General features: G+C 31.9%; 6 protein-coding genes and 1 long non-coding RNA gene across 7 annotated transcripts; 3 read left to right on the forward strand and 4 right to left on the reverse strand.

Moving 5' to 3' along the window:
* The first annotated feature begins 5,548 nt into the window (after positions 1 to 5,548).
* Positions 5,549 to 10,723, forward strand: LOC118031017 (uncharacterized). Its single transcript, XM_035035311.2, has 10 exons — positions 5,549 to 6,084; positions 6,517 to 6,611; positions 6,954 to 7,021; positions 7,113 to 7,156; positions 7,442 to 7,519; positions 7,601 to 7,754; positions 9,127 to 9,279; positions 9,395 to 9,505; positions 9,886 to 9,951; positions 10,356 to 10,723. The coding sequence occupies exons 1-10, from the start codon at positions 5,771 to 5,773 to the stop codon at positions 10,446 to 10,448; spliced, it is 1,176 nt and encodes a 391-aa protein (XP_034891202.1). The 5' UTR covers positions 5,549 to 5,770; the 3' UTR covers positions 10,449 to 10,723.
* A 3,766-nt stretch (positions 10,724 to 14,489) lies between these two features.
* Positions 14,490 to 16,393, forward strand: LOC118031018 (uncharacterized). The gene is made up of 3 exons (XM_073408281.1): positions 14,490 to 14,828; positions 15,021 to 15,114; positions 15,983 to 16,393. Exons 1-3 carry the CDS (start codon positions 14,585 to 14,587, stop codon positions 16,053 to 16,055), a joined length of 411 nt encoding a protein of 136 aa, XP_073264382.1. The 5' UTR covers positions 14,490 to 14,584; the 3' UTR covers positions 16,056 to 16,393.
* Positions 16,394 to 16,829: 436 nt separating this feature from the next.
* Positions 16,830 to 24,986, reverse strand: LOC118031061 (uncharacterized). The gene is made up of 7 exons (XM_073408158.1): positions 24,652 to 24,986; positions 24,491 to 24,573; positions 22,205 to 23,148; positions 21,950 to 22,030; positions 21,219 to 21,858; positions 21,090 to 21,148; positions 16,830 to 17,018 (listed from the first exon to the last, which is right to left on the reverse strand). Exons 3-7 carry the CDS (start codon positions 23,138 to 23,140, stop codon positions 16,830 to 16,832), a joined length of 1,905 nt encoding a protein of 634 aa, XP_073264259.1. The 5' UTR covers positions 23,141 to 23,148; positions 24,491 to 24,573; positions 24,652 to 24,986.
* A 7,248-nt stretch (positions 24,987 to 32,234) lies between these two features.
* Positions 32,235 to 49,566, forward strand: LOC118031063 (uncharacterized). The gene is made up of 2 exons (XM_035035360.2): positions 32,235 to 34,031; positions 49,447 to 49,566. Exons 1-2 carry the CDS (start codon positions 32,235 to 32,237, stop codon positions 49,564 to 49,566), a joined length of 1,917 nt encoding a protein of 638 aa, XP_034891251.2.
* On the reverse strand, positions 49,378 to 51,994 carry LOC118031019 (protein IQ-DOMAIN 8). The gene is made up of 5 exons (XM_035035314.2): positions 51,878 to 51,994; positions 51,537 to 51,788; positions 50,657 to 50,881; positions 50,424 to 50,537; positions 49,378 to 50,295 (listed from the first exon to the last, which is right to left on the reverse strand). Exons 1-5 carry the CDS (start codon positions 51,944 to 51,946, stop codon positions 49,621 to 49,623), a joined length of 1,335 nt encoding a protein of 444 aa, XP_034891205.1. The 5' UTR covers positions 51,947 to 51,994; the 3' UTR covers positions 49,378 to 49,620.
* A 3,394-nt stretch (positions 51,995 to 55,388) lies between these two features.
* On the reverse strand, positions 55,389 to 58,018 carry LOC118031064 (IQ domain-containing protein IQM4). Its single transcript, XM_035035361.1, has 8 exons — positions 57,840 to 58,018; positions 57,581 to 57,695; positions 57,376 to 57,441; positions 57,169 to 57,257; positions 56,982 to 57,069; positions 55,891 to 56,121; positions 55,658 to 55,759; positions 55,389 to 55,574 (listed from the first exon to the last, which is right to left on the reverse strand). The coding sequence occupies exons 1-8, from the start codon at positions 58,016 to 58,018 to the stop codon at positions 55,389 to 55,391; spliced, it is 1,056 nt and encodes a 351-aa protein (XP_034891252.1).
* An 11,061-nt stretch (positions 58,019 to 69,079) lies between these two features.
* Positions 69,080 to 70,519, reverse strand: LOC118031022 (uncharacterized). Its single transcript, XR_012169405.1, has 3 exons — positions 70,259 to 70,519; positions 69,783 to 69,881; positions 69,080 to 69,552 (listed from the first exon to the last, which is right to left on the reverse strand). It is a non-coding gene; the product is annotated as an uncharacterized lncRNA (long non-coding RNA).
* Positions 70,520 to 71,592: the final 1,073 nt, after the last annotated feature.

Consider the following 71,592-nt stretch of genomic DNA (forward strand, 5'->3'; position numbering starts at 1 on the left):
GTACAATAAGTTTGGCTCTATAGTGATGTGGCTTCAATGAGTTTTCTATAATAATAATTATAATTGATATGAATAAAACAACATTTATTTTTTCTTTTTATTAGTTTATGTATCAATTAAAAAAAATCAAATAATTTTAAAACTACTTCACAATATCAATTTAGAGCATATTTGATATTGTTATAGTAGTTGCTTTTCAAAGTATTTTTAGTTTAGACATGCATAAAAAAAAATATTTTTAAAAATTAGTATCAGCGTATCAAAATAATTTTTAAAACACCAAAAATATCTTTTGAAGTAAAAAATATAATTTTTTTATTTTTTAAAACATAAAAATAAACAGGTTCTTAATTTATCTAAATATGGTTCAATACGACTCTCCTCCTATCTATTAATTCTTTATTTTTCTTTTCCAATAAACTCTTGGGATAAGGTTAGATAATTTTAGAAATTAATCTAGTCCAAGACTAAAAGCCATAAATTCATTTGTAAACTTTTTCTCTTTTGTGATTTTGTGAAAATTATAGGTATTGGTTAATTTCATTTCAACCTCGGAAACACCCCAGAAGTTGGGGAGAAATAGAAGAAGAAAAGCTACATAAATAAAGTACATGCATCCTAGTGAGGTCAATTTCTTGAATAACCAAAATGTGGCCGCATTGCACTTGAGGTCTTGGCCCAACGGTTGAAAGGGACTTGTTCCCTTCTCTTACATTCCTGGGTTCAAACTTCACCGTGCATGCCTGTCACACCCCGCGGTGTCCTTACATGTTCACTTGGTTTGCAGGATGTTCAGTGAGCCGTGAGATTAGTCGTGGTGTGCGCAAACTAGCCCGGACACCCATGTAAATTAAAAAAAAAAAATGTGGCCGCATTTCTTGAAACTTTAAGCTATAATTTGTAGCTGAATTCAAAAGAAGAGAAACGGAGCATTAAATAACCAAAGTCTTGGTCTTGTGGTTGACCTTGGAGCCATTAAATTGAAGAAAATAGACCAAGACAAGGCCTGACTGTTTTTCACGTAACCAGGAAGCTTGTGAGCCTATACTTCCACAACGTGGGAACCCATCTCTTATAGGAGAGAGAGCCATCACATTTGAGTGCAGGCTTCAACTTGATTCGTTGCTCGCACGCTTCCTACGAGAATGCGTCTGATTTTCACAACATGTCTCCTTTCGCAGTTGGAAAAAAAAAAAAAAAAAAACATTTGGAGCTCCATGAACAAATTCTGTAAGACGAAAAAAATGTGATGCATGGAGCAAAGCATATGAAAAATTTTGCGGTTCCACATGAAATGGCAAAAATAGAGACTGTTATTGCAAGATAACATGAATCTTTGAATAACTTGGGGGTGTTAATAATTTGCAAATTTTAATTAACCAAGAAACAATATGCATTCATATATTATGTATTATACGGGTGTGAGAAGGGAAAGAGGCATATTCATATTGAGCTTTTTAGTATTGGCTTTTGTTAGCGAGGGGCTTTTTTTTTTTTTTGGAGAGAATGATTTGTCTTATCATATTGGTTAACTAAATCATCTCCTTTCTCAAGAAGTTATCTTAGATTTGTCTTATCATATTAGTTAACTAAGTCATCTCCTTTTTCAAGAAGTTATCTTAGTTTTATCCAAGCTGAACTCTCCTATTTTCTTCTCGTAAAACTTGGTGGGAGTTGGTGTTTAGGGGTGGACTTATATTTCTTCTACAAATAAAAAACATGTAATCTTGCAAAGCTAATAAATATTATATGCATGTAAAAAAAGAAAAGGTACATTGAATATGGGTTTGTTGTATAAAAATTGGCATTGGTCGTCACTTGGTGTTTTATTACACCGACAAAGAAATTCATATTCATCTCAGTTAATTTGTAATAATCTAGATTCTTGTAAAATCTATGTGACGATCATTTGCCACCCAAAAATTCTAGAATTCAGAATGCTACAAGTCAGGCTTTCTTTAATGCAATTTGTTGATGGAACATACAACTTAAGGATAAGCTTAAATCATTAAGTGAGCATGGGTAAATTTTATACCTGGTCTCAAAAGAGTTTCAAATCTGCTTAGTGACGGTTTTTGTAAAGACAATATAAAGGTTATGAGAAATGGTTAAGGTACACATATGTCTCACCTTTACTAAGCAAGAACTCAGATATAAGCTGGATGTTTTATGCATCTGAACCCTAATTCATAGTTATAAGACAAACTGTTAATTCCCTACCTAACTTAGAAGCTTCTGTGTGCTCTAAAAAAAATTAAAGTAAGTGATGCATGAGGTATTAATCTATATTCAATATACAAATACATGTGCAATATAAGAAATTAAAGCATAAGAAGAATGCATGCTGATAATAAAAATATAGACAAAAGAAGTAAACATTTTAAGCATAAAAAGAATAAAAATATATAGACTAACAAAAAATAAAACACAACAATTAAACAAACAAGCACAACTTAGTTCATATGATATCCTCAGTGGAGTTATCATTTTGTTATACTTGTGCAGTGTTGTGGTGAACGTCCTCTCGGATTGGGATCATCGGAATATGAGTGGAAAATAATAATGAATTCTTATCATTTATCAGTAAAAAAAGGGATAAAGACATCATCTAGTATTTTGATCACTAGAAATTCTAAATGGTCTTAGGATTTGGATAAAAGGGACTTGATGTGTATAGAAAATACATATTACCCCAAGTATATCTTTTTCTAAGATAAGTTGCATTATTTATTTGTCTTATACAAACTAAGGTATTGTTGTGATTTTTACCATCAGTCTGTCTAATGGTTAAAGTCGGTCCATCCTAGTAGAGTGGATTGTAGCTTTATGGGTCAAACCTATTCATTATAGAGTCAAAATATATTTTAGCATTTTGCTTTTAATATTGGGAATACATCATACATATAAGTTCGTAATCCTTTGATATTAGAACAACATACATTATATATATATTATATATTTTTGAAATGTAGGTCAAGCTCTCATTTTATTTCAATGGTGATTAAATCCAAAAATACATGCAAAGATATCAACAAAACTACTTTTCTTAAATTTTAGTATTTAAAGATGTTAAATCATGCCATGTATTTTTTTAATTACTTATGTAAATATGTTTTTTATTTTATTTTTGAAGAGATTTGACCATATGCAATTTAAAATAAAGTTTTATTTTTTAAAGAAAGATTTTTGTTATTTTTTTGTGTGTGGAAGGAAACTGATTTATTTAATAATAAAAAACACCTCACGTATAGGTCACAATTTCAAATATTAAATAAGAAAGAGTAAAAAAAAAGAGAACTCAAAATTAATTACAAAATGAATTTTCAAAAAAATTAAAAATTTATTAAAATTGAACTAAGACCGTATTTGACAAGACACAAATAAAATATTTTTATCTAGCTATTTTAAACATTATATTAACTTAAAATGAATTATCGTTCATCAACTCAAAATCAAGCAACACCAAAAATCCACATAATTCTTATTAATTTCATGAACTCATTCAGAATTGCATACTAATTCAAACAAATCAACATAAAGCAAAACATACTTCATACATCAATATTTAATGTTTAAATAGCAATCACAACCTATAAAAATAAATTAACAATCCAATATAAATTATTAAATCATCTCAAATCACAAACAACATCGATCCAAACTAAATATCCAAACTGTCCAAAAATTATACAAAATAATGAGCATTTTGTCTCAAATCTCACAACATTTTAGTAATTTGTCAAAAAAATAGTTTTAGTTTATGAATCGACCTTTCAAAGACTAGGAATTAATTTGAGAGGCTATTATAACCAATAAACCAGTTCTGGAAAACTTTGGGAAGCGGAGGAACAATGGTGGCGCGTGTATCCATGTGCCTTTACCACTAGCAATACATGAGCCAGGGGAAACAAAAGAAGGGATGGATCTTTAACTTTTTCCTCTTTTTTTTTTTGTTTGTGTTAATGGTGAGACTTATTATCACCTATAAAAATAAAAAACCACATAACAAAGCTTCAATTTCGTTTCATTATCTCTCTCTTTACAAATCTGTTTCTCTTTCCTGTTACTTGTAATTGATGTTGTCGATGGTTGAATAATCATGGTTTACATAGAGAAACTTAGCATTGGTGGTAGATAAACGAAGGAGGAGTGGTTTGTGTTTGTGGTTGTTGTCATAAATTGAGATGAGATGTTTTAAAAATATTTTTAAAAAAAAATTAAAATTTTTTATTTTTTTTTTACTTTAAATTAATATTTGTAGTGTTTTTAGATTATTTTAATATGATGAAATTAAAAATAATTTTTTTTTAAAAAATAAAAAATATTATTTTGATATATTTCTGAGTAAAAAATACTTTGAAAAGCAACCACAACCACAATCACAACCACTAACCACACTTTCAAACAAATAAATTAATGTGGAATTATAAAAACACAATGCTCTATCCTTTTATTTTGTCAATATTTATAACACCCATCTGATAAAAATCAAAAGATAATAATAATAATAATAAATCAGTTTTTCTTAAAAAATATTCAAATTAATATTTTCGTGAAATAAATGAGTGAATATAGCAGATGAGCTTCTGGCAGGCACGGAAGCCCATCATTAAAACGGGGCGTTGCAACAGTTCCATGACATGAAATCAGATCACACATCCCCTTTTCTGATTGTAATTATGACACCAACGCTTGTATTAATTTTAATTAACCAAGTATCGGACAAGCACATAACGTGACCCTCTCTCGTTCTCTCTCGCCCTTTAATCATGCCACTGCCAGTTTCCATTATAGTAACAACTAATTATTAGACTCGAGATTCGCCGCAAGTCATTTGTTTTTTTCTAATAAAAAAACTTTATACACACAAGTTTTTTTTATGTGTTCTTGTAGTTAATTTTTTTTTAGTGAAAATAAAAAAACTGTATACATATATATGATTAAATAAATTAAGAATTATATTTACTAATATATAATAAAAAAAATTATAAATAATAACTAAAATTAGAAAAATCAAGACACATGTATAAATCAAAATATTTTATTTTAAAATAAAAATTATTTATCTGGTTATGTTTGATAAATTTATTTATCAAAATAATTTTTTATTTAATCAAATGATAATAAAATATATATACATATTAAGTTTATTAAATAAAATAAAAAAAATTTATGTAAGATTTCATATATTAAAGATACTATATGAAAATAAAATTTTTTATTTTTTCAAAAAATAAATTTTATCTATATAAAAAATAAAAAATTATAAATCAATCTAAAAAATATCTTCAAAAACTAAATATATTTAAAATAATTAAAAACATATATGAAAATAAATTTATTTTTGAATATTAATGATCTAAGAATATAATAAAAAATAAAATTTGAAAATTTAATAAAAAAACCTATTCAATTACATCCAAATTGGTCTAAATTATAGATTAGGATGCACATCAATTTGAAGTTATAATTACCTTCAAAAGCTAGGAACCGAAGAACATTTTAGTCATATAATAGCAACTAATTAACTCTTTTGTTTTCCTTTAAACAAAGTAATTTGTCTCCCCCACAAGGACTGACGACAGTCTCTTTCTCTCCGTCGGACCCGGTCTATCCATAAATTACCCTCCTTTTTTTCCTTCTCAGCTCTTCCTTTATTTTCCCCTCACCCTCCTTCCCCATCTCTCTCAATCTCCCTGTGTCTTTAGGGTTTTGATTCCCGACCAATATCTTAAAAGAAAGTGTCTGTCTTGTGTTTTGTTGCAAACAAATGACATCTGTCAAGAACAACAACATGTTACCTCCTGGCCTGGTTTCTAATCTACAACAAGTACTGTTGAGCAGAAAAGGTGGAGGAGGAGGAGAAGAAAAAGGAAGTGACCTATCAAATGATGATAATGATCAATCAACAGAGCCATCTACTTCTGCTTGTGTTGAAAACACTGAAGAGGAAGACAATAATAATTCAAAGCCTGTTGTTTTGGTCACTAATGGAGATGGGATTGACTCTCCTGGTCTTCTGTTTCTTGTTGAAGCTCTGGTCCGTGAAGGCCTCTGTAATGTCCATGTTTGCGCTCCTCAATCGTGGGTTTTTCTCATTGACTTCCTCAATTTTGATGTTTTTGCCTTTTTTTTTTTTGTTACTTTTGTTACTGATATGTTTATAAAGGGCTGTCTTCATTTTTTAAGCTTGGAGGATGTGATGATGGGATTTGAATTCGTTTTGGGTATATGGGAAGATGGGATTTTTTTAACATAGATTTTCACACATGGGGATGTGGGTTCTGTTTTTTATGCTTTTTTTTTTTCCATTTATTTGTTCTAAATATTAATATGCCATTTGGTTTAGTTTGCTTACCTGGGTGTGTTGGTTTTTTAGTTACTGCCTGAATTTGTCTTCGGTTTTTTGAATTTTGTTTTGTATGTGCTAATTGGTTGTTCTTACTATTTTTTTTGTTGGTATTTAACCTGGGGTCATGTTTTTTGATTTATTTAGTTTGTGAATTGGTTGGTCAGGGACAAATCGGTATCCAGTCATTCTGTGACTTTACAAGAAACAATTGCTGCAACTTCTGCTGAAATTAATGGTGCCGTAGCTTATGAAATTTCAGGTAGAACGCATCTTATTTTCCCTCAGTTTCTGGCCTCAAAATTTGAAAATATTAATTGTTAATAGCATCGTATATTTGTAGTAACCGATTCACCTCCAGTTTAAGAATTCAAGGTTTACTAACATGTAGGAGTGTTGGTTTTGCATTTTTTTGTAAGATTTTCTAGGAATGACTGGGTTTTGCTTTTTCTAACTTCATTTCTAGGGCTGTAGTCGTGACTGTATTTTGGAACTGATTGATTTTTTTTCCACCAACTGGATTCATAGTGAAGTGATGTGTGTTTTGCATTCTTAGTAGTATTTGTTTTAGTAATAGGCTTTGTTTATGGGATTTGTTACTCAGGGACTCCAGTGGATTGTGTCTCATTGGCATTGTCTGGCGCACTGTTTTCATGGTCAAAACCTTTGCTGGTTAGCATTCACTTATTGTTCACCTTGCGATAGCATGATACCTGTATCTGTGATGAATTTCTTGAGAATTTATACTTCATTTTATTTTCAGGTAATTAGTGGAATTAATCGGGGATCAAACTGTGGCTATCATATGTAAGTCTCTTCCTGTGCGCTTTGGAATATTTCTATATTATCCTGCTGAAATTCCAATAGCATGCTCATGTAGGAAAAACTTCTCAAACAACATGTTGATGATGTCAATGATTAAATTTTCTCAAGGAATCTTTGTAGTTAGTGGCAACTAGTGAATGCGTACTGGCAGCCTTTTATTTTTTATTTATTTTTATTTTTTTGTTTCTTGTTGGTTTTGTTTTAAGCAAATTCGTATAATCTTTGCCTGTGGGTTAAAATACATCAATTACTTGCAAAACTCATCAGGTTTTATTCGGGTGTTGTTGCTGGAGCTAGAGAAGCATTAATTTGTGGTGTCCCATCCCTATCAATATCACTGAATTGGTTAGTGGAAGTTTTTCTTTTCTTTCTGTTTGCTCTTCTTTTAGTTTTCAAATTAATTTTTAGAGTTGTAATCTTCAACAGGAAGAAGGATGAAAGCCAAGATAGTGATTTTAAGGATGCAGTTGCTGTCTGTTTGCCAGTAATAAATGCTGCCATCAGAGATATTGAAAAGGGGGTTTTTCCACAGAGTTGCTCTCTGAATATTGAAATCCCCACATCTCCATCTACAAACAAGGTAAGTTCTCTTGTGTATTTTGCTGACATTGCTGAACAGATGTTGCCTGTTATTTATTGACGATATGCACATAAATGTAGATCATTGTCAAATTAATTGACCATAGGTGGTATATTTCCTCTATGAATGGACGGTATTTGATTGGAAACTGTATTTGCATGAAAAGATTTTTTTTTTTTTTTTTGGGGGGGGGGTGTTTAACATCATTGTATGACATTGCCTTAACAAAATTTCATTGGCTTTTAACAAGAGATAGGCTTGGGTAGATGCAGAAGTTTTCCCACAGTAGATACTCTCTAAGTTACTTAGAAGCTAACATGTTTTTCAATGACCGCAAAAAATGATAGCATGCATTTGCATATAATGATATGTTTTGAATATCAATGGGAGACGTGCTTTCACCAGTGAGTTATAAATAGTGATAGATTTAGAAACTCACCATCATAGTGTCCTATCTTGGCCGCTGCTTCAAAGTTGCATAAATGGGTTTACTTTTTCAACATAATGATCTTCCTAGATTACATAAACACCATTTTTTATATCTAAGCTGTTTCTATTTCATTTGTTGAGTTGCTATTATTTAGAACCTGGTAATGACTGCAAAATTTCTACTTATAAATGTTCTTGAAGAGTATGTAGGATGGTTTTAAGGTCTTTCTTTTTTTTTTTCTTTCTTTTTTTTCCTGCTATCAATTTGAGGTTGGTTCTGGAGGAATTATCTGTCATCCAAGCAGTACGGCCCAGGGCACAAAATATTCCTTTAATTATGATCAAGATCTGAGAGTTTTAATAGTGTTTATTGGAACATTAATCATGGTTTTCCGGTGAGCTATTTAATAGTGTCCTGAAAAAGAAAAAACATAAAAGATTCTCCCATCAGTGGGGTGGTGTTTTATGATGTATAGCTTCTACAACTTCTACCCTTAGTTGAATACATGGTAGAAGTTTCATCCTGCTATTTCAGATGCCATACCCTTGAAATGCATGAATAACTTTTCGCTGAATACAAGCATGTTGATAATATCCATACAAGAACTTTGGAACATGGAGGGTATGTTTATCTAATAACTTTGTTGAGCAGTGAAGAAAATTAGTTCATGATTGAATGTAGAACTTGAACTTTGTAGGAAAAGGTTTGTATTTGGCAAGGGCAACATCGAGTATTCTTAACATGCGTTCAAAACATTGTACTAAATAAGAGGCTGTGGTGCCCCTGTCCCTCTCTCTGCTCACTCACCTGCTCTGTTGGATTAGCAGAACTAGATTCTTTACCTCTTACAATGGTTTTTCTTGGAAATAAGTTCTGTCAAATATATCTGTAGCTGATCCACTCTCTCCCCCACCCCCCCCACCCCAATTTTTTCCTTGGCAGGGCTTCAAACTAACTAGGAGAAGTATGTGGAGATCCTCACCTAGCTGGCAAGCTGTTTCAGCTAATCGGCATCCTTCGGCTGGACATTTCATGTCTAATCAACAAAGTCTTGGCCTACAGCTTGCACAGCTTAGTAGAGATGCTTCTGCTGCTGTGAGTTTCTATTGCAAAAGAACTGATTGTCATTTTTTCTTTCTCTGTAATTTCTTTCAAAAAGAGCTTTGCCATGCAGTTTCCTGTTTTTGTTAATGGAACTGTATTATCTCAGGGTGCAGCTCGCCGTCTGACCACACAAAGGAAGAACATGGTAGAGATTGAATCAGTTGGGGCTGCTGGAAAATCTGATAGCAACCGGGTGAAAAAGTATTTTCGAATGGAGGTAAAGAATTTATCCTCACTACTGACATGCTTTCAGGAACAATTTTGATTGGTTTTAATTGTGACAAGAATGATCTTTAATGGCTTAAAGCTAGAATTTAGTAACTTTGAAGAAATAAATTTAGCATTGGAATTCAGTACAGTCAATGCTAACTAAAATTACTTTTACGACTAGATTTCAGTACATGAATGTGGTTGTGTTTTGAAAATGGACTTTGCATTGGATATTTTCTTGATGTTCTATTTCTATTATTTTTTTGGCTTCAACCTAATTGTCCTTTTTTTCATGTTGCACTCTTGTTTGCTTTCATGACTTGTCTATTTTGCCCCTTTTTTGCTCTATGGAAGGAGAACTAAGCACTGATTTAATGTATTTTTCAGTTTCTGGACAAGGAGCAGGAGGATACAGATGAGGATCTGGATTTTAGAGCGCTTGAAAATGGATTTGTAAGTGATAACATTGTATTTTCCACATTGATGATTTGTGTCAGTTGTTCATCTAGAAACTGTGCAGCTATCAGTCGGAATGCTCACAAGGCATTGGGAGCCATCATCATAACAAAAGTTATGATTGGTATGGCTCGTACTTTTATTTTTTCACAAATGACGGTTCACCCTTAGCATTATATCCTAACACCAAACCTGGTGAACTGCCACTGTGCCTGTACTTGAGTTGAGGGGTTATGCAAACTAACAAAAATCTCTGGGCCTTAAATTGTCTATGGGAAGGCTAATAAATTCTGTTCAAAGTTCTCTTATCTTCTAATCTAACTCTTAGAACATGCAAAACTTTGATTGCTTTGGGTTTTAGTAGGGCCGCTTACTGTCTTTATTTTCCATTGGAACACCAGGTTGCAATAACTCCCCTATCACTTTCTATCGAAGAGGATGCTCACTTAGCAGCCTCAGATTGGATCTCTTCCACGCTTCATGTTGACCAATAAAAGCCTCCTCTCCCCATTCATCTAGTCGATTATCTTGTATACTTTTGCAGGTGCGATTGTGTTAATTACTGATCAATCACATTATTGTATTTCTTTTTCTACAATTACCTTTCTTTTTTGGTGGGGTTGGGTGGTTTGCATTTGTAGTTGTTAAAAGAAATGTAAGTTAAAATGGCCAGGTCTTAATTACATGACCTTGTCTTTTCCACTAATTGTGATTTCCGGATTTGTATCTTCTATTTATTTCTCAAAGCTGCTTTGTGATTGTGACACTAGAGGGTGGTATTGCAAATGATTGGATTCTTTGTTGTTGCTGCTGCTGCTGCTGCAATGATTCTGCTTCTGCAAGCACACCATCTGTGGCATGTTCCTTCTGAAATATGGCTTAGCTTCTGATTGTGTTTAGACTTTGAGATTTATGTCTGCCTTGTTTCAGAAATTTGCACTTCCATTTTTTGTTTTTGAGCTGCAAACACACTTGTCACCAATTGGAACAGCTAAACTTGCACGATTTTCCTTGGCACTGCGAGAGCACAACCAATCACTGCAACGAATTTTTTTTTTTTTTTTTGGTTTAGGGTGCAATAGTCTTGTATTAATTAGACAAATAAATTTTTATCTTTCTAGTTTCGGGCAAAGGGCAAATAAAGCGACCTCATCCATCATAAAACTGAAGAATTTACAAGAAATTTACTGTTCAATATCAGGTGTCTTAAAGCTTTAATACAAGATGAGTTAGGTTGTGTCATTTCCAATCGAAAAATGGTTTTGAACTTCCATCCAATACTGAAAATTCAAAAGCTGCTTTTTGAAGTGTTTCCAACTTTTCGAGCTTTCTAGTTTGTGGTTTCTTATATTAGCCACAACTCTTGAATCAAACAGTCGCTGCTGTCGTAATATAAACTAAGTCTTATATAGAATATGAAAACATCAATTCTATCTTATCTTGTATATCATTATCATATATAATTTGATTTTCATCTTATATCCTGTCTTGTCATCTGTTTTGTATTGTTGTCTCATTTAATTTGTTTCGAGACATAAATCAAAGGCTACATATTGATATCATACTAGATTATTAACCCATGTTACCTGAATTACGTTGCAAGTTAAATTAATTTTTTTAACATAAAAAAATATTCTAAGTTCAATAACATGTTTTATAATAAAAAAAACTAATCATGAACTCAAAATATGCTATATATTAGACAATATTATTTAAATATTAATACAATAGTTAAAACATATTGAGACGTCAATATAATAGATCGATCCAGACTAAACCTGTTAAATTTGAGACCCGAGACATGAGAGTATAATAACTTTATAAAAATAAAATCAAAATAAATTATGAAGGCTAAATTTTAATCAACCCAATATTGAATGATAAAAATAAAAAAAATATTAAATTAAAAAAGGTAAAAAATAAATGACATAAGTCAAACTTAAGTTAACTTATCAAATCTACGATCCAGATTATGAGACTAAGATAAACTCTATATAAAAAAAAATATAAAGCCCAATTTAAAATTAATTCAATGTTAAAGGATGAAATAAAAAAAAATGATAAAAAAAAGGTCTACCTGAGCTAATTTGTTAAAGTTATGACCTAGCTCATGATACCACAATAACTTCATAAAAAGCAAAAATATAAAATTATAAAGCTACTTTTTCAGTGGATCTAATGTTGAAGGTTAAAATCAAGAAAAAGAAGAAGAAGAAGAAGATTGGGTTGTTGGAAGGTCAAATTGAGAAAAAAATCAATTAAAAATGATAAAAATACCGAGTCAACTCACCAAACTTGTAGCTTGGGTCATGGGGTAGGGATAATGCTGTAGGAAAAAAAATTAAAAAAATAAAAATAATTTCCAACCGGCTCAATATGATGCAAACCTTGCGATCATATGGTCATGTAACTCACATCAAGATTGACAATGAATCTCGAAAGGCCAAAATAAGTCTGATAAGAATGTGACACAATGAAAACATATCTCAAGGCTGCTATTGAAATAAGAACCCTCACCTTAATTACGGATACTAATCCACGAACAAGAAATATAAAAAAGACGCTGCAAAAATAGTTAATCTTTGGTAAGTTAGTTTCAGTTTTTTAGAGAACCAAAGAATGTGAGATATCCTCCCAACACTCAAGAACAATAGTTCAACAACAATATTTTATCATAAAACGGAATAAAAAGTGTTTTACAAAAAGTTTTTATACTCCAAGTAAAAATACCCTAATGGATTTACTATAATAGGCTGATTTGAACCCACTTACTTATGATGTGGGCTGATATGAAGCACACTTATAAATAAACCAAAAACTTAATTGAATAAACCTAAATAATTTTAAACAAATCCTAGACATTTAAAAATTAAAATTAAAATTAAAATAAAAGTTTTTTATGTTGCTGTAAATAGCCAAAGAGAAATAAAGAGATGTCTAATTTCCTTAGCTTAATAAGGTATTATAGTCTACATAAACCTTCTTTGTGACTCTAGAAAGAGTTGCTACCTCTAGATGTTCCAAATAAACTAGGAGAATCTGATCTAAGAGTGGAATTAATTTTGTCGTCTCTTGTTTTTCCTTGTAGAGCTAGGTTTCCTTGTAATATTTGAAGAATAATAAATACAAATATCTTTTGTTGTTGTCTTATTAGTTTACTTCCTAGCATAGGAATCAAGCTTGGCTAAATTCTTCTTTGAATTAATAGGAGAATATTTGCTAACTTGGGATATTTATAACATTAAGAAATATTGCCTAAACAAGGCTATCATAAGGCCTAATATATAATACCCATGTTGAACATGGATTGAGCCCTTCTTAGACTTAGATTAAATAGACTAGAACTTCTTCTTAATGCTCCAAAGGATTTTTAAAATCAGCCTTGGCCAAAAGCTTTTGTCTTGAACCTTGTAATTGGACCAATTAGAACATGTAATAGATTTTTGATGGTGTTTGTGGGTTGATTTGTATTACAATATTGAAGGATGAAAGTAAAAAAGAATAAATTAAAAAATAGCTAAAAAACAATTTGAGTTAACCCGAGTTAATCTATTAAACCCACGACTTGAGTCATGAAATAATGATAAGTTCATAAAAAAACAAATTTTTTTTTTTTTACGAAACTCCATTCTCAACAGATCTAATGTTAAAGGTTGAAATTGTAAATAAATAAATAAATAAATAAATCCATAAAACTGATATATAACTCGATAGTTATAAAATAAAAAAACAAATTACAAAGGTTGAGCTGTTAAACTCACAATTAGGGTCTTTAAATTAAGATAAATTCATAATAAAAAATAAATAAAAATTACAAAATCCAACTTCTAACAGATCTAATATTGAAGGTTGAAGTAAAAAAAAAAAACTAAATTCATAAGACTATTATATAACCCAACAATTTAAAAAAAAATAAAATTACGAAACACAATTCTTAAAACAATTTAATATTGAAATATAAAATTAAAAAAAAAACTAGAAAAATAAAAGGATTGAGTTTTTGAAGGTTGGTATTGGAAAAAAACCTAAAAAAAATTTAAAAAACACAAAACACTATTCTAGTGAATAGTGTTACATCTATATATAACCAACATTTAGAAAATAAAAAAAACTTTATGAAGGGTTGATTTATTAAAACCAATGTCCTCAATCCTGAGATCGAGTTAAATTTATAGAAAATAAATTGAAAAATATTTACGAAGCCTCACTTCTAACAAATCTAATATTAAAAGTTGAAATTATATATAAAAAACTAGATTCATAATATCGACATATAATTTAATAATTAAAAAATTAAAAAAATCTAAAAATATAATTTTTAAAAAACTAATATTAAATGATGAAATTAAAAAAAAAATATAGTATTGTAGTGTTTTATGAGTGTAGTTAATTTGAATTAGTCACACTTTTTTAATTTAATTAATGGCAATTGGAGAGAAAAGTGTTGAAAAAGAAAAGAGATTGGTAGTAGGCCCAAAGATAAGAAATAGTGACACAAAAAGAGGTCCATTGGGCTAAATGACCACAAGAACAGCAAATCTCACACCATTTTCCCTTAGGGTTTAGTTGAGTGGTGAAGCCGAACAAGCAGGCATCTCTGTCTCTCCCTCTCCGGAAGGAAGAAAGGAAAATGGCGACCAAAAACTTAATTCGAGCAGGAGCATCCCTAATGAACAGATTGATGATATCGAAGAACCCAATTTTCCATCAAAACGCAATCTCCACTCACCAAACTCTAACTCCTCACCTTTTCCCGTCTTCTGTCTCCAACTTCCAGCAAACCGACTTCCTCTCAATCACTAAACTTGCAGTTGCCAATCAAGACTTCTTGCATCCTTCCGGTCTCCCCTCTCTCGAATTCTTCTTGCCCGACGGTACTTTACTGATTTATTATGCTTTTCTGATTTATGGGTTCTTTTCCTCTTCAAGAAATAACTGTACTTTCTAGGTGCCTGCCAACTGTTTGATAATATGCCAAAATTTCTCACTCTTGCTTCTGTTTATCTCTTGATAAAAATCCGGCCTTCCCTTTGCTGTAACTGCTCTGCCTTGTGCATGTTTTGCAGGAGATTCATCTACTGAGCCTATGCTCTTGTTTCCTAAGAGGACATACCAGCCTAGTGTCATCAGGCGCAAGAGAAAACACGGGTTCTTTGCACGGTCTCTCTCTTTCTGCTTCTAGCTTTGTAATCCATTTTCTATTAGAATTAGAGAACCTAGGAAGACACTGCTAACATCATTCTACTTTTTTGGTAGAGAAATTTGATTAGCTGAGGCTATGGTTTTATTTCGATGGAAACACTGGTTTTCTTCTATTAGGAAAATTCAACTATTTACATTTGATTGGGTGTGATTTGGAAGTGCATATTCATCAAAATATGGGAAAGGGGAAAGCATGACTTGAATATGAGTGTAAAAAATAACAGCTGGATTTCATATTCATCCCAGCGATAAATATCGATAAATTGTAAAAGCAGTTTTATTTTTTATGTGCTCTTGGATTTAAGAAGGGTTGAGTAATGGTGTAAAACTTATAATTAACATGCTTAAGTAAATCTTTAGTCATCTCTGCAACCATTTAGCATTTAGTTAACAACATGCTATGCTCAACTGCTTGGCTTATTTTTAGAAAAATACAAAAATGACCACATCTGTTACTTTGGTTGATTTGGTACAAGACTAAGAAAATATGTTTTTATGATGTATAATTGTTTTTTTTCCTTAAAAAAAAAGAAGCATAAGGGGTTCGGGTGACCCCACTGAACTCTACTTAGCTCTGATTCTATATTTGTTGATCATCGTGTGGGGTGAAGAACAAACTTGACTTCCCTCGTTACCAATATTTTTTAGGTTAGTTAAACCATAGAGAGTGCATTACTTTAAGGTTTTAGCTGCCAAGCATGTATCACCCGTCCCCTTTTGGACTGATACTGTTTTTTTTTTTTTTTTTCTTCATGTACATGTTTGTTAAATGAACTTGTTGAACTAATTAGACTTGAATCATATTTATGCAATATATATGAGCAGCAAAGGCAACCAAGGGTGGTCGGAGAGTAATTGCTCGGAGAATAGCAAAAGGCCGGTCAAGAGTTACTGCTTAGCTTCTCTGTCTATGCGTTGTGATGCGATGGGAGACGACTTTGCCAGCAACCTTTGTTTCTTTTTATACTATGCAGTTTGTTGTTTTCTGGTGGCCTGCCCATATGCTTTGTAGGAAAGTCTCAATGCAGTTTAGAATCCGTACTCTTCCATATAATTTTTTCCATGAGATTCCTGAGCTGAATTATACGCAAGATGTATTTTGAAGTGATCTCCAGGAAAAGTAATTGCGTTCTTTTTTGTTATGTTTTGTACCCAATGGCCTGCAATAATGTTGTCAAGAAGAAATAGTGGCTCTATGTTTCAATTTAGTTAATGAAATTCAGTTACTTGATTGATAGATGACGCGGGGGATATAGGCGGTACCGTTTGGTATTGCATTCCTAGTACTTTTTTAAGTGCATTTTGTTTGAAAAAGCATACGACTTTGAACAATGCAATGTGGGTAGGGTTTCGTCATTTCTTTAAATGTCATTTTCCATCCAGGATTCTAACTTTATAAAAACACCTGAGAAAGACAGGAGAGACTTGACAAAATCCGAAAGAAACCAGGTTTTACTCAACAAAATGAATTGTGCGGAACCCTAATTTTACTCCACAAATGGATTTAATCAAGTCTCCAGTTGAGTTTAGGGACTAGGATGTTTGATTCCTCTTGTTTTCATTTTTTTAGCTACTAGGATGTTTGATTCCTCCTCCAGTTGTGCAACAGTCACTGATTATTATACGATGAATTCTTATTACCATGTTTATGTGAACGCAATGCACCTGCTGTTTTAGTGCATTTTCCAGCATGATGTTGTGTCCCTCGTAAAAGCAGCATCAATTGGTATAACTTCACCAGCCTTAACTGCAAGAACAGTGTTTAACTTGGCCTCATCAGTATCTACTTCTTCCCTAGTTTCGGCTATGACTGCTTTCTGAAGAGCTATGCTCATCAATGATGACATCATCACAGCATTGGCCTGAGACATTGTAGTTTCAGAAGAATTAAGGATCCAACTTTGTATGTATAGTGAAATTCATTTTCATTCTGTAACAGCATCCATAATCAGCAAATTAGTTCTTAGGCTTTTGATGTAGGCAGATACCGTGATGGTTATAAACAGTGAGTTGCAGATCTGCCACAACTAGGCAATTTAGAAAGCCTAGCATACTCTTTTATGAATTAATGGATAGAGCTAAGCTAAACAACATGCATGATCACACCAAACAACTAGCCAGACAGAAAAACATATAACTTTTAATTCGATTATTGAATCAAGTTCGATATAGTCAAGAGATTCTACAAGCCCAATTATATAAAGGTCGGTTTGCATGATTTTTTTATATAAGGCGCAAAAAAAATGCAAAAAAACATACAAAAAAAAAAAAAAAACAGAGCTTCCAGGTTGAAAGGAGATAGAGGTTGGAAGGATTTCAAATCTCCATATGTCTCAGAGGCCGTGTAAGCGAAATATGTTCAACAAGTGATGTTTGATTGTTTTGTGTGACAATCACACTCTAATGCGGAAAAGCAGAGCCAACATCTTCACGGCTAGCATGGACACTAGCATTTCCATTCTATTCATTTCGCATGTAAAGCAGATGGTAAGATTTTTTTTTTTTAATTACATCTATTTTTTATTTGTTGTTTTTTATAAATATATTTAACTAACAACAATGTTCTCTTGTAGGCTATGGTTTTTTTATGCGAACCAAGCCTAATAGAGCTTTTGTGGAAACGCATGTGTAGACTGATGACTGTAAAAATAAGGTGCAATAGCTCATGGATAGCTGAGTTCAGTACTTTGTGAGATGTTGTTTTCAACCATTTTTTTCTTAAGTTATTATTTTTATGAATTTGTTGACTTTTTTTTTTTTCCAGTATACATATAACATCAGGTTGAAAGAGAGATACGTTGACGATCCTTCAACCCATTCTAATCTCGATCTGGATCTGTGGTTGAAGATTGTATTGTTTGGTGGACTCGATAGAAATCGGGTGTATAGTCTGTCTAACACTACATCCGAGTTCTTGCAAACAACCCATAATTTCTCAACTGTTGGGTGCGCACAATCGATTCTAATCACTCAAACTCTAGGTTTGAGGCGGTTTTAGATCAACAAGTTAAAGATCGAATGACCCATTTTGCTGTTGATTATGAATGACTTGGTGCTAAGATGACTGAATTTCATCAATTGGTAATGGAGATATCACATATGGGTGGTACAAGTGCTCCCTTTTATTTGCCCCACGGTTTAGGCAAAAACTTGTCTCTTCCTCCTCCTCCAATGCTTTTATTCTAGATTAATTGTATTTGAACTTATAAATGTTTAAATTTGTAATAAATATTTGAATTTTATATTAATATAATTTTTTTAATTATTTTTTATTTTTGTTTAATAGATTTTTTAAAATATATATATATATTTTAAATTATTATTAACGGGTTACTGACATAAATAGTCCATTTATATATTCTAAAGAGTAAAAAAAAAATTATTTAAATAGTGTGAAATTTAACCCAATCTATAATTAATTAATTGAGAATTTGAGCTCGTCGGAAAAGTTTTGCATGGACTTTTGTTTTCTGGAGAAAACTCCCTTAAAACTCTTGAGCATCACCTTCTCTAAAATACCTTCTCTGAAATATCTGTCTTTGCAATAACTCAGGGCTCTGTATCTTCTTAAGGTGAATTAACAAGTTTCAACTCCACTTTGTATCTTCTCTAGATACCCATAAAGAATTTCTCTTTTTCTCACAGCCTATTTAACAATTTGTCCATCAAGTTTTTGATCAACCATTAAGATGGTTCTATACCAAATAAATACAGAAAAATTTAGGAAATGCTTTGGTTTGATTTATTCTCCGAAAATATCTTTGTTCCTTGATATAATTTTCTAGGAAATGATGAGTTACCACTCCATTTTGACTTTGCTTGCCTACCGAATAAAGAAAGAATGCCTCTTGATAGAATTCTCTTGGAAATGATGAGAATATTTTAGAATTTTCTGGGTTGACGCCAGCAGTCAACAATTATCTTCCATTCATTTGGCAACGTGTTCCATGCCTTTGCAAAATATTAAAGGCTCCAATGCCTCCATGTATAGATAGTGTGGTTGTGGTTATTTTTTAAAATATTTTTTTTATGTTAAAATACATTAAAATCATGTTTTTTTTTAAAAAATTATTTTTAATATCAGCACATCAAAACGATTCAAAAAATAAAAAAATTAATTTTTAGAAAAAAAAATAATTTTGGTTGTCGCACCTGGATATTGCGGTGACCCTAAAAATAATTTTTGATTTATGAAAAAAGAATAGATATTTGACGTCTTATTTTTTTAGGGGAAAATGTCTTGTTTAAAGAGTCACCACCTAATATTATGGTCACTAGAAACCCTGATTGTCAGCAGAGATTCTATGGTTCGGGACTGATTACGTAAAAGGGAAGATATTATCACCCCTTAAACGTTCTGCCTGAGGCAGACTGCATTGCTGATTTTGTCTTAAATTGCTAAACATTTATTAGTTTAGGCTATGATAATTTGCTTATAATATTCCTAACTCTGGCGTCAATGAATATTCAGCTACGGATAGTTCCAACTCTAACGATAGTAAATATTACGTAGCTATAAAATAAATTTAGATCAATATTTTTATTCCTAACTCTAGCGTCAGTAAATAAAAAAATAAAATAAATTTATTTCTATGCATGAACATATTTTTTATTTTTCTAGCTAAATGAAAATAAAAATACAATGAGTAATATAAATTTAAACATTTTTATTCCTGACTCTGACGTCAATGAATAAACCAATAAATTTATATTTATTTTTATTCATACATATACATTTTATTATTTATTATTTTTTACCTTTTTTATATTTTATATTTTTAGTTTTTTGGGGCTGGGCAAAAGAAGACGAAGCACGCGTGAAGTAAATTCACGCGTGCATGAACAGTGTGAAGGTAATTAAATTACCTTCACACATAGTTTTGAAACCCGACCCGGTCATTGACCCGGTCGACCTTCTGGGTCACGGGTCAGGTGGGTTGACCCGGGTTAACCCGGGTCAACCCAAAAAAACCTATATAAAAAAAAAAAACACATAACTAATTACAATACAACACTTCCTTAAACCAAATTTAAATTATAAACCAACAACATAAATTTAATTCAATATCCAAAATACAAACCAAATATAAATTATAAAATATTTAAAACAAAACATCCAACCACATAAATTCCAACAACATAAATTCTAAAAATATTTAAAACAAAACATCAAAATTTAAAACAACAACACATTCACTTATGTTGAATTAACACATTAAGTTATTCTGCAAAACATCAAAATTTAAAACAACAACACATTCACTTATGTTGAATTAACACATTAAGTTATTCTGTCTCCATGGAAGAAAAATTTGGATCAAATGTCGATGGAATGGAGCCAATATCGTCAACACCTAATAAATCATCAGCATGCTCCTTTGAAACTTCATCGTCACAATCATCTTCAATATCATTAACATTTTATGACATCTACATTTCAAACACAATTAAGAAATAAATATTATGTGTTAAACAAAACTTTATTTTAAATAATATTTATCATTAAATAATTAATCATTAATTACCATCATCTAATGTATCTTGTAAGGTCATAGTTGATAGAGCTTGGTGAAAACTCTCTACTTCTTCCGTTGTCAAGATTGATGGGTCATCTTCGACCACCCAATTTTCAATGTCAAAAATTGTCTCAACATTAATTGGATCATAATTTCGTCCTTTCCAATAATTCCTATATATTAAAAGTGAAGGTAAACACAATATGACTATTAATAATGCTACTAAACAAGATAAAATAATATTTAAGGAATCAGAGATAAGAAAAATACTTTTGTTTCAATCTTAGATTGCAGTGGACGTAAACAAGGTCATTCAGCCTTTGGTGCTCCAATCTATTTCTTTTCTTGGAATGAATATGTTCAAACATACTCCAATTTTCTCTCACATCCCGAAGAACTACAAGTTTGACTTAACACTCGTATAGCCAATTGTTGTAGATTTGGAGCGCTGGTTCCATATGTCATCCACCATTCATCTATACAAAAAAATAATAAGTAAAAGTGTAAGACTGTCAAATAATATTTTTAAATATACAAATTATATACCTGGAGGCATAAGAGTGCGATTATTTTTTGCGGACACTCGGCCAAAGTCATGTTTAGCATTCCTAAAAAACTTCATCTCACTTGTAATCTTACTTTGTAATGGTAGATTTCCATGTGCATACTTCTCAAGAACATCTAGAAGTGCAGAAATGGTGCTCATATGTTTATCCATTATATTTGCATCATATTGAAATCGAGGATTCAACCAAAATGCCGCTGCATAAAGATTTCTATAAAATTGTCCATCCCACCGATTATTGATAATGTCTATGAAAGGTTTCACTGTAGGCTTTCTCTTTTGAAATCTCCTCATCATTTCTTCTTTTGCATGATGAATAGCATCATACAAATATCCCATCGAAGGTCTAGCATCACCATCAACCAATCGTAGAACTCGAACTAAAGGTTCACTCATTCGCACAATTATTGCACATTCTTCCCAAAACAAAGAGTCTAGCACACTTTCAACAAACTTTTTTCCTTTGATATCTTTAGCATAAGCAGATGAGACCCATTCCCTAGATGTCACCATAGCTCTCAACTGATCTTTATGAGCTAAAAATGCTTTGCAATGCAATGAAATTGGTGGCAAAACGAGTAGGAGCTGGACGAAGTATTTCTTTTTCCTCCAGTGAACTTCCTCATCAAATACAATGGATAACAATGATTATAAATATACTTAGTGATACCAGAAGCATGCTCAACAACAGAACCAACTGACTGCAATTTACCAATGTCCTGGAGTATGAGGTTGATGCAAATGAGCAGCACAAGGAGACCAAAATATTGAATGAAATTCTTCCATCAATAACCTGCCAGCAGCAACATAATTTGCAGCATTATCAGTCACCATATGCACAATGTTTTCTACCCCCAACATACAAAAACAACCTCTCTAAACAACTGATACAGCAATCTAGCAGTCTTTGAGACATCTGATACATCCACCGTTTTTCAAAAAAAACTGTTCCTTTAGGACAATATACTAAGAAGTTAATTAAAGTCCTCCTCTTCTGATCTGTCCATCCATCAGCCATTAATGTGCAACCAGTCTTCTTCCAAATCGCCCGATAACTCTCAACATAAATCTTCACTTCATCAACCGCTTTTGCCAAGTAATAACCACGGATAGCATGCAAGTTTGGTCCTTTATAACCAGGACCCATGGTTGTTACAGCATCTATGGCATGCTGATAATACACAGAGTTAACAGCATTAAATGGAACACATGCATCAAACATCCACTTCGCTAAAGCAAGATCACACCGTTCAACTGCTTCTTTCCTTTGCCAACAATTCTGAAGAGACTTTTGAGCACCAGGAGTTGTTCTCGGCATGAAATATGTCCCTAATGTTGCAGATTTCTTCTGCTTTCCATAGCTTGTAGTTGATTGTTTTACAGTACCGGTGCTTTGAATCTTTTTCTTTTTTGCAACCTTCGGTGGTAACATATGTTTTTTAGTATTGACATCCTCATCCTCCTCCTCCTCCTCATCATCACCATCATCATATTCTAATTGCCTAATCATCAATTTTTCATGCTCCCTTTGTTGTGCATTAAAGGGATTGAAATCTGCTTGCATTTCTCTAATTCTTTTTTTCGTTTCAACATTTCCTTTAAGGTTCAAAAGCATTTGATGTCGAACATCAGGAGGACATTTGCGACATTGTCCAACTTCTCCTTTAGCTCCAGCTAAATGTTGCTTAAATCGATTAATACCACCACCCGCAAATACTTTAGCACAATATAAACAAACTAATTTAGTTTTTTTACATCCAACACTAAGTTCAGGAGCTTCTCTACAATGACCCCATGCTAAATCTGTTTTTCCTCTACTACCACTTGACATGGAAATTGAAGGTTGAGATGATTGGGCCGTTGAAGGATCACTACTTGGAGTACTACCATCATGTGAAGACATTTTCAAACCTGACATAATGCAATAGAATTGCATAACTTTCCATCACTGATAATTCTGAATTCAACTTTATGCATGAAGTATTTTATATAAATAAACTTTATGCATGACAAAAATAATTCTCAATTCAACACTCCAATTCGATATACAGTATCTCCATAACAATTTCTCATAATCCTGCACAAGGCTCGAATTTCTAGTAAACAATCATGAAAAATTAAATTTCATCCCATTTCTTTACTTGTTTAAAGAGTATTTGGTAATGCAATCTCCTCCTGACACTTGGACTTTTAATATTCTTATCCGAGGTCTTTGCAGAGTAGGGGGTGTGGATAGAGCTCTTGAATTTTTCAAGGACACGGAGAGTTTGGATGTTTTACCTGATGTTGTCATATATAATACTCTTATAAATGGATTGTGCAAGGCAAATGAAGTACAGAGAGGGTGTGAATTGTTCAAGGAAATTCAGTCTAGAAGTGATTGTTCACCAGACATTGTGACTTATACATCAATTATATTGAGCTGGTCAGGTGAACCACGGCTTAAAGTTTTGGAATGTGATGAAAACAAGAAATGTATCTCTAATTGTTTATACTTATGCTGTTCTCATTAATGCTCTTTGCAAGGAGAATAGACTTAATGAAGCTCGTGATTTTCTGGAGCAAATAAAGAATAGTAGTATAATTCCAAAACCATTTATGTACAATCCTGTGATTGATGGGTTCTGCAAGGCTGGCAATGTGGACGAGGGGAATGTGATTCTAAAAGAGATGGAAGAGAAGAGATGTGACCGCTGATAAGGTGACATTTACCATTCTTATTATCGGGCATTGCGTGAAAGGAAGAATGTTTAAATTGCACAGTAATGGGTGCTAAAGCTGGATGGGATTATACAAAAAGAGATTTTGAAATTACTTTCCATAAATTGCCATTCTTATCTGCAATCTTTCAGTGCTCATTGTGTTGTCGTGCTTCCATTTTTTTAGCTGCTATGTGTTTTTTAGCTAATCCGAGAGCATTTTTGCATCAATTCTAACATTTCTAACATTTCTGCAATCTAATCCGAGAGCATTTCTGCATCAATTCTAACATTTCTAACATTTCTGCAATCTAATCCGAGAGCATTCTAACATTTCTCAGTTCATTTCTAATCCTACATTTCTGCATCAATTCTAACATTTCTAATCCGAGAGCATTCTAACATTTCTGCATCAATTTAAGTCCACTGGCAGCATCAAACAAATGAACGAACAAACAACACACACGAATAGAAGAAACAGAGCTATTGAAACAGAGGTCACTGGTAGAAGAAAATACAGACATTGTAGCAGCAATCGGGTTGGAGAAACATACCTGAGGGCTGAGGTTTCTTCTTCTGTGAGATCGATGGCAGCGAGGGAAAGAAGTATGATCTTGAATCGGGTTGAAACTTGAAACTGAAATTGACGCCAGAACCCAGAAATGAGAAAACAACGAACAATAAACAAAACAGAGAGTGAGAAGGAGATTCAAACCTTTTGCAGCGTGGATTGAAGGCGGTGTTTAATATTTTTTGCTTCGTTCTTCGTCTGCTTCGTTCTTCTTCTGCTCCGTTCAATTCGTGCGAGAGAGATTAGGTTAAGTTCTTCGATTTCGATCTTCTTCTGTCTTCGCTTCGGTGCTCAGTAGTCAGTAGGATATGTCATTAAACGACACCGTTTAATGACAAGGAAAGTAAAAAAAAAAAGTGGCCGGGTCTCACCCGGGTTTGCCCGGGTCGTCCGGGTCCCGGGTCGACCCGCCGGGTCGACCGGGTTTGGCCGGGCCAATTCCCAAGCGGGTTTTGGCCTTCACCCGGACCGGTTTCATGCCCGGGTCGGCCGGGTCCCGGGTCGACCCGCCGGGCCGGGCCGGGTTTAAAAACTATGCCTTCACATTGCATTTGAAAGTTTTATTAAATGAAGAGAATGGAAACTTACCTGTGAAGCGAAGGACGGCGACGAAGACGATGGCGTGGTGGCTGTTTTCTTTTGTTTCCCGGTGTGGCTCCAGTGTCTTTTGGGTTGTTCTTTTTCTGCAGGAACGGAATGGTTGCCCCTTCGTTTTTTTCTTTTCTTCTCTTCTCTGTCTCTTTGCCCTTTTTGTATTTGCTTTGTTTCTGCTTTCAGCTTCCCGGCTCTGCTCTTATTTTTAATTTTTCCCCTGGTTCCTCATTCCTTGTGATGAAGAACAAAGGACGGTGCTGGCTTCTCCTTTTGAAATTTGGGTCTGGGTTTTTTTGCTGTGTGTAGCTTGTGTTTTCTTAGCTTTTTTTGTTTTTTTTTTTTCTGGGTTTTTCTTACTTGTTTTTCGTCCCCTTTTTAGTCCAATTCCCCAGCTTTGCCCCATTTTTTCTTCCCCTCTGCCATTCATGGCTTTTTCTTCTTCCCTCGGTTCTGCCCTTTTTCTCTGGTTTTTTTGTCCCCTTTTCATTCCAATTCCTCCTCCTTCTTGGCTGCGATTCTCTCTCCTTTTATAAGGCCAAAATCGGTGGTAACGACTGGCCTCCTAAATGCCCTGTAACCGACCCTTTAAGCGTTGGCTGGAAACTTAAGAAACGGAGGAAGAAGACAGTGAACAGTTTTGTCCAAGAAACGGCTCCGTTTTCCCATTCAACTGCTATTTATGATTTGGTCCTTGAAGTTTTGAAATTTTTGTAAGTAGGCCCTTGGATAAACTTTAATTGGACCTTAGCATTTCAGGGTATTTTACAAAACAGTCCTTGGACTCTAATCTAGCATAATTTTGACTAGAATCAGCCTTATACTTTGATAAGTTTTCAATTAAATCCCTGATTTCATTAATTAAATTAATTCCAAGTTCAATTAAGTCTCAAAACTTATCAATTCTCTAATCAAACCCTTGACTTGATTAATTAAACTAGTCAAAATTTAATTAAATCTTTAAACTTCCAATCATGTTGCCCTTAACCCAAATCTTAATTCATTCTTTATTTATTTTTTATTTTTTTTCAGTAAATAAAATAATTACAATAAAAGAATAAAAAATTAGGTTATGACATTGGTGAAATGCTGTTTACACCGCATTCCAAAATGTCCTCTATTGCAATAAGATTATTTTTTTTATTTTTCCCCAAATACAAGTGTCATTTATCAAAATAATTAATTTAATTATATAAAAAAAAAATAGATCCAACTAGCTTGCCATTCCACAATCAAAATTTTTTATTTTTTATGATTTAGTGTTATGTTAATCAGGCAGCATTATTAATTATTGAAAATACAAATAGAGGAAGAACAACTGTAGGTGCCGAGGATGTAAAAAGCAGTTTCTCTATGTTCTTAATCAAAAATATTTTCATTAAAAATGTAAAAAGCAGTTTCTCATTATGGCTGTGGGAAATTGCCGCTCAAGTTCTAACTTTTGGGCTTTAATTTATCAGTCAAGCATGTTTCATTATTTTAAAAATAAATTTATTTTATGATACAAATGAATATGCTAAATGGAAGAACAACCGTGTTGTGTACGTTAAAAAACAATTTATTTGTTCCCCACCATGTTTCATTATTTCTTTTATGGGGTGCGAGAGGGTTTGTGGGAATTTGCGTGCCTCTAGTTTTTTTTTTTTTTCATTAACAAGAATGTCTAGGTCAATTTATTCACATCTCGACTAATTTCACGGGTTCTAAAATTAACAATTATGTAAGCTTTCAATGATTCTGAGATTTACAGGACTCAAACTGGTGACCTCTAGGAAACAAACCTAGAATTTGACCAATTAAATTACACCTTTTAGATTACCTCTAGCTTTTTAATTGAAAGGGTTATGCTTATCTAGAAACTACTAGTGATGTTAACGTGGTTCCTTTATTTTATCTAGAAACCACTTGCTTAGATTTTGATAAGTTGGTAGTTTGCTCCTTCAGATTTCTTCATCTTGAAATTTTAGTTTGTAACAATGGCCTTTTATAATCTTCATTGTTAAAATCAGTTTTTTTCTAATATAAAAAAAAAAAATATTGAATGGACAATAACTTGATTTACTCGTAACCAGGATAATCCTGAAAGAAGTAAAGAAATAAAAAAAAAAAAAACTCAAGTCCCAACAAAACTAATTTTTAAAAATAAATTTGAAAGAGAAAATTAAAAATAAAATAGAAAAGAAAAAAAATTTAAGTTAAACCCAGTTCACTCTCCTAACCTACCCCTTACAACATGCAAAGTTAATGGTATATTTATAAAAATTAATTTTTTACGACCCTTGTTTTCAATTCAAATCTTGAAGGATAAATGAAGAAGTATACCCACTTTGTGACAATAATTATGTATAGACAAAGTGAAGAAAATAGAACAAACGTGTTTTTCCCACTCTCCAACTCGCTAATTAATTAATCATATAAGGAGGAAGAGTGGAAGCTTCTCTATTTCTTGAATGGCTAATATTTCACGATTTTTAGTTTTTGGAATGTCTTCACAGGTTTGTTCCATAGCTAAAAAGTGATTTTCTGTAATCTATTTTTTAAAATTTTCATGTTTCTTTAGTAAAGTTACTAGTTAATGAAAATATTTTTCGGTAAATAAAAAATTTTGATTGGTTTTTATAAAAAATATATTTTTTTTGGGACAGAAAAAACATTCTAAAAGTTATGAAAAAGTGGTTTTTATAATCAAAAGTATTTCATTAAAAATGTAAGAAGCAGTTTCTCATTATGGTTGTGGGAAATTGCCGCTCAAGTTCTAACTTTTGGGCTTTAATTTATCCACATCCAAAGTTAATGGTATATTTATAAAAAAATAATTTCTTACGATCCTCTTTTTCGATTCAAATCTTGAAGCATAAAAGAAATATACCCACTTTGTGACAATAATAATAATGTAGAGACAAAGTGAAGAAAATAGAACAAACGTGTTTTTCCCACTCTCCAACCCGCTAATTAATTAATCATATAGGAGGAAGAGTGGAAGCTTCTCTCTTTCTGGAATGGCTAATATTTCACGAATTTTATTTTTTTGGAATGTCTTCACAGCAACACAGGTTTGTTCCATAGAAAGTGATTTTCTTTAGTCTATTTTTTTTTTAAATTTTCATGTTTCTTTAGTAAAGTTACAAGTTAATGAAAAATATTTTCTTGTAAAAGAAAAATTTGACTTGGTTTTTATGAAAATATTTTTCTTCTTTTTTTGGACGGAAAAAAACATTCTAAAAGTTGTGAAAATTTAAAAATATTTTGTTATTAGATATGATTATTTCAAATTTAATCATTAAACTTTTGATTACTAATATTTATTTTAATAGAAAAAATTTAAATGTTAAAAATATAACATGGTCTACTTGACAGATCCAGATACAAATTGTAGGATGGTTTAAAATATATAGTTTGATTAAAAAAAAAACCCAAGATAATATCTTTTAAAACAAATATTAAGACTAAAACATGTTAGATTGACCTTAATTAACTCGGGTAAATCCATCAAATCTGAGATCTGAACCATGAAACCGAGATAACCTCATAGAAAGCAAATCAAAATAAATTATACGCTCAATTCCTAATCAACTCAATATGAAAGATAAAATTAAAATATAAGATAAATAAAAAAAATATAAAACAAATAACTCAAATTAACCCAAGTTAAAATGCCAAGCCCACAACTCAAGTCATGCAACTTGGATAACTACATATAAAATAAATCAAAACAAATTATGAAATATAATTCTCAATCAACCAAACATTGAATGATGAAAATTAAAAAAAAAAAAAAACACTCAATTAAAAAGTTCATAAAAAAACCTAACCCGAGTTAACTTGATTTAACCCGTCAAACCTGTAATACATGTAATAAGATTACGATAACCTCATAGAAATCAGACAAAAAAACATTATGAAACCTATTTCCAAATCAACTATTTATTGAAGGATGAGATTGAAGAAAAAAACCCTAAGTTAAGCCGTCAAATTCGCAATTCGAATCATGAGATCGGGATAAGCAAACTCAATATTAAAGAATGAAATTAAAAAAAAAAAAATACAAAACATATATGGTTTAACAATATTAATCAACTCTTAAAATATTTCATTATATATATATATTAAAAATAAATATTAATAACTATTTTATCAATTTATGAATGTGTCTATTTGAATGCGAATTATATTTGTAAAATGTTATAAAAAAAATTATATACGACATTAATGTTTTGTTCATCGAAACCAAAGTTACTAAACAATGTCAGCCCTAGTACTCGGATCAGGATTTAGTCATGGCTTGAGCAGATTAGCTTATATTGACCGGTGTCAATCTTAAATTATGTGATTTCAAGATTTTTTTGAAAAAAATTAAAATTACTTAGTTAAAGAAGTGAAACTAAGTTTTGATTAGGTTAATTAGAGTACGGATTGACTGGTCACCTTTCATTTAATGTTTTCTAAACCTAGACCAAATTAAATCTCAGGGGAACCTTTCATGCCGAACCAAATTTAATAAGGCTGATTCCTTCTTGGAAAGTTGACCCCAAGTCAAAGTTGTTTCTCTTTCTTTTTTTTGAAAAATAAATAAATGAATAAAGGTTAATGCTATGAGCTCACTTTCCATTTTCAAGACAATGATGGATATAGAAAACTGGCTCCTTTCTTTATAGAATTATGTGTGGAAAATCATGCCTTTCGAATTTAATGGAAATTACGTGTGGCACAGCTAAAAGTGCTCCTTAAACATTTGTGATTCGACAGTTAGTATTGATGATTATTTTTAAAATTAATCTAAATTAATTTTATATTAGTTTTTTCCACGGCATGGGTCCGTGAAGTCCTCTATAAAAGCCCGAGCCTCCTCACTAGCTGTCCTCTATAACAAATATTGATCACCATTTATATTCTGATATTTAGATGGGGCTGTTCCTTCAGATGTTGACGGTGTTTGTAACGACGGTTTCCCTGCAAGGATGGCTGCCTCTTGGTTGCTTGGATGAAGAGAGAACCGCTCTCTTGCAGCTCAAAGACTCTCTGAACTATCCCAATGGCACCTCCCTTCCCTCCTGGATAGAAGCTGACATCCACTGTTGTTCTTGGGAACGTATTGAGTGCAACAGCAGTACAGGTCGAGTCACCGAACTCTATCTTGGCAATATAAGGAATGAGGAAATGGGAGATTGGTACTTAAATACCTCCTTGTTTCTTCCCTTTCAACAACTCAACGCTCTCTTCTTGTGGGGTAATCGTATAGCTGGTTGGGTTGAGAAGAAAGGTTTGCTCTCTTAAGTATTACAAAATATTTAGATTAGTTTTGCTCTTAAGAGTAATTACATGCCTCTTGATCAATCAATTATAATTAAATTAATCCAATAATATCCTTTTTTATTCTTTATCTGAGGTCTTAATTTAATTTTTTTTTTATGCAGGTGGTTATGAGTTACAAAGATTGAGAAATTTGGATTACCTTCACTTGGGATCAAATAGTTTCGATAACAGTATTCTATCATATGTGGAGGGGTTTCCGTCTCTTAAATCATTATATTTAGATTATAATAGACTAGAGGGGTTTATAGATTTGAAAGGTTAGTTTTTTTCCTTTATATACTATTATTTTTAATTAAGTATTAAATTTAATGTCAAAAAACACAATTTAATTTATGTGGTGTAGTGAATTAATTGACTATTATTTTATATAAATATCAAGAATCCTTGAGCAGCTTGGAGGTCTTGGGTTTGAGCGGCAACAATATTAACAAATTGGTAGCCTCAAGAGGTAATTAGTACTTAATAGCATTATGATGATGATCCCATCCAATTATTAAAGCCTATCCATACAATATTAATTATTCAGTTTCTTCCCTAACTAACTTGCAGGCCTAGGCAACTTGACTACTCTATACCTGCATAACATCACAACCTATGAAAGTAGCTTCCAGTTACTGCAATCATTAGGAGCACTCCCAAACCTCATGACACTTTATCTGAGCTACAATGATTTTAGAAAAAGAATATTAGGTGACGGTAAGTTATATTATATATATTTGAGCAGAGTTTGAAAATTTTAATTGAAAATTTTTAAAAATATAATATATGGAATACAAAGGTATTGATGTTTATATATTTTGGTTTAATTGAAAAATTCAATTTGCTATTCCTTTTCTTTTGAGCAGAGTTGCAAAATTTAAGCTCATTGGAAAGTTTGTATCTGGACTATTGTTCTCTAGATGAGCACTCCCTTCAAAGGCTTGGAACACTACCTTCCCTGAAAAATTTGTCATTGTTTGCACTTAGTGGGAGTGTACTTTCTGGAGGTAAATTAACAAATTTAAACTCTACTATTACTTATCATTGACCTTTATACTTCTCTAAAACACCTATCTTTGTAAGCACTCGGTGGCCTGCTATGATTAGATGTGTTTGCATAATTCCTCTTTTATGTTTTTGAAATCTACTAAACAAGTCTTGGAGAGACAATTAAATCTCAAATTTAACTCAATTGAAATCTTTATTACTTTAAAATTCTACCATCCATTTAATATAAATAATATTTCACTTTAATTTTGCCCCTCTCTCAACACCATTTTAGTGTAATGTAAATATAATAATAACATAAAGAAACAATAGTTTATTTAATGAAAAAGCAACTTCATACATAAAGAGTGCTATTTTTAGGAGGAGAATAAATTAACAATGGTGTATTTTTATTTTTTGGGTCACGCGTCTAAAAAAGCCTTCTCTTAAATGGCCAATACAATTTCTACACTTGCCTTATGTTTTTAGTTTTTTAGCCATGATTAATAAGTGATGAATTATTTGTAATCTTAATTCCTTTTAAGTTAATATAATTTCTTGTTTAATTGATTATGACAGGCTTTTTTGATCTCAATAACTTAGAATACTTGGATTTGAGTGACAATACTCTAAATAGTAGCATCTTCCAAGCCATCAAAATGATGACCTCTCTTAAAACTTTGATTTTGGGTAGTTGCAAACTAGATGGCTGAATATCTATTGCCCAAGGTAAGGTTAATAACTCTTACTCTTTCATTTCCTTTATATTTTTAATTTCTTCCATGTTAATATAATTTCTTGATTGTATTATAATGTGATCAGGCCTATGTGACTTAAATCATCTCCAAGTGCTATATATGGATGACAATGATCTCAATGGTTTCTTGCCTCCGTGTCTGGCAAATTTAACTTCCCTTCAACTACTAGATCTCTCTTACAATCACCTGAAGATCCCTATGTCATTGAGCCCATTATACAACCTTTCAAAACTCAAGCATTTTGATGGTTCAAATAATGAAATATACACAGAAGAAGATGATCATAGTCTGAGCCTAAAGTTCCAATTAGAGTCCATCTCTTTGAGCAGTCGTGGACAAGGTGCAGGAGCATTTCCCAAGTTCCTTTACCATCAGTTCAGCCTGGAATCTTTGGATCTTACACACATCCAAATAAAGGGAGAGTTTCCAAATTGGTTGATTGAGAACAACACATACCTTCATGATCTTTCTTTGGAAAATTGTTCTCTTTCAGGTCCATTCTTGTTACCAAAGAATTCTTATGTGAATTTATCATTCCTAAGTATATCCATGAATTACTTCCAAGGCCAAATCCCTTCAGAAATCGGAGCTCGTTTGCCAGGGTTAAAAGTTTTATATATGTCTGATAATGATTTCAATGGAAGCATTCCTTTCTCGTTGGGTAACATTAGCTCGCTGCAAGTGTTAGACTTGTCCAACAACAGTTTGCAAGGCCAGATCCCTTTAGAAATCGGAGCTTGTTTGCTAGGGTTAGAAGTTTTATTTATGTCTGACAATGATTTGAATGGAAGCATTCCTTTCTCATTGGGTAACATTAGCTCGCTGCATATGTTAGACCTGTCCAACAACAATTTGCAAGGGCAGATCCCTGGATGGATATGGAATATGTCTCCTCTTGAATTCTTGGACTTATCAGTGAACAATTTCTCTGGTCGTTTACCACCTAGATTCGATGCTTCTTCAAATTTGAGATATGTTTATTTGTCTAGAAATAAGTTGCAAGGACCAATCACGATGGCATTTTATAACTCCTCTGAGATATTTGCACTGGATCTTTCCCATAACAATTTAACCGATGGTATTCCGAAATGGATTGACAGACTATCCAACTTGAGATTTCTACTCTTGAGTTATAACAACATTGAAGGTGAAATCCCAATTCAATTATGCAGGTTGGACCAATTAACCCTGATTGATCTATCTCACAACCACCTTTCTGGTAACATGCTCTCTTGGATGATATCTAGTCATCCTTTCCCACAACAATACAATTCCTATGGTGATTTGTCCTCATCACAACAATCCTTCGAGTTTACAACAAATAATGTATCCCTTTCTTATAGAGGCAGCATTATCCAGTACTTCACAGGAATTGATTTCTCATGCAACAATTTCATAGGAGAGATTCCTCATGAAATTGGAAACCTTAGCATGATCAAGGTACTAAACCTTTCCCACAACAGTTTAACTGGACCAATTCCACCAACATTTTCGAACTTAAAAGAAATAGAGAGCTTGGATCTTTCCTATAACAAACTGGACGGAGAAATCCCACCTCGACTTACTGAACTATTTTCTCTAGAGTTTTTCAGTGTGGCACACAATAATCTGTCTGGCAAGACTCCTGCAAGTGTTGCACAATTTGCCACGTTTGAGGAGAGCTGTTACAAGGACAACCCTTTTCTTTGTGGAGAACCGTTACCCAAGATTTGCGGTGCGGCTATGCCACCGTCACCAGCGCCAACTTCAATGAACAATGAAGATAATGGTGGCTTCATGGATATGGAGGTTTTTTATGTGACCTTTAGGGTTGTATACATCATGGTTTTGCTTGTGATCGGTGCATTTCTTTACATAAATCCATATTGGCGACGAGCTTGGTTTCGCTTTATTGAGGTGAGCATCAACAATTGCTATTATTTTCTGGTGGACAATCTTCCCATTTTATCCAAGTTTTAATTTTCATAGCCTTGATGGTACTAAGACTTGGTGCATCGTTGTGTATTCTAGTTTTAAGATTTAAACAAGTTTAAATGCATGCTTAAGCGATGTTGTATTAATTTTCATTTGTGTTTTGTTTTTCATTTTAGCTTTCGTGTGATGTAATAATTAAATTTCTTCATTGTTTAATCCGTTCAAGTATTTTCAGTTCAATTCAATTTTGGTTTGGTGCGATTTTATTTAGCGGGGGCTTTTCAAGCCCATAAATAATTCCATGAGTTTTACTTTTCATTGTCTTTATACTTTGTATATTACATTATTACTTGATTTAGATGGATGATCAATTCAAATTTACAACACAAATATCCAAAAATATTTAACATCAAAGGGAATACATTACAACACAAATATTATTGTTGAAAACACAAATTTGCATTCTCTTCCTGTACTGAATTCATCAAAGAATATGGATTTGTGTTGGTAGTTTTCTTTCCTTGGTACCTAATATTTCTTGAAGTCACAATTGATCTCAAGGCAAGGGTGTCTTTAAAGAATTTCATCAATTTAGCTTACAATATTCACATAGTAAGCACCTTACCGGTTCTTGCTGAAGTTACTTAATTTGCTGGAAAACAATTTGTGTTTGAATGACTCTTACTCTCAATAATAGCATCTTCCAAACCAGCCTTGCTCAAGCCATTAAGAACACAACTTACCATTCAATATTTTAGCTCCAATGTCTGAAGATATAATCCATCCGGATGCACTGTTCAATGGCTGAAAGAGGCAACCAAGTTTTCAGCTTTTCCACCTCTATATGCAACCAATATTTGGAATGTAACCTTCTCTCTTCATCTCCTCATTCAGCAATTGGTATGAATGATGATTTAAGTTGTCAACCAATATGTGTTCACCGAATGATGATTTAAGTTGTCACCAGCATGAAATTCATGAACACGAGCTCCAATGTCAATCCAGTTACAGCAAGGGTTTTGACACCACACCCTTGTCTTTGCAGAATCATCCCACCTTCTCATATTTGCATATATCTTAGATAAGATAACATATTTTCCTGAATTTGATAGCTCCATCTCTAGAAACAATTGAATGACCCTTTCACCAACATTTGCATTTCTACACCTCTGACAGGCACCAAGCAATGACCCCAACACAATTTCATATGGTTCGTGATCTACTAGTTGGCAAGCTAACCAAAGATGAACAGTAGATATCCTTAGAAATATCTGGGATTGGAAGTAAATCAATGAGAATGAATGAGTGCTCAAGGGGTGATTTTTTACAGTGGATTCAAATTTAACAACAAGGGCTATTTCCTGCAGCAAGGAAAGTTTCCGAATTTTAATTATTAGAATCCAATTACTTTGGCCACAATTTCTTCTCTGGAACCCCTATCACTTTGCTTAGGGAAATGTTGATCAAGCACACAGTTAACAACCTACAACTGTTGGATGCTTATTTTTCAAATTGTTTACATGGAATACAAGAACGAAAGGTAAAAAGGAAACTATCTTTCTCAAAGTGATGTCCATGACTGTATTGTCAGGAGGAAAACAATTGTAAAGGAAAATACAAATTTGTCAGAAAATGAATGCTTCTTCAGTCATAACTCAAGCCCTCATCATCATCAACCTCCACCTCAGAAAAATCATTACTGCTCATGACAGATAGAAAAACTAAAACTGCAACTGCTTGTGTTACTCGAAAGTGTCCTGCCCTTCTTCTGAAAGTTTTCTCCTCTTCTGTCCTTTCCCTCTTGGGGTGCTTCTTAGGCTTCGAGCCTAGTGATAAAAACACATGAAAATAGTTAGAAATTCTATTTGAAAGAAAAGAGACATGGATGGTACTTTTTGAACTCTTATTTCCCAATGGCTTTTATTATTCTTGAAGCATCAAATTGTTAGTTTGATGATTGTCGCACGTCGGAAAATCCACGCGGCATCGGCTGACGTTAACAAAAGAATTTAATATTTGAAATACGTCTTACGTATAAGATCATAACCCCAAATACTAAAAAAAAACACAATAATTTTTTTGGAATTTTTGAAATATTGGCCTAGTTCTCATGGCTTGAATAAACTAGTTATTAAAGCCAAAATGCATACTAATACATATATTGTTTTGAAATTTTCTTTGTTGTGTGAAAATATGATGTTATAATATATATATATATATATATATATATTGGAGAGACTAGGCCGTATGCATGAAAACAAAACATTTTTTTTTACGAAAACTGTGTATTTTAATACCGGATTTGTATCTTTACAGTATAAAAATATAACCCAATATCCTGCAAAATTGGTAGAAAAAGATGCAAGAAAATCACATTTTTTTTTAAAAAAATGATTTTGGATTTTTTTTATTATTTTTATAAAATTATAACACACACACACACACACACACACACACACACACACACACACACATATATATATATATATATATATATATATATATATATATATAATTCACGTCCTGCGTGAACAGTAGGACGTGAATTATATTTCACGCCTACTGTTCATGCAGTGAACAGTAGATAAGGAGGAGGAAGAAGAAGAAGAAAAGGAGGAAAGGAAGAGGAAGGAGGAGGAAAGGAAGAGGGGCTCACTTGGCCGAAGGGGTTGTGGCTGCTGTGATGAGGTGGTTCAGCCGGTGGTTGCAGTGGTGGAGTTGGAGGAAGACGGCGTCGGTTTCCTGTTGCAGAGGAAGAAAGAAGAAGAAAAATCTGCAGAAATTGGGCGAAAATGCTGGTTTTTTGCTGACTTTGGACCCGAATTTATCCTCCCTCAGATCATCAAATCCGACTCTATTTATAGTCTGTGGAAGAAGGAAATCTTGTCTACGTTGGAGGAAAATTTCAGCCCTTGATTCAGTTGGGAAGCATCTCAACCGTTGGCTCAAAGTGTGCACCTCGAGCTGCCAAATTTGGCAGCTCAAGGCTGTGAACTGCCCGAGGTGGCCACTTTGAGCCACTCAACGGAGCCGTTTCTAACTTTTTTGACCCGACTGGACCATTCTCCAGGATAAATGGGTTTCATGTGGACATGTTGGTGCACGTTTTGTCTGATTTGGAGGCCACACGAGCCGGAAAATGCGCCTGTAAAGCAGCCACTCAGGCAGCTTTTTGAGGAAGAAAGTGAACAGTAACATGCGACGTGTCGCTTGGTTTCCCTGCGCCGTTTTTTAAATTAGTCCTCCAGTTTTCAATTTCTTCAATTTGACCCCGGATCAATCCAATACAAGCCCCCTATTCACGCGCATTTTCCAAATTGATCCCTGGTTTTGGATTTTCTCAATTAAGTCCCTAATTGGCCATTAAACTTCAATATTTATGCAATTAAACCCTTGATTTGACTAAATAAATTCCTAAAAATTATAATTTGGCCCCAGAACTTTAATTTTTTCTAATTAAAGCCCAAATTGACTTAAAAATCAATTTTTCTTGCAATCAAATCCTCTATAAATTCAATTAAAAATCCAAATAAGTCCATAAACATCCAAATTTGGACTTTTCTTCTAAAAATTCAAATTTTCCTTCCCAACAGGGCTCTCATCATTTAATAATATACTGTCAAAAATCTAATCCTTGTATTTTAAACCTCCTTGACCAATTTTTCCGACCATCTTCTGAGCGCTTTTGCCTGTAATTATTTTTTTTTTCTCCTTTGGCTATTTATTTTTATTTATTGTGGGGATTCAAAAATGGGTTACAACAATGATGAGTAAAACATGATCTGTAGGCTGGTTTGGTTTAGTAAATCCACAACTCAAGACACTATCAGATGACCAGTATAATATTCACAAGAATTAAAAATGAAAAGATCGATCTTGCCTGAATTTGAAGGACATCTTGTTGAAGTCAATGAAGCGTCTGAAAGGAATTGTGGGACAGAAGAAGACGATCCAGCCTCCAAGAAATCTGTCTTAAGCTCCAGGAGTGCGCTTCGCAGCATTAATGGCATGGAACACATAAAAGGATAAGAGTTGAAAATATTTAGCAACAAACTCAAATGCTTTGTGCCACGTGAAAATCGAATAAGTAGAAACCATGTTAACAGAAAATGGAAAAAATAAAATTGATGGTAATGTGTTTGATAACAGCATAGGTTGCTGCAGTGTTCTTGAAAGAAATTAGAGGGACTTGATTGTTAGATATTTACAACAAGGCCACATGTAATAACCATAGCAATGCTTGTCATCCATTCAACTACAGAAAGTGAATGATAATAAATAAACTTATTTTAGGAAGCTATAATTATTAATATTAAATTCAAAACTTGAAATAAATCTTGTGGTAGATTTCTTGTCTTTAAAGAGAAAATAGCCATGAACTTAATCTCAAAACTTGAAAACTAATATAAAGACATTAAATGATCATTGAAAATAAAATAATTAATCCTTGAGATTTCTTGTTTTTGGATTCCATGTAATTTTATTTCTTGTTTTTGCCAATGGTTGATTATAACAGACTAATTAAGTTATTTTTGAAGATTTGAATGCTTATAATCTTTTGAATAAAATTCAGAATTTGAATCTCTCGTTGTTTTCTTGTTCTCTCTACAAGCTCTGCCAAATATGCAAGGCATCATATGATTTTTTTTTTAAATGAATTAATATATAATAACAAAAAAACGTAAATTATCAATTAGAAAAATTAAAAACGATGTTTGTAACTTTACAAGAAAATCACTGAGTTATAAAAACAGAGTAGAAAATATTGTCTTAAGGTTCAAAAAAAGAGAGTAAGCTTGTTCATGCTCGGCCATTGTTGGACTTTATTTTGCAGATAACAATTGGAATACCACCGTTTAATGGATATGTACAACTATATATATATATATGCATTACTATTTTCCGTAGCCTCTTGTTATTTAAAAATAAGATTACTCCTACAAAAGACACAAAACACTATAAATTGTAATAGTGCTAAGTTTTTCTTCTTCTTCCTTCTTTTTTCTAGTTACTTGACACTTTTGTTTTTTTTTACAATTTTATACTTTTACTCTAGGTTTATGTGGGGTTGAACTTAATCCGATCCTTTTACTCTATAATTATATGGGGTTGAACTTAATAATTTTTTTTTATTAACATGAGTGTCTGGGCCAACTTGCACACACCTCGACTAATCCCACGGGCCTTGAAGTTAATGACCATGTAAGCCTCTAGTGACTCTGAGGTTTGTAAGACTCGAACCGATGACCTCTAGAAAGTAAACCTAAAACCTGATTAGTTGAACTACACCCTTTACGGTTATTCGTAATTTGTTTTTTTTATTGGCATGGTGTTGGGTTCTTGAGATGTTGTGGGAAAAAAATTCAGCCCTCAATTTATATTTGATTTGAGAAAATAAATTTGATTGTAATTATTTCAAACAATCAAAGCTTCAAGAGTATATTTGAAAATGAAACAAATGTGCTATATTTTAGTATTGTTTTTTTTGTCACTCGAGTTTTTTTCTTCTCAATTTCTTTTAAATTGGGTTGATTTATGATTGAACTTGATGATTTGCTAATGTTAGGGTTCTCGAGGTGCTGAGAAAACAAGACGGCAATCAATTGATGCTCGACTTGGAAAAATAAAATTTGATTGCATTGATTTAAGACAATTGAAACTATATGGATCAAATTTAAAACTGGTGCAAATATTCAGCTCATGTTTTCTTAAGCCAAGGACTTCAGTGACAAAAAAAAGGAAAAAGTGGTTGGCATGTGTAATCACGTGCTGGCATGTCGAAGCAAACATCTTGATCATGTGGTCAATCAACACCCAACGAAGTAGAAAACAATCAAAATAGTTGGAAAAAGACTTGAATCCAGAGATAACCTTGCATCTAAGAACTCCAAATATATGAATGATGCTATAAATCAAGTTAATCTTCGATAAGTCAATGTACGATCTTTGTCTCTACAAAGAAAAATTGTTTTAACCATAAACAAACAAAAGAAAAACTCACGTCTATTTTCCAACTTGCTGCTGAAATTTGCAGCTAAAAAACATAATATAATCTCCTCTAACTAGCCTTAACTGACCCTTTTTGGGTTGCAAGCTAATGGGCCTAAATTAGTAATCAACTAACATAAGTCTAATAATAAAATAAACCCTTAAACAATGACTAATGAGCCAGAACAAACCCAACTTAAAAATAAGTACTAAAAAAATAGGATAATAAAAAAAGTCTTCATGCTAAAATTCCTCCATGTAGCCCGAATGTCTAATTTTTGTATATTCTTGGCAAATTTTCAATCCTAACCTCAAACATGTCGTTCTTTCTCATCTAGATAAATTACTGGACATACCATATATGGTTGAAAATACTAAGATGTATAGTTTCCAACCCAACTTAAATCGCAGAAAAATTCCACCTATAACTCCAGATATGTCCCAAACAATACGCATAGGTCTAGTCTGACATATTTGATAAGATTTATCTAGTAACTTTAACCATCTGAAATAATATGCTACTGAACTCCACTTGACCTGAAAATATATCAAGATATAGTTTCATATGTCTAGTATCTTTCTATAAAATTTCAGCTTGTTATGATGTACAATTTGTGAGATATGTGTAATGTCACAAAATTGACCAGCAAACATTTTAAGATTAAAGTTGGACTTGACTTAATTCGTGTCATCCTCACTTTTTTTAACAGATTTGACCTCAAATCTATATCATGAAAAACATCTTCTAAGGTCAACAAATTAGTACCAAGTTGAAGAATAACATCATCATCAAAACTAAAAAGAACCTTGTCACTCCATCATGCATAACTATAAGGTATGGTCCCCCTGATATAAAAGCTCATCTTTTCAACCTTCTTATCCTTCTTCAATTTAAGTTGCTCCTTATATATTTGCTTAGGTGTTAATGATACAAGAGTTATAGGTTTTCCATTTATCTTAAAGGAATGCCTATTTATCACTCTATCATGCATAACTCCCCTATCATACTAACAACGTTTGTTTTGTGCATATAGAACATTAACTCATGTTTTGTTGCAAACATTTTCCAATAAAGGCAATGTAATTGGGTTAGGCCTGTGATAAAGGTGAATGGGCCTGACAACCTGTACGACTAGACTAGGCTGGATCTAACTCATACATAAAAAAATAAAAAAAGGGAGAAGAAGCTTGTTAGGCAGTCTTCTAGCCCAACAAATCAAGTTGGACTGGGCCTAAGCCCAGCCCGTGTCATTGGATTAGGCTTCGAGCACAATAAGCCCAACCTATGTGGCTTGGCTAAGCCCAACCTGGACCTAAAGGCGTGTTCGACACACCCTATTTTTGCTTAAGAAAAAATATTTCTTTTTGGTTCTTAAGACGTGTTTGACAAGCATAGGTTAAGGCATTTTTCATGCCTCTAATTTTAGGCTAAGGACGTGTTTGGCAAACACGCCTTATTGCCTTCTCCTTTAACTTTAGTTTGTCTTTATTTTAGTGTTTATCCAAACAAGCCCTAAATTAGTTAAAAAATCCTGAAAAAATTTGAAAACCATTTCAAAATTATTTGTGTTTTTCAACAATTTTACCTAATATAGGGTTGCAGACTTACATTGTAAGATATTGACTCCATATTTAAAATACCATGTTTTTCTTTAAAATTTCAAAAAAATTTCTCCTTATTTAAAAAATAAAAATATTTCAAGAATTTCACTTAATATTGGGTTGTAAACTTATATTATAAGATAATGACTCAATATTAAAAGTACTCAGCTTTTCTCTAAGCTTTTTTTTTTTAAGTTCAAAAATCCCTCATTTCAAAATTATAAAAATATGTTTTGTTTAAGTGCATATGACCAAATTCTAAATTGTTATTACATATATTTTCTAAAAAAAACAATAAATTGAATTTTTATCATGTTTTAAAAATACAAAATGGATATCGTAACCAGTTTATGATTATTCAATAGGATTTAACCAAAATTTTAAAAATACCACAAAAATTAACTTATTTAATTATTATTTAGGGTATGGATTTTACAATGTAATATGTACTCTCAATATTAAATTAAATGAGTTAGTAATAATGAACATAAGAATTAGATGTAGACTTTATTATTTGATGGTATAAAATTATGTTGTAAAGTATAACCATAGGTATTAAAGGTACGAAGTAGGAAATAAATGCAATGCTAAAATTTCGATCCTAAAACGGTTAGGATTTAACCCGTTAAGGTTAAGAATTCTTCAGGGATGGAGATCTGTCGTAAACCTTAGCTAAACCAAAGAATAGAAACATGACCTAGAAAAATAGTCAATAAAAAATGAAGCTAACCATAGATAGGGTACACTAGGGTTATGCGTCTTCTCCTTGTACAACTAGTCTCATTACTTAGACTATTATAGACCATTAGATTTTCTTATGTCCATGATACTATGTATCGACTCCTTCAAAATTATAATTTTATAATTAATCTCAAAACCCTTCAATGTAGGAGGCAGACCCGCCATTTGACGTTGTGCACGCCCTGACAGGATAGCGACTCTACTAGGGACTAGTCTGATTGGATTGAGCTTCGTGGATTTTTTGTGATTGTTTGCTTGCTTATTTTTGTTGGTATGTGCAATTTAATTTTAGCATGCTTTTTTTTTTAACATACTATACATGCATAAGTACATCGTGTATTGATTAATTCCTTCATGCATTTTAAATTTGAGAATAAACCCAATTCTAGATTAGATGAAGAAGTATATATTAGTTTGTCTCAAGACTTTCAATCAGGATTTAGATTTGTAAAATACCCAACTATAAGCTAAGAATGTACTAGGTAATGAAGATTATACTACACCTTAATCATTCCTTATAAAGCCCCATACTGCCTTAACTTGTTGTCCGATATCTTTCCTTTTAAATCAATGGAAAGAGTAAGGTTTTAAATACGTTGTGCATAAGGATTAGATTTTCCTTGAGACAAAAATGATATGAGTGGTTAAGTGTTCTTTAACTTGTCTCTTTAATGGTGGTATTTTGCAGCTTTTCACTCGATCGAGGTAAAATTGGGAGGTGAAACTAGTAGTAATATTGCAATATAATGTGAATTCATTAATATTGAACCTGGTGTTTATTTGAATCATCATGCGAGGTCCTTTCGATCGATGCATGCTTTTAGAGGTAAATAAAAAAAATTAAAAAACTAATTTCATTGAGAAAATTAAAAAAAAATTGAAAAAATCAAACCATAAAAAAATAAAAATTATGAAAGATTTATTCTATGCAATTAAACTATAGAGACGGTGAAGCACTCATTTTGTATAAACACGAAGGTGACAAGGGCCGTGTAGATGCGGTTGCATTACATTCCCAGAATAAAAAACATTATGCCAAACAAAGCCTCAATTATTATCACTAATCTAATCTAAGGCTCCATTTATTTGCAGGAAAGTTGTTTTCTTTTGGAAAGTGAATTTCGGGGAAAGTGAATTCCGGGAAAGTATTTTTCGATGTTTGGTAGTATTATGTAAAATGAACTGGAAAACATTTTTCAGTGTTTGGTTATGTTATGGAAAATAAACTGAAAAATAATTTATTAATGAATTAATTTTTTTTCAAGTTTATCTAATATATAAAAAAATATTTAATATAAATATTTAATCACTTACAATAAAAGAATGAAATCTAAAAAGTATAATGATGAATTTTTTTTATTATATCCTATATTCATACATAGCGTATTTTATAAAATATAACTATATATGTCATATCATATTATAGAGAAATAAGCTTGTGAAATATTTTTTAAGTAAAACCTATTAATATATTTTTTTCAATTTTAAAAGCTTAAAATAAGTTTTTTTTTTTTCATATGAAGAAAGCCAAATTAGTTTATGGTAAGAGTTATATATTTGGGGTTTTTTTTTTTTTGGTATGAAGAATTTTTTAAAAGATAAATACATACAAAAATATTTTGATGGGTTTTTTGGATAAATATTTTTTTTACGGGTAAAGGCAATTATCCCTTTAATATCCCTTTAATATATATCAAATAAGCATCAAGAAATAAATATAACTATCTAACATCAAATATAGTTATGCATAAATACTAAGTTTCGATGTCATATACATACATATTACTTCAAATTACAAACATAAACATGCTAGTCCGAATTAAACAAGTAAACATATTTGTCAAATAACAAACATAGTCTGAACCCAAATTTTGAACATAGTCAAACCATCTTAGCAAGCAGGCCTGTAGTAGTGTTGGTTCATAAAATTCTGAACCCAAATTTTCCTCAAATTAGCATTTTTTGCCATAAATGCTTTTGCCAACATTTTATTTTGGACCAAATGATCAAATGCATCCCCAAGAGTGATCTCATCAAAGCCTTCAATTTTCATCACTTCCGTATACAGCGCATTAACATCAAGTTGATTTTTGTTGAGGCTTTGAATTGCAAATGCTACATCTCCAATCTGTTTAGACAACTTTTCAATACCATCATCTTCAAACATGCGATTTCTCTTCCTATGTTGCCTCTTTTGTGTACTAGAGAAAGATGTTTCTTTTCCCTTAGAAGTTTCTTCATATTCACCTTCATTTTCAATTGAAATTGATTGCTCTTCAGTGTTCTCTTCCAAGTTGACATCAGCATATGATTTGGCATAATTTACAGTTGCCATGTCTTTTCCAACAACAATTATCATTGCCTCGTACATATCAAGTTTTTTTTTTGAGATACTTGTCATGATTAGGATGTGACTATTCATAAAGTTTAGAATATGCAATTTTTTTGTTCATTGTATAACATTTTAGAAACAAAAGTAAATATAAAAATTACGAAGAGTATAATATTTATCATACATTTACTTCTTCATCATATACATCTTTCAAAATTGTAATCATCTTCAAACAATCATCCCAGCCAAAGCCACTTATATTTTTAAATTTGGTTATTATTTCTCATTCTTTTTTCACTGTCTTGAGATGATTGTCCACATGCTTAGGCTCGCATTGTACGTTGAACTTTTGACTGATTTCTGTAACCACCTTAACAAAAGATTCTGCTTTAAAGGTGGAAGAAGGTTTGCTTCCTTTAAGTGCCTCCTCAGCTAATATCTCAAGTAACATGTGAGACATAGGCTTAGACCATGTGAAGTGCTTGCCCTTGCATTTTTCATTTTGTGTGGAACTCATTTCTACAAAAAAGAAATTACAAATTTATACAAAATAAAATCATATAATATGTAGATTTAATAAATTTCATATAAAAACTACAATTAATATTTAAAAGAGAATACATAAAATACATGAGAACTTATAATAAAGTCAACATCTACCCCAAATACATAACAAAGATAATACAAATTGAAGCAAGACACAATAAAAACAAACACATATAATTAACACTCAATTACTAGTTTCTTTGAGTGTTATAATCATTCCACATGGTTGATACAATCATTTCTCTTTTTGTTATACACTCCCTATTCTCTTTCCTTTCCTCCCGTTGACTTAAGTTGATTATTCATCTAATTAGTTCACTTTCCGAACATATTTCTTCCATAAGAAAGTCATTAGGATCAACTCTCATTATGTGATTATGAATAATACAACATGCAAGCACAACATCTACTTAAATAAGACCAAAAAGATTTTCCATTAATTGATCTAAAACGACTCTTCAAAATACCAAACCCTCACTCAATAGCGGTTCTCAATGATGAGTGTTGAAGATTAAATAGCTCCTTTTCATTTTTTGGTGAACATTCTGTAAACTCATTCAAGTGATATCGAACTCCACAAAAAGAAGAAATGATTCCTTTTCGAATACCGTAACCAGCATCACCAAGATAATATTTCCCTACAAATTAAAAAAAAAAAAACCTATTACTATCTTTATGTAATAAGACATTTTATATGTTCATTGCATATAATACATACTTTATTAAATACCTTTTTTAGACCATTAGATCTTGATAATGCATCACCTAAAACCCGTGAATCATGGGCACTTCCTTCCCAGTCAGCTAAAACATATGTAAACTTTAAATCAAAAGTTATAGCTGCTAAAACATTTTGTGTTGTTCCTTCTTTTCGACCTCGAAACTTTCCTTGAATCTCAATAGGAACATTTACAGGAACATGGGTACCTTCAATTGCTCCCACACAATCCTATATAAATATGAAAAAATAATTTATAACCTTTTCTTCTGGATGTAATTAATTAATGTATAAAAATATTGGTATTGTTTTCATACCTTAAAATAAGGATAGAATCTTTGATTATTCATTATCTCTGCTGGAACTGTATTCTTTGGATCTTTAATAAGATGTTTGTATAACTTAAGAACCACTTTTAAAACAATTCTAAAGTAACGATGGATAGTTTCAACAGACCTATAATATATACCACTAATAACACGAAATCTTTGGTTTTGGCCTACAATTTGTAAGAACACAATTACTTGCTCCCTAATAGACACATTTTGAGTTAATCATAATAAGTCATGACTTGTGAGAACATCACACAATCTATATAAGACAATAGGTTTCATACGAATTTGTTCAACGCAATGTCTATCACCTCGATTTAAAATGCTGTCAATATAGAATTCTCGTTGAGCAATTGGATTGATACGTCGCTCTCTTGGTATATAAATTCTATTTCTTTCTTGTTCAATAATAGCTACCCCTGTAGCTATCACAGTTACAGCTGCTCTCATACATGCTGCATGAATTATCTTACTATCCATAGCATGAAAGTGAAGTTTTCTGATAACAAAACTTGAAAATTTAGGGAAATAAATATTAAAAAAACATATAAAATACTTACACAATCAATACAATAAATTATGTTAAAAGAAGCTGACAATATACAATTCATAAGTTCACAACGATCAATAAGATCAATCATTTTAATTCTTAAAAATAATTTGATTATCGAATAATTAAATAAAAATAAGTTTCGAAAATCACCTCGCATGCAGCAACACAACACACGATCGAGTTCATGGCAAGGTTCAATTCTATTCTATTTTGATTTGCTAGTTATAACCATGGAGATTATTGAGTTTAGGCACTAATAGGCAGGAAAGGCCGGTCCATAATATTTGGATGATAAACAAACTAATCTATCCAATCATTAGTTACAAATTAGGGAGATTTTATTGTTAATCTCTATTTTTAGGGGAACAATACCTACTTAGAGTAGTATTACATTAGATTTCATTATGTTATTAAACACATAATTTATAACTGAAATTACAAATATATAGTATAATTATAAATAAATAAAAAAAACCCCACCGTTCCCCAGCTCTTGCATTGCAAATCTCTAACTCTCTCCTATAACTTATTAAGACAGCATCATGGGTTTCTCTGTTTTCTCTCATTCGATTTCTATAATTCCCCTGGTTTCCCCTCTGTCGATTTCCCCTGGTTTCTCTCATTCGGTTTCTCTAATTCCCCTAGGTATTTGGTATTCAATTTCCCCTCCTGTTTTCTTTGTTCTCTCTCGTCATTCACTGTTTGTTTTACCAAGTCCTTAACTTTCTCTATCGGTTGTTCTCTCTCGATCCTTAACTTCCCCTGGCTTTTTCTCGCCATTCCCCTATTCTCAAGAAGCAGGACAACATCACAGATTCAAGGGGCAAGGGCAGGAGGGCTAGACCTCAAGGACCTGCTCCTCCTTCCCAGTTCTCATCTGTCTCTCCCCCGGCTAAATGTACTGATAATGCTAGGAAAGAGAGCAAACAACAGATTCACTGATCCCCCCCCCTTTTACTTTGCGTCTCTCTCTTTGCGCTGGATCTGGGGACAGGGAAACAAGGTAGGGACTGGATCGGGAAGTTTGGTTTCTCTAAAGAAGCTGTCGAATGTGCAAGAAAAAATGCAATCATTTTTATGGCTTGCTTGTGATGAATTTGGTTGGTTTTTTCTGTGAATTTGTTTGAACATGACGAGATAAGATGAAGAAGAAAACTAGGTATGAGAAAAAAAATTACAAGCAGAAGATAAACCATTATGGATTGTTTGAGAGAAATAATAGTTTTTTTGGGAACAGACACAACAAATTAAACAAGATCAAATGATTTCTTGCTATAATTCTTACAGATCTATAAACGAAAAAGATAAAAACATATAAAGGAAATAATATAAAGAAATAGAGAAATCTGAGGGAAATAATACCTTAAATAAAAAGTGTCCAGGGATATGATTCTTGTTCTTCTTGCTTCTATTTTCGGAAAGAGATAAAGAGAGGGGGATTTGACACAATGTTTCAGATATGTGTTATATGTAAAGATAGGAAAGTGTTTTTCTTTTGACAAGGAAAGGAAAACACTTTCCTAAGATAAAAGGCAGTTTTTTTCTTTGATCAGAAAAACTTTTTTTTAACTAACTTTTTGGATGATTGCCAAATATAGGAAAATAAGGAAAACGGATTTCAGGAATTTGGTTTCCTTGAAACAAACAAGGCATAATTATCTCTTCTTTTTTGTGAAGATGATGTAAAAAGGAAAGGAGGTGAAGACTTAATGAAACAAACCACAATATTCTCAAATTGGAAGATGAACATTAAGGAAAACAGCCCATCCAAAACGAAGACCCCACATTGCCCTTCCTTCTCTTCATGGCAACCCCCATGAAAGAAAGTTCAAGTTTCTTTACTTTCCTTCGAGCTTGAAGTTCCCATCCAAGAAAATTCCCACATGGGAAGCTTGTGAAATGATCATCATCATCATCTTGTGCCATCGGTGACCACGTTAGGCATGCCCTAGAGAGAAGTCAACCTCAAAAGAATTAGAGATACTGTCCAAAACTTCTCAAAAGATGTTGATGTTAATTTGAAAGAGACCCATCAACCATTTCATCATATATAGTCATTTCAAACCATGAATTACTTTTAGTACCATTTTTTTTTTCTCAATTATCAATAATGCTGGCTGTTCATGCATCATCTAGGCAAGCCAGTAGTAAAAGCAATCCCACTGATGTAAACCCATATTCAGTTTGATTCACTGATTTATAGATTGTTGGCTAACCCGTACAAAGAAAGAGCTTGGATGCAAATTAAGAATAAACACAATAGTACACAAAGCAAGAAAATGAAGCAGAATAAGGGCGGCTTGAAATGTTGCGGTTTTTCTGCTTCGTTGTCTATAATCAAAATTTTGTATTGAAGTTCTTCTATGTCGCTACTGATGGGTAGACCACGTCATAACCAACAGACTAGAGTTATCCTTCCCCTCCCCCTCACATGGTTAAGGTTGAAACAGAGCCAACAAAAGTATTCAAGAACTAATGAAATCCAATGCAATGACAAGCATAATTACACGCATATATTAGTTAAGAATTCAATTCTAATCAGTGACAATGTGACTTTACATGCTTCATAATCCATATTTTTACAGCTTTCCCAGAAACCTCTGGCTTCTTGGAGCATAGTTTGCTTTGGAGGTGCCTCTGCTGCTACCAATGGCTTCAGAATCGTTAAGGACAACAAGCAGTTGAGCTCAAAATTAAACTCCTGAACTTTACTAAAACACACAAGTACTTGATCAACAAGCAGCCATGTTTGATCTCCCTTAGAATCGTCGATTTCTTATCTCATCATGTCTGCCCAAAGGCAATGGTGGGTAAAGATCCCTTAACAAATGAAATGAAGGATTGGAATCAGCACTGCTCTTAGAGTCTTCATCCAAAAGTTCCATTGACTTCATAAGAAACTTATCGTCCATCATCTGCCTCTGGATGTTTTGAGAAGAATGCCTGCTGTTTTTTTGCTTAAGCTTAGTTGACTCGGTTAGATTCATGTAAGCAGGTTTTTGGTTATAACTCCCTTCTTCTTCCACTAACATGTCTTTCAAAATTGGTATTGGTGAGGCAGATCTAGATGAAGTTGATAACGAGCTCTCGTTGTATAGGGATTCAGAGCTTGGTGTTGAAGAGGAGCGAGTAACATGATTGACAATAGGAGGTTTAGCAAGAATTCCGGTTGCAACATTGTTTCTTCTCACTTTTTCAGAGTCGTGTTTAGAGAAATAGAAGCTGGCAATATTATCTTCGCTTTTCCTGGAAAACGGAATCTCTGATGATTTGGTATGAAATTCCTCCACCAGTCTATCTTCCCATGGCTTGGTTGCCATCCAACGTTCCAGCCAGCTCCATCCAGGGCTGCTGTTATTCAATGACTGATTCTTGAGAGACAATGCTGATTTGCTTGTTCTTCTACATGGGCTTGCACAATTAGATCTTGATTTCTGAAAGCAAAAAAAAGAAATACTTGATAAGCAAATTGTGATGACATCAGTTTTTCTTTAATGTTCTTGTCTAGTTCATACACATAAAGAAATGTACAGGCTATATTTAGCCTTCCCAGCTTCAATACCTGTTGCGAGAGGGAGTATGCAATTGCTCTTTCCCTCTTAATGGCTCCTTCTGTTCTCATTTGTAACTTTTTCTTGACCTTATCCACTGTTCCTGGACTATCACACCATCGTTTCTGACAGAATAAATTTCAAGAATAGCTAGATTCAGATTAAATTTAGCTTGTATCAAATCGTATACAACATATTCTAATGAAAGAAAACAGAAGAAAAGGTAAAAGTTAATGTGATATACCTCCGCCTGCTTGATGGGATCAGCTTGGCACATGCACTCATTCAACACGTTCTGTGTAGCTTGAGCTTCAGCCATGCTCACAGTTTGAGCCCTTACTCGAGCCTGAACCCGAACAAGAGCTTGCATACACCTCAGTGTCACAGCAGCTTGCTTTCGGACTTTCCGACCACGAAATATAGCTTGAAGCCTCACTACTGCTTTCAAAGCCCTCGTTGCCCTTCTTGCCTGCAATTATCCAAACAAGCCTCCGTAACCTAAACAGAATTTTCCCGAGCAATCGCACCACACTTTTCACCCAAAAGCAACCAAATAATCAAAGAAAAAGAAAACATCAAAATAAAGAATTACAATGTAAGCAGAAAATCTGTATGGTCATAAAATGCTTCCTCAACAATAATCATGTGATTCTTTAGGCAATAAAGAATGTGATGGCCTTACAACTGAGCAGCAACTTTACGCATTGCAATTACAAACAACAACATGGCTTTACAACTGAGGTACATCACGCTTATTTGAGATGAGTTTGCTCAAGAAAAAAGTTTTAAGACTCCAGATTGAACACTGGCACACTTTGGTTCAGTTGTTCAAGAATCAAATTTCATGCTTTGTAATTTCTCCAATGAAGTATCTTAAAAAAATACACAAACTCTTCAAATGGTGATCACCGATTAGATCCTGTTCAAGAATCAGAAATTAACTTCTCCGTTTGCTTCTTTATTTGTTCTTCTTGCTCAACTTTTAAATATTTATTCAGAGGCATGAAATTGAAAACAGGTGCTAAATCTACAAAACTCAAGAAAACACATAACCTATTTAACAAAAACCCTAAAATCTCACAATTTGTAACATAAAACAGAGAAGTTGAAGGAACCCATTTTACCAATAAGCCTCGAAAAGCAGTTTGGATCCGAATAGCGGCCCATTCTTGCTTAACCATCATGAAATCTCTAGGTGGAGCTCTGGCAACAGTAGCCATGGCAGCAGTGAACGAATCATCGGCTACAAGGGAAGAATCAGACGATTCTGACGAAGCCACATAGACCCTTTTCGAGCCCTTGATTGACGTTTGTATATACCCTTCTGACGGGCTTCTCCATAGCCTCCATTTCTTCTTGTTTCCCTTGTTATCCCTCTGTTTTCATAAAAAAAAAAAAAGAGACGCATAAAAAAAAAATACAAAACAAAAGGCAGCATAAGGTTCTTTCTTCAAAAGAAGATTACCTGGTCTGTCGTTGTTAGGGGATTTTTTAGAGTTATTAGTGATTTGAGCCAATTCCCTGAAGCACCCATTTTTGGAGAAGAGAGGGAGATGGAGGAGGTTAGAGGGTTTATGTCTGGTTTGGGATGGTAGGAGGAGGATGTGATTTTAAATAAGAGAGCCGTTTGAATTTTGAAATTTTGAATAAAGGAATGTAACGGATACATGGACTTTTTGGCTTTTGCCGCTCCACGTTATACGAAGAAGAGAAGTAGAGGAGGTTGTAGCAGCGGTCTTCATTGGTTTGTTTTTTAAAACATGGGATCAATTAAGGTGTTGTTTAGCTGTGCTTTTTATAATTTTTATTTTTTTTTCATGAAAAAATATTAATTAATATTTTTTTATTGTTTTGACATTGTAATATCAATAATAAAAATTGAAAAAACCATTATGTTAATGTATTTTCAATCAAAAAAATATTTTAAAAAACAATATTTATTACACTCTCAAATACATATAAAAGCTTGTTTGGGAACGCAACTGACAGTGTATTTCTAAGTATTTTGATTTTTTTTAATTAGTTTTTTATGTGTTAAAGTTAAAAATAAATTTTAAAAAATTAAAAAAGTATATTATTTAAATTTATTTTTAAGCAAAAAACACTTAAAAATATAAATATTATCACAATACTAAACATGAAACTTTTAAAATGAAATAAATTTTTGTTATGAATGGGTTTTATGTTTGTTTTTTAACTTAAATTTCCGTTCCTTATTGTTTAGTACTGTAAAAGATAAAAGAGTTTATAAGAAACATGTGCTTATGAGAAGAAAAGAAACTGAGTTTGAAAGGTGTTCAGAGTTTTTTGAAATATAGTTGTGTTTATGTTTTTAAAAAATTCAAAAGTATATTTTATTAAAAATTGAATTTTTTGATGCGTTAATATTAAAAATAATTTTTTAAAAATAAAAAAACAATCATTTTAATGTATTTTGGTATGAAAATCATTTTAAAAAATAATCACAACTACACTTCCAAACAGATGCATTAATGAAACAAAAGATCGATTAAAAAATGCTAGTAACATTAGTTACATGCATTGATACATTATGAAATAAATTTTTGATGAATAATTACAAAAATCAAAGGATATGGGAAAACATTGTTTCCGTCTGTGAATCTTCTTTTTTTTTTTCCCTTTCCCAAACTGTTGTTGTTGTTTAATATTTGATTGCTTTCCACTAATCCAAACCTCTTTTTTCCTATCCTGCAGGAAAACTCTACTATTATATATTTCACCGACTGTGAACGCAACTCTTTATTTTTATTTTTTGAAAGCAAGCTGTGGGAATCTATATTCTCAGCAAACACTAGAAATAAGTAATTATAATTTACTATTTTTTAGGTAAATCAGTAGCCAGGATTTAATTATTAGAACACGAACGATAGGAAGGCAGAAGAAACTCTTGATTTGCAGAAATAGGAAATTAATTAAGAGGAATGTCCAGAGTTACTGAGAAAGATTAATTATGAAACAAACCATAACTATTACACAAAGAGACACCTCCCTTTCGTTCCCAACAGAAGATGGAAATTCATGCTTAACTGGTGATCTTGAGAGCTGCAGAATGATTTGCAAGAACATGGGAGCAGCAGCTAGCTGATCAAAGCAGCGATATTGTTAGGGGAAAAAAAAGGGAGAAGATAAGTAGGGAGATCTTATATTACGTAATCTCAAATGCGAGAAAGTCCCTGAGACTTGGACTTGAAATACAATATTTAATGTAAGTATTTATATATTGTATGGATAATCCAAGAGATTCAAAAAATAAATACATAATTAATACATTCTATTAATTAGGCTCTAAAAGTAATTCCATTACATCGAAGAACTTAAAAAAACAGTTTGAAAGTTCATCAAAATTAATCCTAGTACACGCACGCACACTAGCTAGCGTCAAATCTTTAGATTTTCCATTACAGGGAGGCGTTTTTTATGAGCTGAAGAAGTAGCCATTTTCAATTCCTGAGTGCAGTCGTTTCAACTGATCATATCATAATCATGCATAGACCCTACGTATCTGTCTACAAAACAAAATTAAGTCTCTCAAAAATTCAAGTGTTGGTGACAGTACTGAAGTAGCAAATAGTCTATTGTCCTGTGCATGCAGAGATCATGTCGGTGTGGATTCACACAGACCCTCACTGCCTCCTGATTTATAATGATAGGGAATGAGTTATATTAAACTAGTACGTGAAATAGAAAATTTAATTATACAAGTTTGGAAAATTTGCATGTCAAGTTTAGTTGATTGTGTTTGGGCTAAGTTATTATTATAATTATTGGATTTGAAATAGGTCTATTTATGAACCTAACTTAAAAAGTGTAGTATAAAAATAAATTAACATGTCTCTGGAAAGTGTTAAGATTTATCGGTGGTTGGTGTATAAAATAGATTAATATAGAAAATATGAGGAATTGTGTATGTTTGGATGTGAATTTGATATGATAGGAAGGAATATATAAATAATTGAATATTATAAGTAGAATGATTGATAAAAATAAAAATAATTGATGATAAGTTTTCTAAATAATTTATATTTATATACCGACGGAATAATTCATTGATAATATATAAAATTCTTGTAATGTGTGTTATGATGAAAAAATAATCTTATCATAAAACTTGCAAAGGCATAGTTATACTATTTATATAATGAATAGAAATTTATATATTGATACCCAGTAATTAGATTTAGTGTTTTTGTTAATATTAGCCTCCCCTTGGATTCTCATTTTTCAAATAGTGATAAGTATTTTTTTAAAAAAAATAACATGTTTTCAGAATATAATTTCTTTATCACACATAAAATTTAAAATAATATTTTTACAATATGCTTAGTATATTAAACCATCAAAGTTAAAACAAGATTTTAAAAAAACTTAAAGTGTTAAGCTTTTTTAGGTTCGGTATAATTGAATTTATTGTCTAGAATTAATTGAGGTAGATAGAAGTACAGACACAAACTATAACCTTACACTTCAGTCTTGTTCTTGTCTCTCCTAGAATTTTGTCAAGATCCATCATAATTAGCGATACTTGATGCATATTTTATAGGAAGATTATTCTTTCCTAATTAAATTATCTTCAAAACATCTCATCATTCAATGAATGATCAGTTGAAGTTTTTATTGAGCATTTCCCTCATGGAGTAAATAAATAAATAAATATTAAAATACAAAGTGAAGAATGAACCATTTTCTTAAAGATGAATTACATATAAGAAGAATTTACTAATTTATATTGAATAAATAAACAAAAGAATTAGAATATAAAGTTGAGAATCAGCATCCCTAAGAATTAAATTTCTTGAAAGAAACCAAACTAATTAATAAATTCAATGTTAAAATTGTTTCTTTATTAGGAAATGGGCGATGTCTTGATCCCAGAATTAACAAAGTGCCTGGAATTGTGGCTGTGCTTGGTTTTCTCCAACTCCGCTTCTCCATTTGCATGCAGGAGGCTTGCCCAGTTACAACACGAGGGCTCCTCTATCTTCTCCATTTAGGTAATCTGCAATGGAAATGGCAGCAGCATCTTCACCGCCTCTTTTGGAAGAACTATTTTCCGCGTAAATGGAACCTCCATTCTCTCCATTACTCTCGTTATCTTCAAAACTAGCTGTGGAAGGTGGGATGTCGTCGTCTATGGGACACTTCTGCATGCGAAGGCAAATTACGAAGAATTAGATGCATATTTCGTAATTAATTGTTATATATATGGATGATGGAGAATGTTTACCTTAACATCTGTTAAATCTAAAAGCTGCTCCTCTAAGAAACTAATAAGCTCCTGGAAATTCTCTTCTGGTGGGCGATAATGACCGCTGTAGGTCCATATAGCCTAATCAAGCAAGATGGAAGAATTTATTTATTTTTTTTTCATTTTTGCTTGAATATGACAGGGAATGAGGAATATGGAGCTCTTATATGTGCATTCAACGTGTGTGTGCGTGTGTGTGTGTGTATACATACCTCAAGAAACCCACCACGCGCAACCAATCTGCCGGCAGCAATGGCAGCACCACCAGATAAAAAACTAGAGTGCTGAAATAAGCCTTTCTGCTTCTTCCCTACATACAACTTTCTGGACGCACTAAGAACAAATATCCATTTGCTGCCATCAAAAGTGTCCACAGGTAGCCTACTTTTTTTGTAAATAAGCTTCTCAGCCTCCACAATCACTTCATATTCTTCCCTCTCTTGCTGCAAGAGAATAAATAATCAATTGTGATATATGTAATATATAGTAATTAAACTTGAAAGCATATTCAAGTTTATTTGCAATACATGTAATAAGAACAGTGACAATTGTTTTGGTAGCCTTTTAGAACTTGTAAGTAAATAAATTACTCTTTTTGGGTGGTATCATACATACCGTATGCTTTTCAAGTTTATGATTGGTAAATGTTATTGTATTTCTAAAGGAAATTCAAATTGAGCTGACTATATAAGGATTGATTTAGAAAGATGCTTCCAAATATTTTTTTTTGTTTAAAGGGTTAAGTAATGTCAAAAAATCATCTCACGCAAAAAATTAAGATATTAGATGAGATTATAATATATAATTTATATTATTTTCTAATACGTTATTTTTAAGTTAAAGTTATTTGGACTTGAATATTGTCTTATGTTTAATTTTTATCAATTAAAATAATGGTGGTAAAATTCAAACTCATAATTAATTACTTGGTCAAGAAAACTCTAATACTATATTAAAGACTATATCACTAAAAGACTTAAGTTATTAAATAAAATTTTAAAATATAATTTGTATAATTCTATAATAATTACAATTGATTTATTATTAGTTAGCATATTTTTTTTAGTATATATTTTGGTAATTTAATTTCTTCACGAAAACAATTTATAAACTCTAATAATTAATGCATGGGTCCATATCTTGCTCACTTTTTCTTCTTTTTTTTTTTTTAGATTTGAAAAATTGGAATAGAATCTTTTTCTTAGAAAAAGAAGGAAGATTAATTTTTAAAAAAAAAAAAAAACAAAATTTGTTAGTCTGCGTTTGGCGCTCGAAATTAATTAAATACAAAGAGACGCTCTACCTTTCCAAGATATATAACGCGTTGACACTGTAGTTGGGTCCTGGAACATGCGCCAAGGTTTACTCCTTTCCCGTCTCCGATATCCAACCTTAATTAATTCGTTTTCACGAACAAGTTACTTAGAAATGACACTAAAATAAATAAATAAATAAAAAACAAACAAACAATTTCTCTTTTTTTTCCTCACCAATAGAAGAAAGGTTGCGAGCTATCACTACGAAACCAGACATTGTAGTAAAAGTGCAAGTTTCTTCCGTAACGATGTCTTGGATCAATCTGTAACACCACAGCAATGTACGTAGTGCAGCTTTTATCATGGATCTAGATTTATTTGAAATTAATTAAGTATATATTTAGATAAATGAAATTATATATATAATGAGGACTTAATTACAGCTTCAAGCCACTGTGTCAGATCTAATTTCCGAGCCTTCTGGCTCTTCGACAAACCCTTCCCGACCTGCAACAACAGCAATAAACACAGCCTGATCAATGATCTTTCTTAATTTTGGACTAAAGTTTTATTTATTAAAAACATTATTTTAATATAATTTCAAATAAAAAAAACTTTTAAAACCAATCGCAGCTATAATATATACCTTGGCTGCCCTCGTCCGAGCCCGTGCCCATCGTGAAACAGCAGTTTCCGACCTATCCGAGTCGAAGAATGATATTGAGCACCGTCGAAGGGCTGCAAAATCTAAAGCTTTCCACCTGAGAATAATGAAAATATATATCCGAGTTAATGATGATTCCTATAAATACTTATTATGGTATTGATTGAAATTAACGTATATGGAAAGTACTTGATCTTCAGCAAAGTGACAGATATAACTCTAGCTAGATCGGACTAATTACCATAGCTCGTCCACAACAAGAGCACAACCAGCAAGGTTTCTACGAGTCCGATAAATCTTGTAAGCTTTTTGCAACTTAGTTGCAGCAGCATCAAGCCCCCTAAAATGATCAGCTGAAGAAACTGCGCTCCGATCCAGTACCTTGCTGACCAAATCAAAGTTCCTTCCCTTCATAACCATGAACGCTTGGAGATTTAGCTTTGCTGGCTTCTTGATCTTCTTGAAAAATATATATAGATATATATTCCTCTGTGACACGATCAGATTAATCCCTCTTCTTGAAGCTTATGGTCCCCAGTATTTCTTAAGGATGATCATGAAGAGAGTTGTATTGTTAGCACAAGAAATGATAGAGAAATGCATGCAGAATCTCATAATCGTGAAGAAATTTTTCTAACCATGTAGTAAATTAATCAACTACGTACCGATATTTCCAAAATATTCTTCTTTAATGTCTGTGTTTTTCTGATTTGAGACCAAGAACTTTCTCTAATATTTATATACCACCGAACTCTTTGTGTGAATCAAGGGAGTTTAACGGCTAGGAAAACGATTTCTGTACGAGTACTAACCTTAGAATACGCAATGGACAAAGACTGCCCAAAAACTAAAGAAAAAATGGGAATATTTTCGTAACTTTACTTACAAATAGCGTACCTTGAGTTGAACTGGGGAATACAAATATTGTGAATTGAAAGTAAAACCATTACGTCCTTGAAAGGTTTGAATTTTTCTGACCAAAAAAAAAAGAAAAAGAAAAGGTAAAGGTTTGGATTTTTCTGACCAAAAAAAAAAAAGAAAAATTAAGGAAAGGTTTGAATTTTAAAGCTAGCTAGGGTTCAAACTCCTCGAGACTTCATATGCTTACTTTAATTGGTTTTGAAAAATAAAACATTGAAAATTGTAAGAACCACCTAATTAAACCCCAAAGGAATTAATATATGTTTTCATTAGTCGCCTTAATTCATTCTTTATGTGATTTTCTAAAGAATCAATGATCATTAGGTGTTCAAGATTTATAGCTCTATTCCTTGTAATAAAACTAGGCATAAAATAATGTGATAATATAAATAATATCTTGAAATCTCATCTAATAATTTATTAAGTTAAAATAGTTCCGTGAAAAATAGTATTATAAAATTATTTTAAAAATCTTATTTCAATACTTTAAAGTTTTGGATTTAGATTGTTTGGTAAAAATAAACATTATCAACAAAACAAAACCATAATATATAATTAGTAGAAATATTTTCTCAAGTTTATGCATCTTATGTGTGGGGAAAAGTTGCATTCACTTTATAATAAACATCAAACTAATTACCAAGTACAACATTCATGGAGTTCAAAAATTATAGGGTGATAAAACATATCGGCAATATTTGACTAATAATTCTAGGTTTTTTTTTTCCGAGTTAATTAGGTTATAAAAAGATTTTAGACATCTTATTAAGTTATTTTTTAAATGAAATATTGTCAATCCACATATTTCCCTCTCATTTTCCTTTTTTTGGTAAATATTCCTCTTTTCTTTAAAACCCATGAACTAAAATGTAATTAAAATAAAGTTTCAGATTAAAAATATAAAATTTAAAAATTTAAAAAAAATATATTAAAATTTAAAATTTCACAATATAAAATCTTTAGAAAGACACAAAATGAATAATTCTCAAATTAAAAAAAAAATCATAAACTATTGCTAATTGTCAAATTTGCTCCCTCCAGCTAAGTTTTGGAATGCAACAAAATGAGATTTAATTTTCACCACTATGAATTTATAGAAAACTAACTTAAACAAATTGTCAAGTTTAAATTTTCACCTCCTTTAATAGTATATTTATTTTTGTGTTAAAAAAAAACTTTTAAAAGTTTTTTTTTATTTTTTTTCTTTAAAGTAATTATTTTATAATTTTCTATCATTTTTATGTGATGATGCATTTTAAAATAAAAACTATTTTTAAAAATAACTGCTATTATAATTAAATACCAACTCAATTTTCTTGCACTGATAATAAACTAAAAACAAATCTTTTTATTTTTTTTAATTTAGTTTAAGGGGTTTTATTGGCGGATCAATATAGTAAGAGTTGTGTTCCATGCAAAGTTAATAGGGTGTTTAAGAATGTGGTATTGGTTTGTTTTTTAAAATATTTTTTATTTAAAAATATATCAAAATAATATTTTTTTAAAATTTATTGATATTAGCATATAAAAATAATATGAAAAAAAAGGTAATTTAAATTTTTTTGAAAAATATTTAAAAAAAGTACCCCATAACTGACGTTAATTGATGGAATTGATAACTTTGACCAAAGTCGGCTTCAAATATAGGTCCTTTAAGTTATTGATAATTTCTCTTTTCATCCACTGTACTTATTGCGATTTCCAAAGCCGTTCAACAGTCATTTCCAGTCGTCCAGTATATGTTGTCATGTTAGACACGCAAGGTCAAAAGTATATTTGCTTGTGCCTCCAAACACGTATATTGGATTTGTTAAGAGAATAAATGAATAAATAACAAATCCAATATCACCTAGATAATGGCATGGCTTGCTTGGGTTTATTGAAACGGTCAGCCATGCAACATTGCTTGTAATTGTTTGGGTGGAATATACGGTTATTTTTAAAGTATTTTTATTTAATAATATTTAAAAATTATATTATTTTATTACTTTTTAAAAATTATTTTTAAATATAAAAAAATTAAATTTTTATGATCGTTATTCGAAACAAAATTCTAAATAGTGTCCAGAAAACTTAATTTGTTAACATGATTGTTTTTGGAAATGTGTGAGCGGCTATGATTTAAAATGTTTTTTATTTTAAAATGTATTAAAATAATATTTTTTTATTTTAAAAAATATATTTTTAATATCATCCCATCAAAATAATATAAAAACATGAAATATTATTTTAAACAAAAAAAATAAAAAAATAAGTGATCTTATATCCCTAATTTAAAGTAATTGTTAACATATATACTTCGAGAAGCTTTTGAATCGTTTTCATTTGGACTGTGAGTTGATTTCATCAAAACAAGGTAAAGGACCGGTGGAAGGACCGGAATGCGATCAAAATAAGGTCTCCTGTCCTTTACGTTGACAGCCCTCTTATAAAAGTAAAACTAGCGTTAATAAAAGGAGAACATATAACTAGAAAAGTAAGAAGTCCTCGCGCAATATTATGAATACTTTTTTTTATTTTATAATATTGTGAATAAAGCCAAAGGGGGAAGAAATAGAAGAGACAAGAGGGGATTTTTCTTCTTCTTCTTCTTTATCATTAACAAGGAATATAAAATTAACAGAAACTTCAGTGTACTTTTTGTGTTAATGGAATCAACTAATCACATGTTTGTTTTTATGAATTAAAATTTATTTTATTTTTATGAATTAAAATTATTTTAAAATAAAGTTAAATTTTTTTTATTAATTTTAAATTAATATATTTTTTAATATTTTCAAATAATTTTGATATGAAGATGTCAAAAATAATTTTAAAAAATAAAAAAAAATATTATTGAAATGTATTTTAGAATGAAAAGTTATTTGAAAAGCAACCACAACAACATTGTCAAACAAGAAGCATTGAGGGGTTAATAGGTCTTTTCATGACACCTTAACATTATTATTATTATTATTATTATTATGTCATCTCTTCTTTTTTTAGCTATTTTTCCTTTTTTATGCTAGGAAAGCTGTGTAGGTTCTTGTTCAGGTTTTTCTTGGCTTCTGGGTTCTTAACGACCTGCAAATGCCAAGAGATCTCACTAGCTTTAAAGGATGCAGAATCTTTAACATTTACGTAAGGAGTGCAATTATGTTATAATAATGAGTTTAATCAGTAGGAGTAATGAGGCTGCTGATAAAAATTGCATGTTCGCTGACAGCAACAAGTAATAAAATGAATAAGTAGAGTATCATCGTGGTTATTAGGTTATATAAAAAAATCTCTGATTAAATTAAAAAATACTCCATAACTAAATAAATAAATAAAACAAACTTGATATGATGAATTAGAGAACAGGACGTCTTGAAGGGGCTGCCGTTCTTAGCTTTTTTTTCTTTTCAGTTCTAATTGTTTTTGTTCCTAAATGTTGCTTCCTATTAATTTCTTGTGGTGTGTTTAGGGTATAAAACAAATATCCCAGTTGCCTCCTAAAGAGGTTTTCATAGCTGGCTTTATCTTTAAAGAAAAGGAACTTATCTTTCTATTTTGTACGGATTCTGATTTTTTTTTTCTATATTATGGGTCAATTTTAGGGTAGAATAATAAAAAAAAATGTGAATTGAGACTTTTTTTTATTTCTAGAACAATTGTGAAAAATCAAATTTTCTTTCCAATAGAATTGGTCTTGCAATTTTTTGACATCTAAAACCCGAGATAGAGTAGGTCAAAAATCAAGATAGTAAATGGGTCGCATGGATTTCAAGTCTGATTGAGTCTCCCCTGAATAATTTTTCTCGAGGCTTTAAGTTGTAGATGAGCAGTGCAACATCCACGCTTGCAGCAAAGTTCTTCACCCAGTTCGTGAATTCGGTTTCTTCTCTAAGAGCACTCTGCTGAAGCAAGAGGTGATAAACTGGTTATGATCAGCGTTGTTGAATGCAGAACTGAATAGAAAAGTCTTTTTTTTTTTAATATTTTTGATCTAGTTTGCTATATATTTATATTTGATCTTGGCTCCAACAAGTTAAATATGCTTTGTGTTAATTTCCACATACAACGTATAGAAAACTAACCAGTCACCTTCTTCATCGAGTTGTTATTTGATATGGGACAAGCATCGACAACTTCAAGTATACAAAAAAGTATGAATGAGTCAAATAAATATTGTAAGAAAAACTGATAATTAATTTTTAATTTGATTATTATATCATACTGAAATTCAGCAATCAACGCGTTGTATATGTATGTTTTTATAGTGGTTTGGTCTGGTATACTCAGCTGAAGTCGGGCCTGTTTACGAGTGTGGTTTTGGTTATTTTTTAAATTGTTTTTTTATGTTAAAATGAATCAAAATGATTTTTTTTTATTTTTAAAAAATTATTTTTGAGATCAGCGCATCAAAACGATCCAAAACATATAAAAAAATTAATTTTTAGTAATATAAAGTTAATTTTTTAGTAATACATATACAACCATATTTCCAAACACTCATAGAAATTATTATTTTTTTTATTATTATTTTCAAATTCCTTTCTTAAGTTTTATAATTTGATCTACTTTAGATTTCATTAACTAAGTTAGTTTTAGCTATTAACTTAGTTTCAAGTTTCTTTTTTAATTATTATTATTATTATTATTATTGATATTGATATTCAGAATTTATCAAATTAAAACTTTTTTTAATTTTAGTTATAATTTTTAAAACTTGAAGTTTTTTTTTATATTTATTTCTGTCGTCATACGTTGCTTTAATGTCTTAGTGGTGCCTTCTTAAGTAAAATAACTTGACACATGTGTGTGGTTTTTAATTTAATTAGATTAATTGTTGTGTTCGGATAATCTAACTAACTATTGTGTTTCCATAATTCCATACCTTTGTGATAATTTAATTAAGGTCGATGCAGAACCAACAATTTTTGGATCAACTTTTTGACTTCCAAATATAACACTCACAAGTCACTTTCCTCGCGCTTACTGCAACGTAGATCCAAATTTTAATTTTTAATATAAAAAAATTTGCAAGTATTGTTAATATTTTTTTCAATATTATAAACAAATATAACTGTAAATTAAAAATTTTATGTATGTATTTAATAAAATAAATTAAAAATTATATGCATAAAAAATTGTTCAAAAACAATTATTAATTATAAATAAAACTAAATCGAAAAGCCAGGAGATAAATTCAAATTAAAATATTTGATTTTATACGGCTGGGAGTTATTCAATTATATAAAAATAAATTTTTCTTTTTTATAAAAACAAATAACAATTTAAATTTCACTGAAAGACAAAAAGATTCAAGATAATTCATCATTTTATTATTGATATTTTTTAACAAAACAAATATAGCTTTCTAAGCTATATTGTTTATTCAATACAAATTAAAAGTAATTAAAATAAATATAAAATTGAATGATATTAAATAAGAATAACTTTGTTGGTAACTTCAAAACTAGGTTAAAAAATATTTCCTTAAAAATATGTTGCATATGATGTTTTAAGAACCTTCAAAACAAAAGTTTGACATTTTATATGATGATTTGATTGAGATGAATAATGCAATTAGAGAATGACAGAAGTTAAACTTAAAGAGAAATTAGAACTCTTATATAAATATTTTGGTGGTTGTTTTTATAATGGTTACAGTGTGGATGACCTATTTTAGATCTAATAAATATTTTATTGAACAAAGAGACAAGGTTGAGGAATCTCTGAAAAGCCTTCACTTGTCCTAACTAAATTACTTATTGATGTGGCAATACATATAACATATGTGACAAGTGTATTTAATCTTACAATAAGTTTATTTCAGGTTGAGACACTCTCTAATAGCTAATGTTCAAATAAAAGTGCCTGGAATGGTTGACACTAATGATGGAAGTTGTATTTGTTGTAAATGGAGATTGCATCATCGATTAAGTTCACATTTCATTGCATGCTGCATTTCTTGGAATGTTAACCACTGCAATTGATTGATCCTTTCTTCTCCAATTAGTCATACAAAAGTGCATATACTCCTTGTTATAACCCAAAACTTGACCCCCGATTCCTTTTTTTTAATAATTCAAAAAAAAAAGAAGCAAAACAATTAAAAATAAATGTGTTTCCAATGCATTTTGGTTATTTTCACATCAATTTTGTGATTTATAGCTACTTTTCTCTTGTTAATGTCTTCTTGAAAAAAATCAAAAATTTAAAAATATTTTTTTGAGGTATTTGCATCCATTTTGCAATTTCAACATCTTTTTGAAAATCAAAATTAAAAAATAAGCTTTCGATATATTTTAGCCATTTATGCATTCATTTTGTAATTATTAATTACTTTTCTTATCGAATTGATTACTTTTGAAAATTCTGATTTTTTTTTAAATTACTATACAATTGATCAAGATTTACTTCTTTTAGTAAAAACCTATAATTATCATAGGCTCTATTTTTTTACCCATATCAAACACCTTGTGGACTCAGGTAAAAGCCTAGGTGTTAAGCGAGCATCCAACACCTTTTCCAGCTCATTAAAAGATGTTGGCCATGTCATAGCACCTTGTTGTGGGCTCATGCACAGCCCGAGCCCAAGTATTGGATGAACACCTAGTCTTTCTTTAGGCCTAGGTAGTGTTCATGGGTCCGAACCCAAGAGGTGCGCCTGGTCCCTTTTGGCTCCATCTCTTTTTTTAGCCTAATAACATGACTTGATGTTCTTAGGATCGATGCATGTCTTAAGTCAATTTGCTTCTTTCCTTATTTACGCATGTGTAAAAGATATTTGTTTCTCATAAATATTTTCTTAGTAAAATTATCTCCAACCTCTCAACCCAAGAAAAACAAGGTTTAAGGGCTATAAATACTTCTTGAGCCATCCAAGTAAGAGGTTGAAGTTTTTGCATTCAAAAGATATAAATTCAATACAAGAATAACCTTATTCTTAGAATTTAATGTTCTCTAGCATATTTACTATTTTTTTTCTCTATAAAATTACTATTTTTATTATCAAAAGATCCTAAAATCCCTCAAATGAGGATTTTTTTTTTTGTACGTATTAAAAGGTTTTTATCAAAATAATTTCATCTAAATGAAAAAAAGAAAAAGAAAAAGAAGTTACTTAAATAGTCAATTATCAACCCACAATATAACCACCAAAAAAACCTTATTCTACAAGCATATTTGAAATTCAAACTTCATCACTATGAATAATTGCTTTTCGGATGGAAAAACAGATGCAATTTATTTGAATATATATATAATTTTTTTTTTTTGAATAGGCAATGCTGAAAAAAATAGGTCCTATATTTTCTAGTTTCTTTTTTAATAGCTTCATTGACAACATTGTATGAAAACTCTCATGTTTCCGACAATGAAAGTGTATTTGTTAGTCTCCTTCCTACAGAGATGAAGCTTACTTTCATTGAATTTGTAGTCTTCGGTACCTCAAAGTTGTCTTCTTTTCGGTTGAATTCCATAATTAACGCAATAGGTCCGAGGAAATATATAATATTATGATGCTGTTTAGCTTACTTTTTTAGATGTTTTAGTTATGAAAATATATTAAAATTATTTTTTTTATTTTTTAAAAAATTATTTTTAACATTAATATATTAAAATAATTTAAAAATTAAAAAAATATTAATTTAAAACAAAAAATAAAAAAAAAAATTAACCTTTTTAAAAATTACTTTTAAAACACAAAAATAAACAATACTATGCCGTAATATTTAAAAATAAATTATTAAAGAGGTTATAGTCTCATGCCATAAGGTAAAGGTAATATTTATTTATTTATTAAATTCAATATTTAAAATAATTTTTATAAACATTTTGCTATTTCATCAATGAAGATTCTAAATTTATTATTTTTTAAATATTTTATTTTTACAATGCTAATTTTGTTTTTTTTAAATAAAAACTCAGATTTTAACAAAGATCATTTAAAAAAAAACATGGTATAAACTAAAAAATTTAATTTTTTTATATGTTTTAAATCATTTTGATAAAATAATATCAAAAATAATTTTTAAAAAATAAAAAAATATATATATATTATTTTAATATATTTTAAAAAACAAACACATAATTAAATATATTTTAAGTTGAATTTCGGTACGAAAACAGAGAGTTGTCCGAGGGAGAGAGAGGCAGAAATGCCTACGAGGATGTCTCTCATGGGTCTTTCTTTTCAATATGCAGGTGGGAAGAGAGGGGTCTGGCAATGCTTCAATGAGTTATCAAATCACTCTAATCAACACGGCTTTCAATTTTTCCATTTTTCATCGCTTCATGGCAGCTCGACTTCACATTTTTCAGTCCAAGAAAGCTCCTCAAATAGGAACCTCTTTTCTCTAAAAGACACTTGCCAAATCAGTGGCTACACCGTCGCCTACCTCCACCTCCTCCTACAGACTCAACAGCGGAGGAGTTAAGAGAGCAGGTGGACAAGGAAAGCTGTGGAATGGGTGCCACGGAATCTACTATTCATTGAATGCTCCTATCTGGAGGAAGCAGCAGCAAGGCAAGAGGGACGGCAAAAGCTCTTAATGGCGACCATGGCTGGATCTCCAGATGGATGGCCAGGATTGAGTGTCCCCCCTCCACCAACCTGTGAAAGGTTGACCCTAGTACGCCATTATTTAACTCATTAATGGTTTCCTGCAGACTGTGGTGCCCTTTTTCTCTCCTGCGTTATGGTGGACATTTATTTTCCTTATCTTTCTTTTATGGGATTACAACTAAAAGGGCTCTGCAGTCTAGGCTTAGCTCAGATCCTCTTTTGTACATCAGAGATTTATTGGGTGCCTCGCAGATTTTCCAGATGCCTCAGGAAAGGGAGCTGTTATCTTGCGCACAAAAAAGTACTGCTCCATTTTAAACAGATTTGAGAGAGAAAGAAGTGTAAGATGTCTGTTCCATATAAAGGTTTTTTTAATTATTTTTTAAAATTTAATTTAAAATATTTTGATTGTCATAAAAACCATTAAAAAAAACAAAAAATTCCGGTGTCCAAGTTGCCTTGTATTGAAAGGCAAGGAAATCAAGGAGGAGAAGGAGAGACAGAGAAAACAGATTAATGATAAGGTTTTCCAAGTGAAGTGAAGTGGAAACTCACAGGTGTAGACTTTCACTATTTGACAAAAACCAGAATCACTTGCTTGTGAAGCAATATCTTCAAGCTGTACCGAACTAACCAAGTACCAATGCAAGATAAGAGACTCCTCCAGGAGAAACCCAAGAAATTCTGGAGGCTTGGCTTTTGGGAAATGCGAGTAGTGAGTCTGTTCCTTTAAATAATCCCCCACCATACACTTGATTTCTCCCAGAGATCTACTGTGTGGCTGATCCAGAAACTATCTCTCTTCACACACTCGCTCCAATCAAGGCGCCATCATCATCACAGCTTCTATGGAGGCAGGTTCTATTTGCTGTTTAGTGCTAGCACTGCACACAGTGAGTTTGGTTTCTGCAGCAAGCAGGCCTTTTGCACCCAATAACGGTGTTGCTGTCAACCAAGCAGGTATATGTTGCCTGACCGATGATCCCTTTGAAACTAAAAGAGTTCTGTTTCTTACAATTGTGATTGTGTCCTCTGATTTTGTCTCCCTGGCTGTATGTCCTATATACTAAAACACGCCCTTAGCTTCACGCGACTCATCTGGGTGGTGGTTCATCTTTTCAAGTGTTCTCTTTTGACTCACAGGGGGCTAAACTAGGAATACAACATACCCACTCGATCGAAACCCACAGTTTCTTTTTTCCATAAGGAGTTAAGAGATTGTTGTTTCTCGTGATTCTTGACTCTTGACTGCTTTTTTAAATTTATTTTGAACTTTGTATCACCATTTTCTCAGAACTTCTCTCGCTCCCATCCTGTTGAAGCCTCTTTCTCTTGCTCTCTTTCTCTATGCAAATGCTATGGCTTGAATAGTTGATGTTGTAAGTACTAACTTTAACTAAATGCTATGGTCAGTCACAGGACACAGCCTTCAATCTTTACAAGTTCCACTGGACTCGAAAAACCCCCAATCAGGTTCCGAAAAAGTACGTATGATCGATCCCTCTCTCGTTTTCTTTTGTGTTTAAACAAGTTATTATGACCAAATTGAACAAGATGATAAAAGGATAGTTCGATTTGAATCTTGAAGGGCATTAAAACCAAAGATGGGGTGGCGGGTGGGATGATAATCGAGGCTGCAGCAGGTTATGCTAAAGGCATTACCAAAATTGGGTCCACCCCACCAAGTTGTGAGCACAAGTGCCATGGCTGCACTCCTTGTGAAGCAATTCAAGTGCCCGCCATCAGCAAAACCGGCACCCACCATTTAAGTGTAAACTATGCAAATTATGAGCCTGAAGGTTGGAAATGCAAATGTGGACCTTCCTTCTATAGCCCTTGAACTCCAGAGACATGCAGTTTGATTGGGTCATTTCTGCTTATGTTTGAGATAGTGATCACCTTATTTCTGTACATATTTTTCGTTTTCATATTAGTTCAAGTAATCTTTATGTGAATTTTACGTTTTGCCAATTTTTTCAAGGACAAAGAAAGATGAGTAATATATGTGTTCTCTATCTAAATACAGAGACTTCAAGTAGCAAACAATTCAGATCATATAGGCCATACTCTGTAGTTTAATGTGATGATTTACTTGTCTGGGGAACACGTAGCCATATGAAAGCAATCTTGCAACCAAATACAGTTGCATTCGGAAAAAAAAATCACAATCAATCAGAAGGATAGAGGGTTACAAATCCATAATCATATGCTAAACAGCAACTTGCAAGCAACTATGAGCAAAATACTTGTTATCTGACAGCCCGGTGCGATCTTTGTTGTAAAATCTTCAGTTCACCAACGCTACTATGGGACAATGGTCAAAACAGCAATTGGGATAGCAGGGGTTGGCCATCGAACTCTTGCTATATCAACTAGAGAAGAAAAGTTCATCACTTCAAGCAGTAAATGCTCATAATCGAGGCCTCTATTGGGTTTGGATGTGTAGCCAAGACTTCATTACGTCGTATGCTGTAAATCCAATAGATAGAGAAGGAACAGCCTGCAGCATTATTGTTCATTGGAAGAATATGGAATACAATACAACGTAACTCAGTTTTTCTGTATTTCTTTTTCAGAAGTGTTAAATACTCTATATATCACCATAAACAAAGTTCTGCATATTCAAGCAAGCTGTTGAGAAATCACTAAAATTAATGCAGGATGACTCATTTGGTGTCAAATTAAGGGCAGAAGATTTTTAGGAGTGGCAAGGGAGTTTCATGGAGTTACCTTCATATAATTTATACTCAAACCAGCATACAATTGTCTCCTTCCTTGATTTCGGAAAACGGAAGTAAGTTCTCGTCTTGTGCTGCTGTACGCCTCACCCTGTCGTAGACAATCAACCTTGTAAGACCATGAATGCAAAGAACTTGTCACCAAGTAAAAGCATCATAATTAAGACAACAGAAGGAAATATATACGAGGAAACAAGGTCTACATTGGGCTTTTCTGCAATATCGAAAGCTTACAGCTATATGATGATTGTAGAATCAGCCTTTTATGATATTCTTATATAGAAACCAAATATATTGATTAATAAGAAGATAATGACTCCAGAGAGGCAGAAACTAAACCTGGGAGACTTAGAGAGCCTTACCTGCTTTTGTCTCCTAACTAAACTTGGTGGGATTACAGAAACCATATGACATATAACCAAGAAAAACATGTCACACTAGCAGGTAAGGGTAAACTTAGAGCCTTACCTGCTTTGTCTTCTAACTACTTCCGATGGATATGTGCAGGTCGATCCAAATAACCCAGCCAAAGCTCCAAATGCAAGATAAAGTCCTAGGGAGTCTTGGTATTCTTCAGGAGCTAAAGGAAAGAAGAAAGGAATGAGAGTAGAGGAACAAAGGATAGCTATCTTATATGATCAATTCCGGGCTGATATGTATGTTTTGTATGTGTTAGCAAGACCCTCATAGTTGTCTAGGGTTTTCTTGATACAAATGTAATCCCCGAGAATATGAGTACGCAACACTCATTTTAACAGGGGAGAATCTTGATTTTGACGAGGGTGTAGACATCTTCATTCATATACCCCTCTACAGGCTGCTTTCCACTAACAATATGATTACGGTTGCTTTTCAAATAACTTTTTGTGTTAAAATACATGTCAATGATGTTTTTTGATTTTTTAAAAATCATTTTTAACATCAGCACATCAAAATTATTTGAAAACATTAAAAACATATTAATTTGAAGTTAATAAAAAAAATAAAAAAATTTAAATTTTTTCAAAAACGCTTTTGAAACGCAGAAACAAACAGGTCATAACATGTCTATAGAGTTCTAGGAGTTTGATGTTTCTGGCATGAAACGACATGATCGATGGCTAGCCTCCATCCCACGATGTCAGTTGGTGTCGTGCATGAGCCTCTTGACAAAGAAAATGCTCTCTGGAAAAGGCTTGGCGACCATTGAGGCTGAAAACCCCTCAACATTTCATTTTGCCCAAACTTCTTTGAATAATTCAATTGTCTACGGGTACTGTTTGTAGCCTGTAGCTTTAAAGGTGTAAAGGAGGATGTTGTTGAGGGTGGAAAAGTTTAATTTGATCATTGTACTGCCAATATAGCCTAGGTAGAAAGTTGCATTTGGTTGATGAGCTATTGGCGATTTGATTGGGCAAAAGTGTCTAATATATCACATGTTCTATTATAGAAATGTTGTGATTATTTGTCATTAATAGTGATTAAGAATGTCAAAAACCAATTTAAGGAGAATTGTTAACGGTTTTTTATTAGATTCCCACATATAACGCAAATTGATAATGTTTCAAAATCTAATATAATCATGAATGAGGTTTTTGAGTGTAATACATTAGATAATCATATGTTCATGTCAATATTCCCTCCTCTAGAGTTTATGAATTGTTGGTTGGTGGTAGAAGACCTAACACCTGTAAAACAATTCATTTTGGTGAAGTTTAAGGACTCTCAAATAATAAAATTAATGACTTTTAATAAGGAATTGTTATAAATGAGAGAATAAGTTTTAAATTCTAAGATCAATAATGTTTATTTTTATTTGTGTA

The sequence above is a fragment of the Populus alba genome, chromosome 3 (assembly GCF_005239225.2).
Source record: "Populus alba chromosome 3, ASM523922v2, whole genome shotgun sequence".
Lineage (NCBI taxonomy): Eukaryota > Viridiplantae > Streptophyta > Magnoliopsida > Malpighiales > Salicaceae > Populus > Populus alba.

What these genes read in the sequence shown, in the direction of transcription:
- LOC118031017 (XM_035035311.2), top strand. Translation starts at nt 5,771, where the DNA reads ATGACATCTGTCAAGAACAACAACATGTTACCTCCTGGCCTGGTTTCT. An exon ending in TCAAACTGTGGCTATCATAT is followed by an intron (nt 7,157 to 7,441) that starts GTAAGTCTCTTC and finishes AAAACTCATCAG; the next exon opens with GTTTTATTCGGGTGTTGTTG. An exon ending in CTATCAATATCACTGAATTG is followed by an intron (nt 7,520 to 7,600) that starts GTTAGTGGAAGT and finishes AATCTTCAACAG; the next exon opens with GAAGAAGGATGAAAGCCAAG.
- LOC118031018 (XM_073408281.1), top strand. Translation starts at nt 14,585, where the DNA reads ATGGCGACCAAAAACTTAATTCGAGCAGGAGCATCCCTAATGAACAGA. An exon ending in CGAATTCTTCTTGCCCGACG is followed by an intron (nt 14,829 to 15,020) that starts GTACTTTACTGA and finishes CATGTTTTGCAG; the next exon opens with GAGATTCATCTACTGAGCCT. An exon ending in AAACACGGGTTCTTTGCACG is followed by an intron (nt 15,115 to 15,982) that starts GTCTCTCTCTTT and finishes TATATGAGCAGC; the next exon opens with AAAGGCAACCAAGGGTGGTC.
- LOC118031061 (XM_073408158.1), bottom strand. Translation starts at nt 23,140, where the DNA reads ATGTCTTCACATGATGGTAGTACTCCAAGTAGTGATCCTTCAACGGCC. An exon ending in CCTCATACTCCAGGACATTG is followed by an intron (nt 21,859 to 21,949) that starts GTAAATTGCAGT and finishes GTATTTGATGAG; the next exon opens with GAAGTTCACTGGAGGAAAAA. An exon ending in TACAACAATTGGCTATACGA is followed by an intron (nt 17,019 to 21,089) that starts GTGTTAAGTCAA and finishes ACAATGTCTCAG; the next exon opens with GCCAATGCTGTGATGATGTC.
- LOC118031063 (XM_035035360.2), top strand. Translation starts at nt 32,235, where the DNA reads ATGGATGACAATGATCTCAATGGTTTCTTGCCTCCGTGTCTGGCAAAT. An exon ending in CTTGGTTTCGCTTTATTGAG is followed by an intron (nt 34,032 to 49,446) that starts GTGAGCATCAAC and finishes ATATTTTTACAG; the next exon opens with CTTTCCCAGAAACCTCTGGC.
- LOC118031019 (XM_035035314.2), bottom strand. Translation starts at nt 51,946, where the DNA reads ATGGGTGCTTCAGGGAATTGGCTCAAATCACTAATAACTCTAAAAAAT. An exon ending in CTGCTTTTCGAGGCTTATTG is followed by an intron (nt 50,882 to 51,536) that starts GTAAAATGGGTT and finishes GGATAATTGCAG; the next exon opens with GCAAGAAGGGCAACGAGGGC. An exon ending in CATACTCCCTCTCGCAACAG is followed by an intron (nt 50,296 to 50,423) that starts GTATTGAAGCTG and finishes TTTTGCTTTCAG; the next exon opens with AAATCAAGATCTAATTGTGC.
- LOC118031064 (XM_035035361.1), bottom strand. Translation starts at nt 58,018, where the DNA reads ATGGTTATGAAGGGAAGGAACTTTGATTTGGTCAGCAAGGTACTGGAT. An exon ending in CTTGTTGTGGACGAGCTATG is followed by an intron (nt 57,696 to 57,839) that starts GTAATTAGTCCG and finishes CATTATTCTCAG; the next exon opens with GTGGAAAGCTTTAGATTTTG. An exon ending in TAGATTTAACAGATGTTAAG is followed by an intron (nt 55,575 to 55,657) that starts GTAAACATTCTC and finishes CTTCGCATGCAG; the next exon opens with AAGTGTCCCATAGACGACGA.